At 38.5% G+C, this 72,089-nt stretch overlaps 4 protein-coding genes across 6 annotated transcripts; 2 read left to right on the top strand and 2 right to left on the bottom strand.

Moving 5' to 3' along the window:
- Nucleotides 1–29,335: 29,335 nt before the first annotated feature.
- LOC307162261 (neuromedin-U receptor 1-like) lies at nt 29,336–34,404 on the top strand. The gene is made up of 2 exons (XM_079877473.1): nt 29,336–30,221; nt 33,191–34,404. Exons 1-2 carry the CDS (start codon nt 29,357–29,359, stop codon nt 33,538–33,540), a joined length of 1,215 nt encoding a protein of 404 aa, XP_079733599.1. The 5' UTR covers nt 29,336–29,356; the 3' UTR covers nt 33,541–34,404.
- Nucleotides 34,405–36,116: 1,712 nt separating this feature from the next.
- Nucleotides 36,117–42,031, bottom strand: cpdp (CPD photolyase). 2 transcript variants are annotated; one of them, XM_079875872.1, is made up of 9 exons: nt 41,392–42,031; nt 40,933–41,078; nt 40,564–40,746; nt 40,272–40,430; nt 39,222–39,428; nt 38,966–39,110; nt 38,763–38,884; nt 38,498–38,657; nt 36,117–37,514 (listed from the first exon to the last, which is right to left on the bottom strand). In XM_079875872.1, the coding sequence occupies exons 1-9, from the start codon at nt 41,924–41,926 to the stop codon at nt 37,336–37,338; spliced, it is 1,836 nt and encodes a 611-aa protein (XP_079731998.1). In that variant the 5' UTR covers nt 41,927–42,031; the 3' UTR covers nt 36,117–37,335. The 2 variants fall into 2 exon arrangements, with proteins under 2 accessions (XP_079731998.1, XP_079731997.1); XM_079875871.1 differs by having other exon boundaries at nt 36,661–37,514; nt 38,966–39,115; nt 39,230–39,428; nt 41,392–42,013.
- A 426-nt stretch (nt 42,032–42,457) lies between these two features.
- LOC307161245 (UAP56-interacting factor-like) lies at nt 42,458–51,768 on the top strand. Its single transcript, XM_079875868.1, has 9 exons — nt 42,458–42,673; nt 43,083–43,214; nt 43,424–43,644; nt 43,781–43,917; nt 46,778–46,850; nt 47,524–47,579; nt 47,906–47,980; nt 48,950–49,079; nt 50,264–51,768. The coding sequence occupies exons 1-9, from the start codon at nt 42,595–42,597 to the stop codon at nt 50,363–50,365; spliced, it is 1,005 nt and encodes a 334-aa protein (XP_079731994.1). The 5' UTR covers nt 42,458–42,594; the 3' UTR covers nt 50,366–51,768.
- A 503-nt stretch (nt 51,769–52,271) lies between these two features.
- On the bottom strand, nt 52,272–69,358 carry LOC307161244 (TSC22 domain family protein 2-like). 2 transcript variants are annotated; one of them, XM_079875866.1, is made up of 4 exons: nt 67,326–69,356; nt 58,319–58,393; nt 55,197–55,248; nt 52,272–53,830 (listed from the first exon to the last, which is right to left on the bottom strand). In XM_079875866.1, the coding sequence occupies exons 1-4, from the start codon at nt 68,822–68,824 to the stop codon at nt 53,513–53,515; spliced, it is 1,944 nt and encodes a 647-aa protein (XP_079731992.1). In that variant the 5' UTR covers nt 68,825–69,356; the 3' UTR covers nt 52,272–53,512. The 2 variants fall into 2 exon arrangements, with proteins under 2 accessions (XP_079731992.1, XP_079731993.1); XM_079875867.1 differs by lacking the exon at nt 58,319–58,393 and having other exon boundaries at nt 52,284–53,830; nt 67,326–69,358.
- Between the last annotated feature and the right edge of the window lie 2,731 nt (nt 69,359–72,089).

Below are 72,089 nucleotides of genomic sequence, written 5' to 3'. Positions count from 1 at the left end.
CTCATGTGCCGGGCGTCCTGAACGTGGGCCCAGATATGCTATCCAGGACCAAGCTCTCCTCAGGAGAGTGGTCTCTGCATCCCATGACGGTGCAAAATATCTGGGACATTTTCGGCAGAGCAGAGGTAGACCTGTTCGCGTCGCAAACCAACGCTCACTGCCCAATGTTCTTTTCAAAAGAAAGGGATGCGCTGGCCCTAAACTGGCCCAGGCAGTTATATGCGTTTCCCCCGGTCGCCTTGTTACCACAGGTTATCAAGCGAATCAGGGAGAGCAAATGCTTGATACTCCTGATAGCCCCGCTATGGGAAAATCAAGCGTGGTTCCCAGAACTGATGGAACTGGGGAACACAGCTCCATGGCCGATTCCGCTGAGGAAGGACCTGTTGTCTCAGGCCCAGGGCGCAGTTTGGGCACCCGTACCCCGAGCTGTGGGCCCTACATGTGTGGGCGATCAACTATCACCATTTCACCTCCCAGAGGGAGTGCTGAACACGATCACTCAGGCTAGAGCTCCGTCTACTAGACGGCTGTATGCGTCTAAATGGTCAGTGTTCGCTGAATGGTGTTCAGCTCATGACTTTAACCCGCTAGATTGTGAGGTAATGGTGGTGCTTTCTTTCCTGCAAGAGCTGTTGGACAGCGGGAGAACCCCATCCACGCTCAAGGTGTATGTGGCGGCTATAGCGGCTTTCACGAAGCCCGCGAATGGCCAGTCATTGGGAAAGAATGACCTTGTGATCCGTTTCCTCAGGGGGGCTAGGAGGCTGAACCCTCCTCGACCACCCTCAGTTCCAGCGTGGGACCTTTCCACGGTCCTTGAGGCCATGAAAGGTGGACCATTTGAACCATTACACACAGTGGAGCTAAAGTACCTGTCCTTCAAAACCACTTTTCTGCTGGCACTAGCCTCAGTAAAACGGGTGGGCGACCTGCACGCGCTCTCAGTGAGCGCTACGTGCCTGGAATTTGGGCCTAATGACTCCAAGGTCATACTCAAACCAAGGCATGGTTACGTTGGCGACATGGTTACATGGCGACTCCGTTCAGAGCCCAAGTTATTTCCCTTTCGGCCCTCCCTGCGTCCGATAGTGAGACTGGGAATAACCTCCTTTGCCCAGTAAGGGCTTTAAGGATTTATGTGCAGCGCTCTGCTGCCTTTAGGCAAACAGAGCAGCTTTTCGTTTCATTTGGTGGCCGCGTCAAAGGGCTAGCCATCTTGAAATAGACCCTGTCCAGATGGATAGTGGACGCTATCGCGTCAGCTTATGCTTCCAAGGGCCTGGATTGCCCCTTGGGGGTTAGGGCCCACTCGACTAGAGGCATGGCCTCGTCGTGGGCATGGACAAGTGGGGTCTCACTTCATGATATTTGTATGGCAGCAGGTTAGGCCTCGCTGTCTACATTTATAAGGTTTTATAACCTAGAAGTGCCCGCCTTACAGGCCAGGCTGTTCTCAGTCTGATTATACCATATTAACTTTGTCTACCCAACTCAGCTTGATTAGACTGTTGGTATGCTGCAATGTCCTGTGGGCTTATGCAGTTTCAGGGTTGATGTACTGTCTTAGCTGTATATATGTGCGCGCACCTATCTCACATTACCGAGTCGTCCCTCCCCGTTCTACCGCTCCGTGTTTATTCCACTTACATGAGCCCCGGGCAACTGCCCTTGGGACATTAGTGTTGGAATTCCGCACGCACAGCGTTTTACATGGGGTTCCCGTAGCGTAAGCTAAACTTACGCAACACGAGAGTACTCTCGTAAGAGAACGACACGCGGTTACTAACGTAACCTCGGTTCTCTCTAGAGAGGGAACGAGTGTTGCATGCGCTGCCGTGCTTGTGCTGCATTATGTTTTCGCTTCTAGTCGACTGAAATCATTGTGCAACCTGGGCGATGGGTCACACCTATTTTGGAGGGTCATGACGTAGCGTGGGAAGGCTTCCCATTGGCGCTGGAGTCATGCCAAGACACACTGATAGGTTGCAGCAGTTGCTGCAGAGCAGCCAAATGCGTTTTACATTTTGGAAAATTAAGGATAATTTTCTTGCTTCAGTATTCTCGAGAAAAGGAGTTTTCCCGTAGCGTAAGCTAAACTTACGCAACACGAGAGTACTCTCGTAAGAGAACCGAGGTTACGTTAGTAACCGAGTGTCGTTTTGCAAGCTTATGATAAGCCATTTGTTAAAAAATTGCGAACACAGTATATTAGCTTTCCAGTGGCTCCTAAAGCTAAGGAAACCCATTTTAAAATATTCAATGGGGTATACCGGTCAAGTGAAATTTTAAGACAACGGTTTAATTTGGAAGAAAATGCCTGTACTTTTTGTCAAGTTGACATAGAGACAACTGATCATCTTTTTTTTCTTGTGTTTTTTCAAATACCTTTTGGGAAAATATGTCTTATTGGTTGGAGACAAAGATTCATTCACTGCCAACTTTTGCTAGGAAGCATATTATGTTTGGAATGCTGTTGGATGAGAAAAAAAAAAGATTTTTTTATTAATGTAATGCTGATTCTGGGCAAATTCTTTATTCATAAATGCAAATGTATAAAGACGAAACCTTATTTTTCTGTATTTAAAAGAGACTTTATGTGTAATTTCTTTCCATCGTTGCAATGTATGAAAAGTAAAAAGGCCCAGACATTGGCTAGAATAATAAGAGACCTTGATCTCTTAGAAGAGGAATGAAGAGACCCCTTCTTGTTTTGTTTTTTTTGTTTTTTTGTTTTTTCTTCAAATATATGTAATGTTCTTTTGTCATTATCCATTTATTTGACTGACATGTGCCTTGCGTAATTAGCCTGGCTAACGTCAGACCAAGTCTCATTTGAATAAAATCGCGCTGCGAGCAAGGCAGTATGGGGAAACCCAGGCTATTGCGTAATACTCATTTATTTGTATTTGTCAATGCCATTGTAGATTTATATTTTGTTTTTGTTACGTTCTTGGTGTTCAATAAAAAAAAAAATATATATATATATATTACTGCTGGCGGGAAACTTGATTGGCTGCAGGGGAAGTGATGTCACGCCATTGATAAAAACTGACAGCTCTCCAAGCCAACAGCATACCAGAGGTGGAGCGAACCTAAGAATAAATCAGACGTAACATTCATACTAGAATGATTGTTGTTTGCTTAGTTTGTTTATCTGTTGATTAATAAGTTTATTTGTTGTTTTTAGTGATATTTTAGTTTTTAGTTAACTGGAATATTATAAAAGGAGGGTGCTGTGCAATCTTTAATAGACATTAACTCACATTTACTTAAGTTTAGATTAAGTCCTGAGGCTTTAGAGAACAGTTTTATACAATCAATTGCTATAGGGATTTGGGAAGCATCTCTTAAAAATAAGGTGGTGTCATCCACTAATTGGCTAATAATAACTTCTCGATCTGCTATTCAGGATACCCTGAATACCGCTCTCACAGATAAACGTTGAGAGTAGCTGCACACAAAGTAAAAATAAATAGGGAGAAATGGGACACCCTTGTCTGACTCCTCTAGATAGACTGAACCTTGGGGAAGTGCCATTCTTTAATTTAATCGAACAGCTTCCATTACTGTAAAGGGTTTAGATTACTTTGCAAAACATATCTCCAAAACCAAATCTATGTAATGACTTAATAATAAATTGGTGCTCTAAAAGAATCAAACGCCTTATAGAAATCTAAAAAAAGAATGAAGCTGTCCTCCTGTATCAATTCAGAATAAGCTAAAAGATCAAGAACCAATCTTATATTATTAACAATATGTATTTTATTCATGAAACCAGATTGTGTCTCATCTATTACAGAATCCAATACAGATTTGAATCTTTTAGCAAATATAAGAGCTAAAATTTTATAATCATTGTTGAGCAGAGATACAGGACGCCAATTGTCAATTAAAAGTAAGTCTTTCTTGGGCTTTGGAATTAAAGTAATTAATCCTTGAGTGAGAGTTGGGGGGAGAGTCTCATTCTGTACTTTCTTCAAAAACCTTAAGTAAAAAAGGGGATAACTCTTCAGAAAACTGTTTGTAGAACTCTGCACTTAGCCCGCCAGTTCCGGGTGATTTATTGTTTTTAAGTTCTATAATTGAGTTATTAACTTCTAATAAAGTAATTTCACTCACAGATATTTCTGTCATTTCTTGAGATAACCTTGCAGTTTTTAACAGACTCAAGAAAAGTACAGGTTGCCTCTTCAGAAAAATTTCGATGGTAAAGATTACTGAGTTTCAATTAATGAGGTTCTTAAACAACTCTTTTCTAATCTGAAAAAATATGCTGTGTTGCATTCTCCTTCCTCTATCCATTTTTGTCTAGATCTTATATAAGCGCCCTGCGCTCTATAAGTGTACAGCTCATCTAATTTACATTGCAGTGCAGCATACTCAAGCTTATCAGATTCAGAAAGCTGTTCTTGGGGTTTGGAAGAAAGTATTGGAATTTTAGACACCACCTTATTTTCTTCTGCTCTTTCAAATTTAGCTAAGTTCCTACCAAATTTTCTGAAATATTACCGATTTCAAACTTCAACAGCTCCCACTGGCAACAATATGAATCTAACGCTAAAGCTCTCTTCCAATACTGCTCAATCAATAATGTAATTTTTTTAAACATCTTTAAACTGGAGAAGAGAATTGTTTCCAGTAAGAAGGAGTTGCGCTGAAATCAAGGGATGCTGAAAGACTAACCTTAAGAGAGATAGCACTGTGGTCTGTAAGAGCATGAATGCTGGTTGAGTTACAACTGCTTGCTAGACTTTGGGAAATAAGCCAATAATCTATTTGCTCCTTGCTGCTCCAGGTATAGAGTCTGCTGTGGATTTGTTTCTCTCCGTACATCAACAACACTAAATCACATCATAAATGCATTCATAATTGGACACACGGAAGCTGCTCTAGAAGGAAACCTATCCAAATCGCTATTTAATACCATATTAAAATCCCCTCCCCTGTTGCAAGTCTTGTGTGTTCATGTTGTAGAGTATACTGATTGTGCTTATGTTGCTGAGGTGTTTTTTTCCTGTTCCCACACTGTACTCCTCACAGGAGCATAGTCTGGGGGTTGCCTTTTTCTCCTCACCTCTCCTCATGTAAATTTTTTTTCCTCAATAGAAGGAAACCTATTCAAATCGCTATTTAATACCATATTAAAATCCCCACCCAAAATAAAACCAGCATTTGGGTATTTATTTATCCAGCACTGTATATGATCACTAATCACATCCATTAAAGGGATACTCCACTTTTTTCGGAAATAAGCTCATTTTACATCTCCCCCAGAGTTAAACAGTTGAGTTTTACCGTTTTAGAATCCATTCAGCCGAACTCCGGGTCTGACGGTACCACTTTTAGCATAGCTTAGCACAGATCATTGATTCTGATGAGTCCAGTAGCATTTCTTTCAAAATGACCAAAGAGTTTCAATATTTTTCCTATTTAAAACTTAACTCTTCTGTAGTTAAACCGTGTACTAAGATCGACGGAAAATGAAAAGTTGCGATTTTCTAAGCCTATATGGCTAGGAACTACTCTCATTCCGGCGTAATAATCAAGGAACTGTGCGGCTGTACCATGGGTGCAGCAGGCGTAATGATATGACGCAGCGCCTGAAAATAGTCCCCAGCTCGGTAACTTCTTCCAACGTGACCGGGACTAAGTTTGTATAACCTATTAGACCTATTTTCAGGCGCTGCGTCATATCATTACGCCTGCTGCACTCATGGTACAGCCGCACAGTTCCTTGATTATTACGCCGGAATGAGAGTAGTTCCTAGTCATATAGGCTTAGAAAATCGCAACTTTTCATTTTCCGTCGATCTTAGTACACGGTTTAACTACAGAAGAGTCAAGTTTTAAATAGGAAAAATATTGAAACTCTTTGGTCATTTTGAAAGAAATGCTACTGGACTCATCAGAATCAATGATCTGTGCTAAGCTATGCTAAAAGTGGTACCGTCAGACCCGGAGTTCGGCTGAATGGATTCTAAAACGGTAAAACTCAACTGTTTAACTCTGGGGGAGATGTAAAATGAGCTTATTTCCGAAAAAAGTGGAGTATCCCTTTAAGGTGGTATTTTCCTTAGAAGAATTATATCCATACATATTTACAAGAACTGTGGTGGTCTGACCAAGTAAAATCATTAACAAAAGAAAATGACCCTTAGGATCACTGACGAGGTGAAGTATTTCACCAGCAAACTTATTTTTCAAAATAGCGACACCTGCTGATCGCTCTGTACCGTGAGAAATCCAGATATCACTGCCCCACTGGGACCTCCAAAATGTAGCATCATCCTGCGTGGAATTAGCCTGGGTTTCCCCATGCTGCCTTGAGCGCAGCGCGATTTTATTCACGCTGCTAGGCAGCCTAGATTCCATGGACCAGATTTTCCCCTCAAAAAGGGAACCAATCACAGAACGGGGAGGGAGCAGCAAGACGATGACGAAGTCTATGCGACACACTGAAGCAGTTTGTTTATATCTATGGATCCAACATGGCATCAGACGCAAAGTTACCTTTCGATGCACCCTTAGATAGTGTTCTAAGTAGTTTAGAACGCAAGTTTATTTCGTCTTCTTCCTCGTCGAATTTCTGTTGCTCTACATACGTCATCTGGTATAATTGAAACGATTGGCTATGAGCTACATACAGGCGCATTTGATAGACATTCGTAGCACCCAATAAACGGCTCTGGGCATTCGTAAACCACGCCTCAATACGAGAAAATGAACATGTGGTTCCCAGACCACGTCTCAATGAGAAGAGGTCTGACGTTAGCCAGGCTAGCGTGGAATGGGTTTCTTGAAAAAAACTAAAATCTGATCCGTGGTTTTTAACAAACAAAAAAAGGGCTTTGCATTAAGAGAAATGAACGACATCGACATTAATAAATGAACAACAGAGAACAGTTATTAACAAGAATCAAAACAAAGGCAAAAAGTCAAAATTGACTAATGAGAAGAAATTTGAAAAAAACAGAGTTTATGTGACCATTTAAAACCACCAAATTGAAAGGTCCAGCTGTAATAGGACGAAAACTCAAATGCCAAAGTGACAGTTAATAACAGTCACCTTTTCGGAAAACAGTTACGTAACTCTCTTGATTGAATTCACAAAGTAATCTCCACCCCTTCAATAAACGCACGCGCGCGCTCCGATGTAATAGGCAGTTTTTCCAGCATCCCTCGCTTCTTTTACTCTCGGCCACAAGGTCTTCCGTCTTTCCCGGTCTTCTGAAGTCAGATCCTCTGCGAAGTGCAAGCTGTTATCTTTAAGAAACTGGGACTTCTTGGTAGCTCTCCATAAGGCATCGCGGACAACCCGTGAGGTAAACTGCATGACTTCTGCAATATTTGAAATTAATTTAGTAAGGTTAGATAATTTAGACCTGGTTTCACAGACAGGGCTTAGATTAAGCCAAGATTAAGCCTTAGTTCAATTAGGGCATTTAAGTAGCTTTTATAAACATGCCTTAATAAAAAACATCACTGGTGTGCATCTTGAGACAAAACAATGGCACTTTTAAGATATGTAGTGCAATTTGCTTTCAGTTAAAACAGCTTAAACTTGCTAAACAGACTAAAATCTGGGACTAGTTTAGGCCTTGTCTGTGAAACCAAGGTTTAATTTGATACAACTGAACATGAAGGGATAGATGTATAGTCTGGCCAAAAGGTGCCACTGTTGATCAGCTGATGAAACACTGAAACTAACTTTCCAAAACAGAAAGTCTGCAACTGCAAGGCTACTAGCAGAAAACGAAACTTATATAGCCCAAAATCACAAGCACCTCATAATCAGTTTGTTGAAACAAACAAAGTTCTTAAAGCTTGGATGTTATTCAGGGAGGGCTGAATTCAGTAAATGGATTTTAAGAAGCCAGTTTTGTTTATGGTTGAAAGGGTGGTCTGTGTTAAAATGACAAAACTGCAAGACAACTCACAAATTTCTACAAGAAGAAAAAAATGACTATGTCACAGACATAACTAAACAGAATTTAATATCAAGTCCTCCAAGGCGGGAAATATGGGACATCTTACAGTGGCTACAGCACAGCACTGCAGTGGCACTGGTCCAAGATGACCTGAAAAACTATGCAGAGTATTTAACACAACATATAACAGATATATGTTAACAGACATAATGGAAACAAAGCGTCTTGCACTTAGGCATCTGGCTGTGAACCTAAGATTCCACAGTGGGGAGAAAGTGGAGAGGAATTACATTTTCTGTTAGAAATATGTAACTAGGAAAAAAGGACAAATGCAAATGAAGCCTTTTTACTTGAATTAGTAAACTTTTGAGTTTAATTTTAGAGTCACTAATTAACTAATTAGTAGTTAATTAAGCAGTAAGGACTAGTGGAATTCCCAGTATTAAATGCTATTGATCAATTCATTTTTTTTTAAATTCACTATTCAAAACAAATATATAACCTTTAAGGATTCTGTCAGGCACTTCATATATAGAAAATTTTAGGGGTTCCCATCATGGGATCATGTTATGAAATTAGTGTTAAATATTTATTTTGTTTTAATTCATATTATGCAGTAATAACTTTTTGACATCTTTAAAATTGAGTCAAGAACTCTATAGGTTCTATATAAAACCTTTTTTTAAGAGTGTATATTTCTCAAGCAGAGTCAATCATTTGAAGAGAGGAACATATTATAGTTTTCCTTTTTCCTTGTTTAGTATTAATTACATAACAGACACTCAACGTGTGGCCACCAGGCAGTGGAGGATGTGGAGAAGGCATTTGATCATCCCATAAATATTTACATGGTTTTGCATAACCACAACCAAAATCCAATGCAAAGTGATACAAATCTTCTCATAGCAGTCACACAAAAAATAATAAAGTTAACCAGGGGTGTCTAAATGCGGTCCTGGAGGGCTACTGTCCAGCAGAGTTTAGCTCCAACTTGCCTCAACACCTGCCTGGAAGTTTTCAGTATGCCTAATAAGACCAGAGATGATCTTATTGGGAGATCCGAGGGTCTGTGGCTCTACCATTGGAAAAAGCGGAACGGCTAACTTGGATCATGTGAGCCTTGATAACCAATCACATTACAGCCTTGATGCCATTTCGTTCAGAGTTGTACGACAGTCAGTCACTGTTTGCGGATATCATAGAAATGATTGAGAAGTGCAGTAAACTGAATCACACCTGTCACACATTTATCAGTAACTTTTCTTAAAAAATAGCTTTTTTTGGGGTGGTGTAAAATAGATCAATCAAAAACATTTTTTTTTAAGAGCAAACATGTTGAAGATTAGCTGATGGGCTGTCGATTCATTAAATGATAAGCTTTTTCCTCACAAAAGCGGTTTATTCAGCCTCTCCTCCATTGACATCCATTAAAAAAACGGCCTCTTGTCTCCTTCCCTGCATACCGAAGCGTTAGCAGGCGTTACACTTTTTTAAGCTAAGGTTGCAGGCTTGCCTTCAAGTGGCTTTGGTAAGACCTTGATTAGCTGGTTCTAGTGTATTTATTTGGGGTTGGAGCTAAACTCTGCAGGACACTGGCCCTCTAGGAGCAGGATTGGTCACCCCTGTTCTGAACAGAGTTTGAGGAGATGATGGAGTGTCTGCAGTATGAAGGTTTTGGCTGTGTTTCAGGTCAGGAAGCATCAGCTCATCTGCATGATTTGGCACTACAGCCGCAGGGTCCCTGTCACATGGTTTATCCTCCAGCCAGTGTCTGTCCAGCTGTTTGCTGTCCAGAGGAACGCACAGACCTCCACAGGGTCAAGAGCGTAGGATAATAGTTTCAATAGCATTTACATGTAACTATAAACTGTGTCTATATCTGTCACGTTCAATTGTAGTTTTAGTTTAATTTCCTGGAATTTTAGTTCGTATCTCACTATTTTCTGTTTTTCTCTTCAATTGTCATGGTTGCTAGCTTATGTTCACTAGTTGTCATTATTTCAGTGATTTCATCCACCTGTTCCTTGTTTAGATCATCAGTGTATACATTGCCCTTTAAGTTTAGTTTGTTCTTAGTATGGTGTTGGTTGTGTTTCATGCACTACATTGAGTCCAACATGGATAATGAGCCTGAGCCTACCACAGACCCTGAGCCAGAGCTGATGCCCACCACGGACCCAGTGCCAGCACCTGTGCCTGCAACGGTGGCAGAGCCTGCAGCCTCGTTAGTCCTGGACACAAAGCTTGCCGCCCAGTCTGATCATGTGTGGGCCGGTTCCTACATTCGTCCTAGCGGGAGAACTGGTGGAGCTTGACATCCTGGCACCCACCCATGTCTCCAACCCTGAAGGGTTCCACTGGTTCTGCCCAGCTCCAAGTCTTTTTCATTACCGCTGGTTCCGCCCAGCTTCAAGTCTTCTTCATCATCGCTGGTTCCACCCAGCTCCAAGTCTTCTTCATCATCGCTGGTTCCACCAACCTCCAAGTCTTCTTCATCACCGCTGGTTCCGCGCACCTCTAAGTCTTCTTCATCACCGCTGGTTCCGCGCACCTCTAAGTCTTCTTCATCGCCACTGGTTCCACCCATCTCCAAGTCTTCTTCATCACCGCTGGTTCCACCAACCTCCAAGTCTTCTTCATCAGCGCTGGTTCCACCCAGCTCCAAGTCTTCTTCATCACCGCTGGTTCCACCAACCTCCAAGTCTTCTTCATCGCCACTGGTTCCACCCATCTCCAAGTCTTCTTCATCACCGCTGGTTCCGCCCAGCTCCAAGTCTTCTTCATCACCTCTGGTTCCGCTCAGCTCCAAGTCTTCTTCATCGTTGCTGGTTCTTCATCACCGATGGTCCCGCCCACCTCCAAGTCTTCTTCATCACCAATGGTTCCACCCAGCTCCAAGTCTTCTTCATCACCTCTGGTTCCGCCAACCTCCAAGTCTTCTTCATCAGCGCTGGTTCCACCCAGCTCCAAGTCTTCTTCATCGCCACTGGTTCCGCCCAGCTCCAAGTCTTCTTCATCGCCGTTGGTTCCGCCCAGCTCCAAGTCTTCTTCATCACCGCTGGTTCCGCCCAGCTCCAAGTCTTCTTCATCATCGCTGGTTCCACCCAGCGCCAAGTCTTCTTCATCACCTCTGGTTCCACCAACCTCCAAGTCTTCTTCATCACCGCTGGTTCCGCGCACCTCTAAGTCTTCTTCATCACCGCTGGTTCCGTGCACCTCTAATTTCTTCATCGCCACTGGTTCCACCCATCTCCAAGTCTTCTTCATCACCTCTGGTTCCGCCCAGCTCCAAGTCTTCTTCATCACCGCTGGTTCCGCCCAGCTCCAAGTCTTCTTCATCACCTCTGGTTCCACCAACCTCCAAGTCTTCTTCATCAGCGCTGGTTCCGCGCACCTCCAAGTCTTCTTCATCATCGCTGGTTCCACCCAGCTCCAAGTCTTCTTCATCACCGCTGGTTCCGCGCACCTCTAAGTCTTCTTCATCACCGCTGGTTCCGCGCACCTCTAAGTCTTCTTCATCGCCACTGGTTCCACCCAGCTCCAAGTCTTCTTCATCACCTCTGGTTCCGCCCAGCTCCAAGTCTTCTTCATCACCGCTGGTTCCGCCCAGCTCCAAGTCTTCTTCATCATCGCTGGTTCCACCCAGCGCCAAGTCTTCTTCATCACCTCTGGTTCCACCAACCTCCAAGTCTTCTTCATCAGCGCTGGTTCCACCCAGCTCCAAGTCTTCTTCATCACCGCTGGTTCCGCGCACCTCTAAGTCTTCTTCATCACCGCTGGTTCCGCGCACCTCTAAGTCTTCTTCATCGCCACTGGTTCCACCCATCTCCAAGTCTTCTTCATCACCGCTGGTTCCGCGCACCTCTAAGTCTTCTTCATCGCCACTGGTTCCACCCATCTCCAAGTCTTCTTCATCACCGCTGGTTCCGCCCAGCTCCAAGTCTTCTTCATCACTGATGGTTCCACCTAGCTCCATGTCTTCTTCATCACCGCTGGTTCTGCTCAGCTCCAAGTCTTCTTCATCACCTCTGGTTCCGCTCAGCTCCAAGTCTTCTTCATCGTTGCTGGTTCTTCATCACCAATGGTCCCGCCCACCTCCAAGTCTTCTTCATCACCGATGGTTCCACCCAGCTCCAAGTCTTCTTCATCACCTCTGGTTCCACCAACCTCCAAGTCTTCTTCATCAGCGCTGGTTCCACCCAGCTCCAAGTCTTCTTCATCGCCGCTGGTTCCGCCCAGCTCCAAGTCTTCTTCATCGCCACTGGTTCCGCCCAGCTCCAAGTCTTCTTCATCACCGCTGGTTCTGCTCAGCTCCAAGTCTTCTTCATCACTGATGGTTCCGCCAACCTCCAAGTCTTCTTCATCAGCGCTGGTTCCACCCACCTCCAAGTCTTCTTCATCAGCGCTGGTTCCACCCAGCTCCAAGTCTTCTTCATCGCCGCTGGTTCCGCCCAGCTCCAAGTCTTCTTCATCACTGATGGTTCCATCCAGCTCCAAGTCTTCTTCATCAGCGCTGTTTCCGCCCAGCTCCAAGTCTTCTTCATCATCGCTGGTTCCGCCCAGCTCCAAGTCTTCTTCATCGCCACTGGTTCTGCCCATCTCCAAGTCTTCTTCATTGCCGCTGGTTCCGCCCAGCTCCAAGTCTTCTTCATCATCGCTGGTTCCGCCCAGCTCCAAGTCTTCTTCATCGCCACTGGTTCTGCCCATCTCCAAGTCTTCTTCATCACCGCTGGTTCCATCCAGCTCCAAGACTTCTTCATCATCGCTGGTTCCGCCCAGCTCCAAGTCTTCTTCATCGCCACTGGTTCCGCCCATCTCCAAGTCTTCTTCATTGCCGCTGGTTCCGCCCAGCTCCAAGTCTTCTTCATCGCCACTGGTTCTGCCCATCTCCAAGTCTTCTTCATTGCCGCTGGTTCCGCTCACCTCCAAGTCTTCTTCATCACAGCTGTCTTATGTAAACATGCAGACTAAATTAAGTCTTTGGATGTTTCATCATATCTTACTATTTTTTAGCATCTCACACCATGATTTTGAAATCAAGACCAGAACACAAGGATTAAATTGTTTAATCTCTGAGAGTTTACTGCATGCCAGTGTATATCATCTAACAAAATTTGTAAACTGTTTTAGACATATTTTTAGATCATTTATGTTCATTTTGTATATGCGTTTGATTTCTGTCTACTCATATGGTGTAAGTAAGGGTAAATGTAAACAGTGATTAACAACTATTAATTCTGAAGGGCGGGGTCGGGTGGGTGTGCTATAAATCATTCAAGCTCATTTGATATACCATTTGATAGAGAGAATAACCACCCCGTCCTCCTTTTTTCAAACACTGTGTCTATCATCCCCATCCACCCCCACCCCACAAACAACACAACACTATACACCACATTTACAACTATGCTCGGAATTCTTCCTATTTAATTGACTCACCACATTCACATGTAAGGGGATCACATAACTAAGAAAAGATATGGACTAGTTCTCAGGAGTTAATCTGATCTTAATGGAACATATTTTTTTCTTTTTATTATGTGAATGTCCGATCTAAAGCATCATCTGGGCCACTTAGTAAATCAGCTCGATGTGTCAATGAGTTTATGCAAACTTATGGTATGGTCGACGCATGGAAATCTAAGAATCCAACATCAAGGCAATATTCTTTTTTTTCTGCAGCACATCAGATTTATTCAAGGATTGATTTCATCTTTATAGACAAGAGAATGTTACCACTACTTAGATCATGTGAATACACATTTATAATTATTTTCTGACCATAGCCCTGTATTGATGACTCTCTGCTTTCCTAATAACATTCCACCCCAGAGTATGTGGAGATTCAATTCCAGATTATTGACAGATGAGAAGTTTGTTGATTTCTTATCCAATCAGATAGATTACTTCTTTGAAACAAACCACACACCAGGTATGACTCACTGCAACCTCTGGGAGACAATGAAGGCCTTCTTAAGAGGCCAAATAATTTCATACAGTGTAGGTATGAGGAAAAAAAGAATGGAGAGGATCAATCAGATTATCTCAAGGATAAATGATATAGATCAAGAACATTCTAGAACCCCCACTGCTACTCTATATAAGGAGAGAGGATTATTACAGTCAGAATTAGATAACCTGATTACAGAGGCAGAGGAGGCGTTGTATTTGAGATCTAAACAGCAAGAATTTGAGTATGGTGAAAGGGCTAGCAAGTTCCTTTCACACCACCTGAGACAGACAACTGAAGCTAATTATATAGCTGAAATTCAGACAGCAAACGGAGTAACCACAGGCCAGTTGAATATTAACCAACAGTTTAAATTTTTTTATGAGGAATTGTATACATCGGAGCCATGTGACAAGGCGAACATAGCAAGTTTTTTTGCCAAATTAGAAATTACCATCAGTGAACAAAATAAAGCCAATCTTGAACAATCCATATCAACAGTGGAGATTGAACAAGCTATTAAACAAATGAAAAGTGGAAAAGCACCTGGCCCCGATGGGTTTATAATTGAATTCTATAAGAAGTTTTCAGGGAAATTATCCCCTATTTTGAAAGAAGTGTTTAAGGAAATAATTGAGCAAAAAAATTTTACCACCAACAATGTCTCAGGCTATCATTACAGTTGTACACAAAAAAGGTAAAGATCGCCTAAAATGCGACTCATATCGCCCTATAAGTTTGCTTTCAAATGATTAGAAGATATTAGCTAAGGTCTTAGCAGTGAGGTTGAATCCTGTCATGCAGTCTATTATTCATCAAGACCAGACAGGGTTCATACCTGGACGGCAGCTTTCAAGTAATCTACGAAGACTATTCAATATACTTTACTCACAAGGCAGTCCACAGCTACCAGAGGTTCTGTTGTCGTTAGACGCACATAAAGCCTTTGATCGCATAGAATACATGTATTTATTTACAGCTCTGAAACATTTTGGTTTTGGATCTAGTTTTTGCACTTGGATCAGTATACTCTATGCACATCCATCTGCTTGTATAAGAACCAATAGGGTAATATCAGACTATTTCTGTTTGCACAGGGGTACAAGGCCGGGCTGCCCCCTGTCACCACTCTTATTTAACATAGCGATAGAACCCCTAGTAATAGCTTTAAGGAAGGAGGCAGATTTGCTAGGTATAAATAGAGGTGGGAGCACCCACAAGATTTCGTTGTATGCAGATGACCTCATAATATATATATCCAACCCAGATATGTACCTAAAGCGATAGAACTTATAGTTTTGGGGGAATATCAGGATATAAGATACATTTTAATAAAATATTATTCCCAATTAATAATGAGGCAAAGCAGTTAGACCTCAAGAAATTCCCATTCAAAACAACTTATGATTCCTTTAAGTATTTGGGAATTTCAGTGACAAATACATACAAAGAGCTATTTAAATGTAACTTCACTGTATTGATGAAAAAATCTAAAAAAGATTTAAACCGATGGTCCTTACTACCTATTTCACTGGCAGGCAGAATAAACACAATTAAGACGTCTGTTCTGCCAAGGTATTTATTTTTATTTCAATGTTTATCCCCAAATCTTTCTTTAAGGAGTTAGACAAACTTTTATCTTCCTTCATATGGAATAAAAGCATTCCAAGAATCAGGAAAACATTTTTAGAAAGACAGAAAGATGAAGGGGGACTGGCATTGCCCAACTTTTTGTATTATTATTGGTCATGCAATATTGATAAAGTTATCTATTGGGCAGAATATTTGAATCAGGAGAACAAACCTGTTTGGGTGGAGATGGAACAGGCATCTTGTGGTCCAGTCTCTCTATTCTCAATGCTCTGTGCCCCACTACCACTCAACAGGAAGTATTTAACAAGCAACCCATTGGTGACTAGCTCTCTAAAAATATGGGCTCCGTTTAGATCACACTTTAAGCAAAAACAAGCACTTGTTACCCATTCCAATGCATTGTTTCCACCATCCTTAATTGATCATGCATTTCAGGCATGGTTTAGAAAGGGACTCAGGTGTGTAAGGGATTTTTTTCAAGGCGGTAGTTTTATCTCGTTCGAACATAATGATTAAAGCATTTGATATTCCTAAATCAAATTTTTATAGATATCTGCAGGTGCAAAGTCTAGTGAAAAAATATTTCAATACCCTTTCGGCCCCTCCTCCTCATTGTTGGATTGAGGAGCTCTTTGACTTGAGTATATCTGAGCGAGGTCTGATAGTCTGATTCAAAGAGCGGCCTCTCCATCTTTAGATTTTTTAAAGAAACAGTGGGAAGAGGATTTGGGAAGTGTAGTCGCAGAAACAGTTAGGAGAATTAATTCGACATCTATTTGTGTCAGACATGGACTACTGCAATTTAAGATAATCTATAGGCTACACTTTTCTAGAAGTAAACTAGCAATATTCCCAGAAATAGACCCAACATGTTCTAGATGTTACAGATACGAGGCCACTTTGGGTCATATGTTTTGGACATGCCCAGTTCTAGGACCTTTCTGGTCTGCTGTGTTTGAGACGTTTTCATATATGTGTGGAAAAGAGGATAAAACCAGACCCCATAATAGCAATATTTGGTGTGGCATTTGAGAACCTCTCACTACCACCAGGTCAATCGGATGCACTGGCTTTCTCTTCTTTGTTGGCTCGACGGCTTATACTTCTGAAATGGAAGTCAAATAAACCACCAACGCATGTTAAGTGGGTAGAAAGTGTTATGACATATGTAAAGTTAGAGAAACTGAGACATTCCATGCAAGGCTCTGTCAACAGACTTTTTAAAGTCTGGAGGCCTTTCCTTTCATATTTTGAAGATAGATTCAACCCAAACACTAATTGTAAGCTCCCCCCTTAATTTTATGTATTGATTTAAAGGGGTTATATAATGCCATTTTTGAACAAGTTAATATGTTTTTTTTAGGGCCTAAATAAAAAGTTTGTAATATACTTTAATTAAAAATTCTCATTAGTATTGTAAGAAAACACTAATTTTACCTGGTCAAAAACAGCTCTGTTTTCAGCACGCCATTTAAGTGCATAATGATAATGAGCTTTGCTCACCCGCCCCTCTGTTCTGTGGGGCGTTTTGACACAACCGGACACAACACACGTGGAGTGTTGCCTTGACAACAGTTGCGGGTATATTTTTGAGAAAGAATGGCAGTGGGAGTCTCTGAGGACACATCTGTGCAACCGTATCCATTTGAACTGGAGTCGGATCCTGAACAAGATGACGGCCCTGAAGAAGTTCGACAATTAAAGTAAGCTTAGTGTAGTGTTACCACGTTAAATTTTACACCTGCGTACACAGTTTGTAAATACACAATAACCATTCACAAAGTTCATTACAAACGTGGGATTATGAATTATATTGAGAACGTCGTACATAGAAAACATGCCGTAATGTACCCTGAGTGTAAACCTTAGCCGCATTCACCGTGAAGCGTGCTAGCGATTTGCAAAGATTAATATAAAGATTAATATAAATGTTAATAAAACGTTACACTCACTTCTTCTGGAGGTGCAGCAGGAACACAAATTTTTTGGTACCGATCCTTTTTTCAGGAGCAGCTTCTTAGCAAAACCAGCTTTATACTGACCCTCGTTTATAAAGCAGTCTGGAGAGAAATGATTCGCACAAACATGAAAGCATTGCTGTTGATCGTGGGGAATATTCCCTTCGAAAACAAAACTCAGCCACTACATCTTCAGCGGTTCGGATTTAGGAACATCAAAATGACTGCTGTGTTCGTTATTACACCCGACAGAACACCACAATCTCTTAGACGCCATTCTGCTCCAGCGTATCAACAATGGCGGACTATGATGACAGCTCGCTCAGGGCGGGTCTGTGTTGAAACGCTGCTGTCAATTAACAATCGTGGGAGGGGCGTCCGACCGTGTGACATCACACGGTCAGACGGCTTGATTTGAGACAGGGGAAAACATATAAAGAGATTTTAAAAAAAACACTGGATGGATTTTTATCATTATATGATGGTTGTGTACAGGCACTGCCAACACACATTTCAGTAAAATCAACTTGTAAAAGTGCATGTACCATTATATGACCCCTTTAAATGTTTTACCCTTGTAAAAAATAGCCTTTCAATCTTAAAATATGAAAATACATAATTTTAAAAAGGGAATTAGGGTGAATTCGGTTTAATTGGGACTGTTTTTGCCAATTATCCTGAATTAACAGGTTTAAAACTATGGTAATCTCAACAGAGAATTAAATTATATATATATAATAATTTGGAATTTGGACCCGAAACAGTATTCTTACATCATGACTTAACGAGTTGACTGATTGATTGATTTTAAGGTACCTTTATTGTCAGAAAGGGAAATTAATGGGTTAATCCAGTAATCTCCACAGATCATGAGAGCACTTTGAGTTTAAGCTCTCTTGACCATTTAACCTTGTTATAAATGTTTTGTGGTCACATCATCTGGATGAGGAAGCTGCTGTGACTCACGTTGAGGGACGAGGAGGACAATTTTCTGCTTTACTGCCCCTGACTATCCGCTAGCAATGAATAATTCTGCTGATGTCAAACCCTCAAATAGATTAGAGGGGAAATGAAGTGGAAACTGTCGATTCTATTCATTTTCAATCTTTATTGTTTCAGCCTATTCAGTGTGATGGAATAGTGTGGTGGTGTAGTGTGTGGGTTCATCATGCCCACATTATCATCTCTGTTTCTAGCAAGCTGATGCCTATACATGGGAACATGTGGGAGACAAAAGGGTTAGATGTCAAATTGAAAAATCTCGCTAAAGTTATTTCTTACAGTTATAAGTAAATATAAGGCTTTGATTAAAAAGTCCTATTAAAATAAAGTACCATTAAAGTAAAGTATGTTTGCCATAGTTTTTGAGTAAAAAGGGTTAAAAACACAAATTAAAAATAAAAACATTCTGCGATACATTTTGACAAGAAGCAGCTATATAATGAAGGTATATTTTACATGAAAAGTTGAAAAATAGAATTTCTCATAAATTGACATTTTTGTCATTTTTGTCCATTTTGACATTGAGTGGTCACATGTTTTAGTTAAAAAAGTTTAAATAAAAAAGTTTATTTAATATTTTTGCACATTACCTTTTACATGTTCGCTTTTCTAAAATAATTAAAACTTTGCTGTAAGTTTAGCAATTTGATGATTTGTTAATTTAATGGACAAGTTACACATATTGCGTGACAACACGCCCTGCTTGTCAGGGGTTTGTGTTAATAATCCAATAATAGAGATGCTGTGAAGCAGAATGAATTAAGAAATATCTTTTAATAAAGACCAGAAGTGAAAGAAAACTAAACAAATGTATGTAACAAACACAAGAACCGGAGGAGAACTGAAGGCTTAAATACATTGGAGGAAGGCAATCAACAGGGAACAAGAACTAATGAGAAACAAAGACAACTAATGAATGACATGGGCTGTGTTCTAAATCGCCCCCTATATCCTCATTTACTATTCCCTATAGGAACAGTCCACTAATACTCCACTAGTGCACTTTAAGGACTAAATGAAAATGTAATTACACCATAGTTGGTGCTTGATGTTTAATAATCATTTGAAACTTAGCAAACTGGCAGCTCCAATAATAATGAAAAGATTAATCTTGAACTCTGTCATGGAAACTATAGCATGTATAGACCTTAAATAAAGTATTTAATAATCAGTTACAAAGGAATTTACACGATATTACGCTGTAGAACAGTTTGGAAAATGGATGGGTGGATGATTCACCAGCGGGCGCCATTTTCTGGCGAGAAGCGGGAATTCATTAGACTTGACCCTCACAGTGCATTATGGGTATTCTATAACGGTTGAGCGCATACGATAATGTCTACTATGGTTTCGGACACCACTAAAAATGGCTTTCCCCTCAAACAGTGCCCTATTTAAGGATATAGAGGGCGATTTCGGGCACAACCTTCTCAAAAGGTGACAATGAAAATTATATAGGAAGAAACTTGGCATTGCTAATGTGTAAACATTGTGCACTGTGGCGTCTGGATGAAATCATGATGACTTGTTCATTCTAAGCTTCAGAAAGCTTTTAACCTCTTGGACTCATTCTTGTAAATCACAGGCCTAGCGCCTTTTAGTGGCATGGTAGAGGTTAAACAGAAACACCTCCAAACTCTGTCTTGAGCTTCAAAAAGATATGAAAGCTTCAGCGTAAGTTCTGCCGGGAAGACTCAATTGTTATGTCACTTATTACCTTCTCATCCATCCAATCATGTTCTAATACTTGTAGTATAAAAGATCGGTACTTACACATGTCTGAGTTCGCAGATGCTGATGCCTACATTCCCCTCCATCCTCCCCACCACCACCAGGATGGCCCTTCCCCTCCATCCTCCCCACCACCACCAGGATGGTCCCTTCCCATACCTCCCAGGGGGTCGGCTGCGCCCCTGCCTTCGTCTTCAGGCAGGAAATGCAGAGTCTGTATCCTCGGGTTGCGAGTTACGGATGGGGCCTACTCCAAAGAACTTTATATCATAATATTGCTTGCTGGGCTGTTAATAAATGTAAACTTGTTACAGTATTTTGCCTCCCGAGTCTTTCTGGTAGAACTTTATCAACTCAACTCAACTCCCCTCCGGCCGCAGGCACTGAGGCCAGGTGGCATGGATAGACATGCACCAATATACGTACATAAACATTCTTACACAAACTCATAATATAAGTCATTCCAAAATGCATATGATATTCCTGTGTGTATGTATGTTTCCCACCTCATTTATGACTTTCTTGTTGTGTTAGTTGAACTCTAAGGGCTTATAATCAAGAATGTATCTCTCCTTTTGTATCTTCCAGCCATAGTAGGTTACGATAAAATGTATTAAACTATGTTTGCCATCCTTTGGAGTAAAAATGACCAATTCTGACACCATCAAAAAACATGCAAATCAGGCTGTCAGAAGGAGGCAAAGAAACTCTCTCCCGCTAAAACTTAGACAATGACTATTGGTCAGTTCACCCAAAATAGGTTTTTCCTTAAAGGACGATGACGATGGCTCATTCCTCTTAGTTTTATGTTCTTAGTCTTATTCTTTAATCTCTCGTTCTATTGTGTTTTATTCTTAGTCTCGTGCTCATTCATTTCTATTTTTCACATTATAGTGAATTTCGTGAAAATTCTACAGCACTGATAGTGGAAATGTTCAATATATACTCTATTGATATGTTATATAGTAGGCTACTACTACTTTAGATCCTGCAGTGCATCTCATCCTCATGGACTGATTTGTCAGCTCTTACTGTGAGATGTTACTCCACTCTTCCACCAAGGCATTTGCACATCTGTGGGGGGACTCATGGTTACACATGGTTTGGCACTGCAAGGACGACCAGCTGTCCTTCCCTTGTTCACATCTGCAGTCAGTAGAAAGCTCTCTTTAGTGTCCCACGTTATTGGAACTGGGACCATAATTGTTTACCGCCTGTAAACCTTTAGTGTCTTAAGGACTGGTCCACAGGTGCATGTCCAATAATTGTTTATGGTTCATTGAAAACAATTGTTTAAACACTTTCCAATGAAGATCTGTATAACGTACTTGGATTTTACAAAATCATTTTTAAAATACAGTATCCTGAAAAAGGGACATTTCTTATTTTGCTAAGTGTGTATTCAAAATGTCAAAATACAGCCCCAGTTTAGTGATTTGAATGGCAAATCACTAAACCCCAACTGAAGCTGAGCTTTGAGCTTTGACATTTGCGCAGGTGACGTTCAATTTGACTCTCTTTCAAAATAATAATTGAAAATGTTAACCGAATTTACATAAGAATTCAGACTCATTTGAGCTGAACTGTTCATTTTAAATAAATCATGCGGAAAACATGCGGAAGACAGCCCATATGCCGTTTGTCAAAGTAGCAAATAGATTCCTCTCGGATGATCACTTGGCTAATACTGTCCCTGTCACATCGCAATTCGGAAGCTGGTCAGGAGGATTGAGGGCACAAAGAACGGAGCCAAAACAGACAGGCACTTGAGGAAAACTTCCTCCAGAGCCAACTAGAGACGTCAGAAGTCAAAGTCCTTCAGCTAAACAACAAGCCCTGCCACACAGAGTTTCAAACGCTGAACCTCTTTTAGATGCCCAGCAAAAGCCTGAACTTGAACCTTTCTATTTTAAGACATTTAGCACATACTCATTGGACAAAACTTGTTTAGGACTTTAGGTCTATAACAAAATTAAACATGATTGTACACTAAAGCTGCTGGGCTCAATTACAGTGACCATAGTAGTATATTCATATATCTATTGAGCTGTGAAGAGATATAAGGTTTCCTGGACAGCTTGTTTTGTGTCCAACTTGCAATAAATGTCTCTCTCAAAAGTGACCTCTCAAAGCATAGAGTCTCAGCCTAGGTTTTCCTTTGCTTGTGCTGAAGTGCTGGAGAGTTTCCAAAACACTGTAAGCCTAACAAGCTTCCTTTTAGGGTTATTAAATACCATAAAGATTGCTCCATTTTGTTGTAACGAACTTTGAGCGATGTGCCGTCAATTATTATTGCAGACAAGGTGAGTTTCTTTTTCCTGCATTCAAAATTAGATTATTTATTCATTTATTCAACTGATTCTTTCTTCCTCTTGTGAAAAAGAAGTCCACTTTAGCATACTTTTAAGTAACTTATTATGGTAGCCTACTTATTATGGAAATTATAGTAGAGTATACTTAAGTGCGAACTGAATGTAATGTTTTATTAAATGTATATTACATTGAAATTAGTTGAACATAAGACTGAAATTAGACTGCACAATGAAAGGTGTTTGGATTAGATTTGTTTTAAAACTGGACAAAAAGAAACATTTTAGGGTTTTGAAGAAGCAAAAATGAAAGCAAAGACAAGTTAAACGAAGAAGAAATAATCAAGGTTCTATCTGTCTACACTATTTGCTAGGTCACTAATCAAATGTAAGCAAATTTGTGACATTGAGCGTGTGAACTCCTTTGAACAAAAAATAGATTTCCTTTCTTCTCTGGAGCATTTTCAAATCATGCTGGAATCATGCATGGATCATCATGCATGGATCATCAGGTTTTGTACAAACTTGTGGAGTCTCATGCAAGTTTAAAGGATGCTGTCATTAATTAAAGGCGCAATAGGCGATTCTCTACAGAAACATTTTTTGTTATGCTCGTTGAAAGTCTACTCATATCCTGATAGCAATATATGTTAAGCGGTCTAAATGTATTTTTATGATATCCTCTCTGTGGAAGGTGTAGGACCATAAAATGTTCGTTCAATCATTGCACAGTCCGAATGAAATGATAACATGTTCCCTATCAGTTAATGTGTGTTTACATACCACTGAACAGCCTGCAGTGTTCACGCAGACATCATACGTCATCAGAGCGTTCACGTACACTATGCAGACAGAGCGAGAATGGCATGCAGGCAAACATTTGTTTACATTCATTATTGTAGTACTGTTACTCATTGTACTGTAAAGTCTTCTCACAGTAAACGACACATGATGTAATCCAATAATGTTGTCTCTGGTCGACTCGCTTCTGGTCTGTGCTAGTTCACGTGTTTTGGAGGAGGCGTGGCTTTGGTCGGCGATTTGAAGGGAGGGTGGGATTGTATGCTTTCAATGCTAGCAGGCTAAAGTTAGCATTTCCCAGATCACCTATTGCACCTTTAAAGTAATAGTTGGACATAAAAAATACTAAGATATGTTAGTTCCCCAATTAAAATAAAGCATTAAATAAAAATAAAAATAACTAGGGCATGAATTAAAGGGATAGTTCACCCAAAAATGAAAATTACCCCATGATTTACTCACCCTCAAGCCATCCTATGACGTTCTTCTTTCTGACGAATACAATCGGAGTTATATTAAAAAATGTCCTGGCTTTTCCAAGCTTTATGATGAATGGCCGGTTTCTGTTTTGAATTTTCTGTTTTGGTTTCTGTTTTGTTCATCAAAGTGCATCCATCCATAATAAAAGTACGGCCTACGCAAGTCGGCTTACGCCAAGAGTAACACTTGACGATAAATGATGTAAGAGTAGCGTAAGCTTTGACGCCTCTCGTAGTTCAAACAAACAGGGCTGGGCAACAAACTCAAGCTCCTCCGACATTTCTCATTAAAAATTCTTGTTTTAGACTTCTAATTTGTGAATGGTGTTTTGTTTTGCTCTTTCCTCTGCGCTTCCACGTTCGTCATTATGTTGTGCGTCAGGTCAAGGGTTACTCTTTCGCTGTAAATCGATGCGTATGGGCATCTGCCGGCTGCTAGTTATTTTAGACGATAAAAATATGGATATTTTTCCTACATGAACGCATTGCTTTGCTTTAGAAGGCCTTTATTAACCCCCCAGAGCCATGTGGAGCACTTTTATCATGGATGGATGCACTTTGATGAACTTCAAAACAGAAACCGGCCACTCACTGCCATTATAAAGCTTGGAAGAGCCAGGACGTTATTTAATATAACTCTGATTGCATTTGTCTGAAAGAAGATAGGATGGCTTGAGGGTGAGTAAATCATGGGCAAGTTTTCATTTTTGGGTGAACTATCCCTTTAATGTAGACTATGGACTACGTCGTAGTGTGATTGCATTAATAGTGAAATATTACACACTGACAGTTCCAGTTATAGTGCATAGAGAAAAGACTGTGACGGTACTTTAAAGGTCATCCATCTCACTATAAGTAGGAGGGGATTGTGTGGAGAGAGTTAGTAGAGAGAGTCTGTATGTGTATATGTATTTCTCTTCATTGCTTTATAGTCAGATTGCTCCACGCCACCACATCTGCTGGAGAAGGAGGAACTGAGAGGCAGGACAGTCATGAGTAACCTACCAGTTCTTTAGGAATACTCCTCTGAGAAACACTTTCAACAAGATTTTGCTCAGGTATGTTTGCTTTTCTTTCGTCTTGTCTATCCAAGAATGAAATATAATTTCTAGACATTGTTTGTTCTTGCAAAAAATAAAGGTGCAGGTTTTCTATAACGTACATAACACTAACTCAGACATTAAAAAAAAAAAAAAAAAAAAATCCAAGATTCTCATTTTGGCTAAAATGTAAACATTATATTGTAAATAGAAATGTTACAATTTTTACTCAGAATTAATTCTGCTTTAGACTGCCTGTTGTTTGTTATTGTAAGCAGCTTTTTGTCATACAAATTACAAATATTTATTAACATGAAATATAAGTTGATGTTGTGTATCTGCTCATCTGATTTATCCTATCCTAGTTTATTGATATATGTTTACAGTGTAAATTAGACAGTTGTGATTTATTTACTATAAGTGTCAACTACTGCAATTCTTATTAGATTATTAACTACATTAATTATAGATGTGATAATAACATTTAAACATCTGCCACCAAAAGTGTTTATCTAGGCTCATGTATTACCAATCAATTTATTTACAACATAAATAAAAATGCATTCCTGCTTAGGGGAGTCTCTTATTATTATTATTATTTTATCATATTATTCAAACACTTTTTCTAATGACTTATCATTGGTTATTCTATGGTATTAAAAAAATGCTGTTTAATATGTTTAATAATTGTTATGTGTATGCATTTACTGATATCTTTGTGTTCTGTTCTGCACTAGTTGTACTCCTACGACATAAAGTTGACATGTTTTCTAAGAAGCAAAATATCAAATAATGTAAAATGATACAAACTGAAAACAAAGGAGGAAAAAGGTTGACTTTAAAGGTTTTTCAGCCTAAAATCAAAACTTCTAAAGACTATTAAACAATAATAACCTTAAGTCTCCAGCAGTGATCCTGAAAACCTCTTAGACAGACTGTCTTAATTATTACAGTGATAACCAGAAAAACAAACATTTTTAAGCAGCCACTCCTGAACAAACTAAAAGTGTGTAAGAACAGGAACTGACCTATGAAAATTAGATCTCCAGAAGCACCACAGATTAAACATCTCATACCATGAATTAATGTGTTTATTCAGTTTTGTTTGGGTCTGTTTACTGTCCTTTTAAATCAAAAGTACACCAGAGACATAGTTGTTACTGTTCAGAATATACACAGTCAGAGTGGGCGATACTATCGCACAGCTGTAGCGTACATGCTGTGGAACAACGGTATTCACTCCAAAGACACGCAGGACTGGGGTCTGACTGACCCTGTGAGACTCGATCAATTTGCAGTGTTTTATGTTCACATTAACTCCCAATCAAATGGTAGACTTTTAGAGGTGGATATGAGATAGAATATGAATTATAATATTAAATATATAAACAATGTGTGTGTTATGTACAGTTGTAATCAAAATTATTCAAACCCCATTGCAAATCAGGTTTATTGGCAAAATTGACAGACTTTCAGCTGTTTGCAATGAACAAATCAATCATTTAAATAACCAAATTCAACCGAAAATGCAACTTTTAATGACTTCTGCAGTCTCAAAATTATTCAACCCCCTGAATAAAATCCCTCACAACGGCACAAATCTGCAAAACAGGTGTTGTCTCAAGCACACCTGATGCAACTAATCAAGGGCTTCATTAGTTGCACCAGGTGTGCTTGAGCTAGAACACATGAAATATCTGAACTAGCTAGGTTTGTTGAGTGTCATGTTTGACTGCATGTTAGAATTATGGCTGGTTAATTCTACCAGCCATAATTCATTCTGGTTAAGTCAAAATAATGGTTTAAATTTTTTTTTTTAAATAGCGAAGGCACTAAAAGTTCCCAGAGACATTATTGGAAGCATAGTTCGCAAGTTTAAAGTTAAAGGAACAGTGGTTACAATGCATTCTCATCCTAGGGCGTCATATACTGACGCTTTTGAAATTTCTTCAATATCCGACGCACAGGGCACCCTTTAGCGTCAATATGAGACGCCGGCTATGGGTAGGTTTAGGTCTGGGGTAGGTTTAGGGTTAGACCGCTAGGAGGCGCCTCCTAGGCTCATATTTATCTGCGTCTCATATTGACGCCTAAGGATGCCCTGTGCGTCGGATATTGAAGAAATTTCAAAAGCGTCAGTATATGACGCCTTGGGATGAGAACGGGCTGGTGGTTACACTACTTGGATGGGGCAGATCAAGGAAGCTATCAATGGCTAATGCATTGCCAAAGCACATGCCAGAGCTCCAAGACGTACACCACTATTGACCCAAAAGAACAAGAAAAGTGCTCAAAATCATAGAAATAAGCCTCAGAAGTTTTGGGATTCTGTTCTGTGGAGAGATGAAACAAAACTGGAACTTTTCAAAGTTTGGATCAGCGGTATGTCTGGAGGAAGAAGAATGAAGCATATGCTGAAAAGAACACTCTGCCTACAGTTAAGCATGGTGGGGCTCGGTGATGCTCTGGGGCTGCTTTGCATCCTCTGGCACTAGAAACCTGCAGCGTGTGGAAGGCAAGATGGATTTATTGAAGTATCGGGAAATCCTAGGAGAAAACATCATGCCGCCAGTGAGGAAGCTGAAGCTTGGACGTCATTGGCCCTTCCAATGGGACAATGAACCCAATCATACCTTAAATTCCACCCAGGCTTGGTTGCAGAAGAAGTCCTGGTAGATTCTACAGTGGCCATCACAGTCACAGTCACCTGACTTGAACCCCATAGAAAATCTCTGGTGGATTTGAAGAAGGCGGTTGCAGCAGGTTACCACAAGAATATTACTGGACTGGAGGACATTGCTCATGAGGAATAGGCTAAGATTCCTCAGAAACGCTGCTGATGTCTGGTTATACATCTCATTTGCAGCAGGTCATGAAAACAATAGGGTGTTCTACTAAGTAAAGATGCTTGCCAAGAAGGGGTTGAATAATTTTGAGACTGCAAAAGTTACATTTTTAGTTGAATTTGGGGAAAACACTTGAAACATTTGTTTTGTTGAGCTATTTCAATTACTTTTGTTTGATTGGTTCATTGCAAACAGCTGAAAGTCTGTAAATGTGGCCAATAAACCTGATTTGCAGTGGGGATTGAATAATTTTTATTACAACTATTATATTTAATAATGTTTAATTAATAATTGATTAATACCTTTAATAATTTAATAGGTATTAATGACTTTTAAAAAAAATATTACTTGACCTGTAATTGATATAGTATAGAATAATAATTAAAACCCCTTTAACCCCTTCAGAACCTGCTGTCATTGGAATGTACATCACATGTGTTTTTGTTTAAAACCAATACAATTTTATGTTTTTATAATATGTGTAAAGCCTGGTCACTGATTGGTCCCTGATCAATCAATCAATCACAATGAGGATATGACCCATAACTTAATCTGAAGAAAGCCCCCTTTTTACCTTTTTTATGTTCATGATAGCCTCATCAACTTGCACCTATAATAGTATCAAGTGATAATATTCAAAGTTATTTTAAAGATAACTTTGAATATTATCAAGTTATCATAATTGCATAATTTTTCACAGTTTCACAAAATTATTTTTCACAATACTATCACAGTTGCATAATTTTTCTAAAAGTTTAATGTCCATCCCAATGGATGGACATCAAGTCTCGAAAGAAATCAGCAGTATAATAATGCACAAATTTCACAGCCTGGCACACAACTAATTTATGAGGTTCATAAATGAGTTGTGTGCCAGGCTGTGAAATTTGTGCATTACTTTCGAAGCTAAAATACAGAGCTAAATTCTAATGTTAATTAATGAAAAACTGTCAGTTAGTTTTTCTTTGGTTTTAGTGAGAAACAGCCACAGTGGATGTGAGATGAATGAATACACACCCTCCACACATATTGGGGCCTTAATGCTGTTATGCTCACAATCATATACAGTATTCATCCAAACAACCAGCAAGTACACATAAACACAAACACACAAAGACACATATACTGTACTCAGATTCACCCACTACAACAACAAAAAGTATTAAGCGTTTATTTTTTGACATTTCATATAATCTTACCTTTTTTTCTACATTCTTATTGCATTGCTCATTCTTATAGTGTGTTTTTTTTTGTTTTGTTTTTAAATCTTCAACACTAGTTCAAAACTATTTTACAAATTCAAGTTCATAAGTATTGTTAAAATATTTTTCTGTTGCTTCAGTAATGGTATCCATTGTAGTGAACATGTAAATAAATGAGTTGGCAAAAATGTTGTTTTTTAGATTCGTTTCTACATTAAAGATCAAATGGATAACAAAACCAGTCACAAGTAGCACAGGTATATTTGTGGTAATAGCCAACAATGCATTGTATGGGTCAAAATTATCAGATGATTTTTCAGATTTTCAGACTTTCAGATGATGTATAAATTTCCATTTCAAAAAATGTACCCATGTGACTGGTTTTGTGGTCCAGGGTCACAAATATCATGAAGAAGGTTAAAAAATTTGCTCAGTGGAAAAAATTCAGGTCTGAGGGGGTTAACCCTGTCTGTCTTTGTTGTAACCTCTGCAGGTGATTTCCTCCTGGTAACCAATGATCCAGTTCAACTGCTCCTCTCCAGACTCCCTCTACTCCCTCTCTGTGAATGCATCATGGTGCTCCGCCAAAGAGGAAGAATGTCAAAACAGAACAGTGAACCAGTCAGACCTCTGTCTGAGCCTCGCCGCTTACCAGGAGAAGTACCTCGGCCCTTGCCGTTCACCCTTCTTCCTGCCCATGTGTGTCACCTACCTGTTCATCTTCCTAGTTGGCGTGCTGGGCAACGGTCTGACTTGTATTGTCATTGCCCGTCACCGTGTTATGCGCACAACGACAAACTACTACCTGTTCAGCTTGGCCATTTCTGACCTCCTCGTGCTGCTGCTCGGCCTCCCTCTGGAGCTTTACGAGCTCTGGAGCAACTACCCTTTTCTGTTTGGCGTTGCTGGCTGCTACTTCAAAACCTGCCTGTTTGAGACGGTCTGCTTTGCCTCTGTGCTCAACGTGACTGCTTTGAGTGCTGAGCGCTACAGAGCAGTGGTGCATCCCCTGCAAGCCAAACACACGGCCACGCATGCTCATGCCAAGCGCGTTATCCTCGTGTTGTGGGCCGTCTCTCTGTTGTGTGCCTTGCCCAATACCAGTCTGCATGGCGTGGAGACGTTAAGGCCCCGTTTTGGACTCACTTTCCCAGATTCGGGGGTGTGTACCGTGGTGCATGATAGATGGATCTACAACTTGCTGGTGCAAGTGACAGCGCTGCTGTTCTTCGTGCTGCCAATGCTGACCATCACTGTGCTGTATGTGCTGATCGGCCTGCAGCTGCATCGGGAAAGGGAGTGTTTCGATTCTAAGATTGGGCTCAATCAGGATGGGGTGAATCAGAGGGCACGTCATCGGCAAGTCACAAAAATGCTCTGTGAGTCCCGTTCCAGTGCTTACCTCTGCTGTTGGTATCTGTATGCCAGTAACAGATTCAACACGAAACAGCATTCACAGTTTTCATAATGTGACATGTTTCCAAATGAAAAAGGATATTCATTCTGAAACAAAGGGAACTTTAATTAGGATTTTATATATTTGGGCTTGACTGGATAATGAAAAGTTGGGATGAAGTAGGAAAGGATCGAAAAGTACAGTGTAAAAAGTGTAAACCTGTAATTGTTACCTTGAGGAGATACTTATGTACCTCATATAACTCAATTACGTTTGTTGGTATAATCACTTATTCTCAACCTGGAGGCCAGGGCCCACAAGGGGGCATCAGAAAACTTCCACAGGGCATCAGGATGAACTAAAATTATGTAAAATAAGACAAAACAAACATTAAAATAAGCTAAAGCCATGGTATTTGTTATTTTAATTTAGTTCAAAAACTATTTTGAGGAACCAGAGTTCCCACAGTATTGGAAAACCTTAATGTATAAGGTAGCATTGTATAATATATAAATAATCACAATAAGACCAGGGATATGTATTAGGAAGGTTACAAGGGTCCATTTTGAAGCCACTATTATCCCTGGGTTGAGGAACATTTATACACTTGAATTTGGGTTAGATAATATAGCGTGTCATGCATCATGCAAGGTTTGAAGTAAATAAATTAAAAAGTCTTTTCACATGATTGCTTTTGACCTATTTACATAGCACATATTTTCCTTTAAAATATTTAAAATACATTATTTTGCAGGTTTATCATACTTGTCCAGTCAATGTTATTCAGTGTTGGGGTAACTCATTACAAGTAATGTGAGTTAGGTAATCAGATTACTTTTTCCCCCAAATAACTATAAAGTATAACCCGTTAATTTAAAACAAAATTAAATTCACAACAAAATATATTTTTCAAATAAGTAAAGCAACTTTGTTTTCCCATTTATTGACTGACAGCTCTTCTGAGAGAAATCATGAGTAAGATGCAGAGCTGTTGAGTAAACATGATGGTTATTGAGTTATATGTCAATGTCAATGTCAGAATATTACCCAAATCTGTAACATAAATAACACAGATAAACAGGGTACTTTATGTATTTAATCTCACTTTATTACCCAGTGTCTTTGCTACTGACCTTCAATGGTCCAACGCAACCATATAGACAAAAATGACTTTAGTTAAACATCACATTTGTTTAATTTTTTATTTGTTTTTATTGCTGAAGTAAGAGTGTTTTCTTCTGTGTCAACTTCTGCATGAGAAAAGGTAATGCAAAAGTAACGTAACATTGCTTTCCATATAAAAAGTAGCCAAGTAACAATATTTGTTTACATTTTTTTAGGAAGAAACACAATATTGTAACACATTACCATCACATAACTTTCCCCAATGCTGATGTTATTGATATTGTATGAAAAATGAATGTTAACCAAGGGTTTACAAATCACAAAATTCATTAGTGTTGGCCGTGAAAGAATGTTAATAAGAAAGTTCCAGAGTTAATTATTCAAACTGAAAAACTCAAGTATTCTTTTATAAATATTATTTTAAAAAGAAAGAAATAGTCAAATCCTGCTCTTTTAGTCATGGCACATTCTTGTCCTGTGCGTAGGGTTTTACAGTTGAGGAAACCTCATGGACCTTTGTTGAGAATAATTTGTCCTGATAAACAGAAAATACTCATCTGTGCTTTATCAGCCTCTTGTCATGTTATTGTAAATACAAAGGGGATCTGATTTAGGAATAGCGTCAGTCTACATCTGGCTTATTGTAATGGCTGGTCAGCACTTACTCTGTGTGGCCATCCTCAAAAAATGTCAACATATACTTTGATACTGAGATACAAACAAAATACTCCAGATCTGGTCAAGAACATAAATACTGTCAGTAGCACAGACGCGTGCCAAGAGTAACAGTTAGTTTTAGAGATTTAAACACATTCTAAGTGTATCTGGACACTTCAAATGTGCGAATGACATTGCTTTATAGATGACAGTAGTGTGCAAACAATGAAATGTTCTCAGAACTAACGTCACTTTCCGTATTAACTGGTGTTTTGGTGATTTTTAGTGGATGTATGAAGTCAATTCTCCTCAAGTTCACACACACTGATAAAAATGATTCTGTGGTGAAGTAAAAACTACAGAAAAAAAAAAAACATATGTAATATATACTGAATAAGTTCAGGCAAGAATTTAAAAAACAAAGTCAATTCTACACTAGTACTCAATTGAAGCTTGTAGAAATGAAAGCATAAATATTTTTATAAAATTAAATTTGTAAAACCTACTCAACTTTCTGATGTTCCCATCATGCACTGGGGCATGAATAATTAATGATGTTGCATTTTTCACAGTTTTCCAGCTGTTTTTTCAGTTGCTACTCAAAATGACACATTCATACTCAAAAATTATCCAACGAAAGTTACCGTTATTGTGTATTGTGTACCAGTATTGAGCTCTCTGTGTTCGGGTGGGTACCACATTACTTCTAGATGTGTTGTCTATACTCTACACAATATCTACAGTATATTTTGGATGTTCTAAGTAAACATACACTGTAAACGCATGCTAAATGCACTGTTATATTGTTTGAGTAAAATGTACTGGAACAGAATTTTGCAAAGTAAACTTCAAATAAGTAGAAAATGAAATTACTCAACAAACTTTAACTGGTCAAGTTAAAGTTACTTTTTTTTCTGTGTTAATTTAACTTAACTTAGTTAAGTAGATTTTACTTAATTCCATAATGTGAAATTTACGTAAAAAATTTGCGTGCAAAAGAAAAATTAAGTAAATTTTACTTTTTTTCCGTGCAGGTAAAGTTCATCGCATTAACTAAAATGATCCACTAATGTTTGAGAGCCACAATTTATTATAATGCAATGTAATGTAATATAATTAAACTATAATAATAATTTATAATAATGCTTTCTCTGTTTTAACATCTCACAGGTGCATTGGTGATTGTGTTTGGAATCTGCTGGGCTCCTTTTCACATTGATCGTGTCATGTGGAGCTACATTAATGACTGGACTGCAGAGAACCACCATGTCTTTGAGTATGTGCATCTTCTCTCTGGTGTCTTCTTCTACTTGAGTTCAGTGGTCAATCCCATCCTCTATAACCTCATGTCTTCACGCTTCAGAGAAATGTTCCGTGAGGTGGTGTGTCAAAAAGACCATCGTCAGCTCTCAATAAGTAAGGTCACATTACGTAGTGTTGTTTCTGCCTCTTTTTCTGCCTCCAATTCTGTCTCATATTCTGTCAAATTCAACCCTCGTGGCCAGCCACAGACTCTCTAGAAAATACAGGGGATTCTGTTCAAGGTATTTGATCCAAATACTATATCAGTTGCACTGTCAAAGTATTCAATATATAGTCTATTTTGTAATAAAAACATAAAGCAGCAATAACATTAGTGAACGCATTTACAGGCTAAACTGCTTTTATTAACTATGCCTTATAACCTGACAGCATGAAAAATCATGCACACTATATCGTTCAAAGATTTGGGGTTACATTTTTTTGTGTTTTTGAAACAAGTCTCCTATGTTCACCAAGTCTGCATTATAGTTTGATCAAAAATACAGTAAAAACAGTAAGATTAAACAGATTAACAGTAAGATAAAATATTATTACAATTTAAAAGAACTGTTTTCCGTTTTAAAATGTAATTTATCCCTGAATTTTCAGCATCTTTACTCCAGTCTTCGGTGTCACATGATCCTTCAGAAATCAAACTAATATGATGATTTGCAGCTCAAGAAAAATGTATTGTTATTATCATGGTTTCTTTATTGTGGAAACCTTTTTTCAGGATTCTTTGATAAATAGAACGTTCAAAAGAACAGAATTTATTGGAAATAGAAATATTTTCCTAACATTATTCCTGTAGGCTACTGACTTTTGATCAATTGAATGCATCCTTGTTGAATAAATGTAGGCTATTCATTTCTTTCAACAACAACAACAATAACAAAAATCTTTCTGGCCCCAAATTATTTGAAAAACTAGATTACAAAACAGTATAATTTCAAATCTCATATAAAACACATTTTCTTGCATTGCTGAATTTTTTGAAGAAGCAGATTTTTGAATGTTATCAGTGTTTCATTGTGTATGTAAACTCACTTTGTGACGTCATCAAATATAATCTGATTTAATGTAAAAAAAAAAAAAAAAAGAAGAAAAAAAAGTGATTTATATCGAGTAACTTACAGTTTTTCACAAGAAACTGGTAATGAAAGTAGTCAGTGCTGTAGTTGCTATAGATGCCGCTGTCTCGAGACTGATCTGAGTTCGAGTCTTGGCTCACGGTCCTCTTCCTTTCTCAATGTTTCCTGTCTCTCCTCCTTCTGTCCTGTCTTATAGAAGCCAAAAAAAATATAACTTTAAAAGAAATTGGTCAGTTAGTGCGTATATTTCTTCTCCGCCAACGAAAATAGTTCCAAAAGAAGCCAACGCATCAAGTTTTGCGTGTCACCAGGCAACAGCACAAAGACTGAAAGCCGGACTGGAACCACGTATACGAGTGGAGCGGAGTGAGATTGCCCATTTCCCTCTGAAAAACACTGATACTCTGACTTCCAAATAAAACGGCTGCTGGCTCCAGTCAAATGTGCTCGGCTTTCACTCAGCACTGCACAAAGAGGCTGGAAACACTGTGGAGTGACACACTGTCATACTCACCGACTAATCTTGGAGTGACACATAGCCAGTCAAATTTAAGGACTCGAACTGTAAAAATGACAGAATTTTAAATTATATTAACGTTTCTATATAGATATAAAGTTGGTGGATGAAGTTACGCCACATTCATTGAAAAAAATATGATTATTATTTTTTTTTTTCAAGGATTCTTTGAATAATACAAGGTTCAAAACAACTGCATTTCTGTCATGGCAACTCTCTGAGTGTTTGACATGGTAATGGATATGACAATGTTGATATGTTGCTATGATATGCTGCTGCTGTACAATATAGTGTACATGAATTACCTGTAGCAGATCTATACATTGGGTCATTGGCTCATTGGCTACTGATACAGCAGGAACCAATCAGCTGTGCCCTATAGAGATGATGTGATTGCAAGCAGAGTTAAGAAGCCCGAGCCATGCAGAACTTTATATATATTTGAAATACAAATCTTTTGTAACACTATAAATGTCATTTTTTTTATCAATTGAATGCATCCTTGTAGAATAATAAATCATGTCTTGTTAAATACAGTTGCATATGCATACAGCAATTTTTAATTTTTAATGATTCCAGTAACTAAGTAAGTTTCCAATCATTTTTACTGATAAAAATCTACTTTACATTATTTTGGACTTTGGAATGTTATTATGACGGTAGATTGTCCAACACTGTGGAGATGTGATGAGGTTATAGACAGTTTTTCATTATATATGTTTATATTTCTTATAAGTTGTGTTCTAGGAATATAGTAATGAAATATTCAAAATATATTCTATAAATGAATGATTTACTAAAAATGAGCTATAGATTCATTTATAGCGATAGATTGTGATTGTGATTTCGCAGATGTCTGTACAGTGAATTGTTGTATGTCCATGAGGTAACGTGTCTTTACTCAAGGGTGAACTGCTGAAACCTTCACCTGTTTACTTTACCATCTTTATCTATATGCTTCTACACAGAGCCCAATACATCAGCTGTCAAATCTAAGATGATAAAAAGTGCTTGCATTTCATTGATTATAGTCCCCAGAGATTTTGTCAATTGCATAATGTGCTAAATAATATTTCGGGGGAAGCTAAATATTCCAAATAGCCAAACTTTGGATCATGTGTCATTATAGTTGATTTCATAGGCTGTTGTTTAGTTCCTGTTTGTACATGCTTTTTCATATTGTTTTCAATGTCCTTTGCATTTTTATTAAATAAATATAAATTCACTTGTATTCCAACATGGCAACCTACATGTATATTTAAATGCTTTTTAATTATTCCCGTAAATACTTGTTTCTATTCATTAGTTAGTTAACATGAACTAGCAATGAACAATACTTCTACAGCATTTATTAATCTTACTTAATGTTAATCTCAGTATTTACTAACACATTACTAAGATCGAAAGTTGTATCTGGTAACTTTAGTTCATGTTGTGAACTAAATATATTTTATTTTACTGCATTTATTTAATCAAAAATACAGTAAAAACTGTAGCATTTATTAACAAATGTTAATAAATGCTATAAGAATAAATTACTCATTGTTAGTTCATGCATTAACTAATGTTAACAAATGAGACCTTATTGTAAAGTGTTAACAAAATATGTATAAAAGAAATATCAGAACTAGCATTTTAACGGCATGCTCCTTTAAAAATCATTGAAAAGCTGTCAGTGTCACTCCTTTATCTATTAAAGTAATGATCATATTAAAATGTTTATATTGTTTGGAGTTTCTTCATTTTTATAACATGCTATGAAATATGAAACAACACAAGGCATTATATTTTACATTCAGATTGTGGAGCATCTTTAGAAGTTAAAACGTATGTAGCTAACACAGATTTAAAGAAATTGCTCTTCTGGCATTTTGTTGTTTAAAAAAATATATATAAAAAAGAAATATTCAGTTTACTGTACATCTTGATTTTATTTTTAAGTTAGATTATTTTAATCTAAATCAATTGAAATCATTTTAAGGCATCCTGTGGCCCCCTTAGAAGTGTGCTGACGCCCCCTAGTGAGACGTGTGTTGATAACCACTGTTTTAGATGCTCAATGTGAGCTTAAAAGGCACAATATTGTAGCACAACATGAAAAATATTTGTAAGAAATTTTTATTTTTATTTTTGGGTGGGATTATTCTTCCACCATTACACATAAAAAAGGTACGTCTATACACTGCATTTCTGAAGTCTACGATGCATCACCTTACAGCACATACAGCCACAGTTGTAGGTCCACTGATCAGAAGTAGTACATGTAAACACAAGACTTAAAAACAGACAATAGCCCTTAAACCACCAAACAACAAAATATAGCATCTTATTAATAAACTTCACTTCACTAGAGAAAAAAATGTCTGCCAGAAAACCTTTAAAGCAGAATTTTGAGTAGAATTCAATTACACGGATGTCTTGGTGTCTTTTTTGGAGATCTCCTTTTTAGCAGTGTACTTCCTCTCGAACTGCGCCACATCAAACTTCCTCTTGCAGCCAGCATAATTCATAAAGCGAATTTTCCCAAAGATGGGCCTCTCTGCCCAGCCCTGGTCATGGATGCCACAGATGGACCACATGCATCCTGTGAAGAATATCAAAGAACAATTCATTTATATAATTACGTATGAAGACATTTTGGAAAGACTAATGACACCGTTCAAAAATTTGACGTTAATGTTTTTGAGAGAAGAGTCTCTAATGCTCATCAAAGCTGCATTTATTTAATCAAAAATACAGTAAAAACTGAAATATTATTTAGGGCTGTCAAACGATTAATCGCGATTAATCGCATCCAAAATAAAAGTTTGTGTTTACATAATATATGTGTGTGTACGGTGTATAATTATTTTCTATATATAAATACACACACATGCATGTATATATTTAAGAAATATTTGCATGTATATACTGTGTGTATATATTTATATTATATATAATTTATATTATATATAAATATTTTACATATAAATAACACATTTTTCTTAAATATATATATGCATGTGTGTGTATTTATACATAGAAAATAATTATACTCCATACACACACATATATTATGTAAACACAAACTTTTATTTTGGATGCGATTAATCGCGATTAATCGTTTGACAGCCCTAAATTTTATAATTCAAAAAATTTCCATATAATTACAAATATATTTTATTCCTGTGACGCAAAGCTGAATTTTCAGCATCATTACTCTCTTCAGTGTCACATGATCCTTCAGAAATCATTCTGATATGATGATTTCCTGCTCAAGAAACATTTATTAATATTATTAATGTTGAAAACAGTTGTGCTGCTTAATATTTAAGTGGAAACCGTGATACTTTGTTTTAAGGATTATTTGATGTATAGAAAGTAATAATAAAAAAACAGCATTTATTTGAATGCTGAATAAAAGTCTTTTGTGGCATTATAAAAGTCTTTACTGTCGGTTTTGATTCATTCAAAACTTTTGAACAGTAGTGTACTTTTTCCATATCCTTTGCATTAATGCCTTTATAATTTATTGTAAGACAATATTTGATGCAGCTAGAGCAAACAAAACATCATTATGCCTCTCACCCACGTATCCATTGGGATCGCAGCCGTCTAAAGATAAACGGTCATTCAGATATATAGCGATGGAGAGGGCTTCTTCAGGGGATGCAGTCCATTCCAGGATCTTCTTTGCCCAGTACATGCGCAGGAACCCATGCATCTTCCCTTCTGACACCAGCTGACGCTACAACAGACCGGCAACATTCACTGGTTTTGGCATTTCAACAGTGATTATAAAACAACCAAAAAAGGTACTTGAATTAAAGTGTAGAGTAAAACTGTTACTTACCTGAGCGGCGTTCCACAGCGGATCGTGGGTCTTGCCGTTCTCCAGCTGCGCTTTTGTGTAAAGGTACTGCCTGCTGTCCTTAGAGTGCTCCTGCAAAGTCTTCTTCGCCCAATCGTACGCACCTGTGCAGAGAAGCATTTAAACAAAGGCCAAGACAGTCTTGATATCTGTGTGACTGAAGCGAGTGACGGAGCAGCACTCACCTGAAACATCATCATATTTGTGGTTGTAGAAGCAGAAGTTGTCAGCGAGCTCCCTGCGCACCACCAGTTCCTCGGTAAAAGACGCCACGGACTCGCTGGCGTTCTTCTCTCGCTTGACCTGCCTCACGACGCGCTGAGCAGACAGCTGACCTTCAGGAGAAAACATGCCATACACACTCATTATAACCTCTTAACTGCATCTAGATGACATTGGAAGCCATTTACTTTAATTGCATAAACAAAAGAAAAAACACACAGACTGACCGGTGTGGAGCCAGGGGGAGAGATGGCTGAGGGCGTCACAGTTGGGATTGTTCCTGTGGGTGGCAAAGAAACGCAGGCGTTGATCAATGAAGGACTCCAACATGGCCATGCCAGCAGAGGTGCCAGGCTGAGCCCAGTCCACCTCGCCAACACCACGGTCCACCTCAAGAGACGACAGCACCTCCTCCCAGTCTGTCGGCTGAAACAGAGGGATTTTGACATGAAGAGGATGGGAAACACCCTGATAAGTAGAGGATTTACTGTCTCATGCATTTGAGAATGGCAACAATAAACAATTCACACACACAAAAGCACACACACAGTTTGACTATACAACAACAACAACAGTAACATAAAAAATAATATTATTGTTGTTTTTGTTATTACCGTTTTATATATATAAAATTATAATATGTAGTGTTATTCTCATCAGTTTAATTATTAATAATAAATGCATTAATAATATTAATATTTAAATTATAATTATTACACAAATGAAAGATTATATTACCTCTGTTTATATTTTAGTGTAAAATAAATAATTATATATTTAATAAAAAATAAAAGAATATTATTGTTGTTGTTATTGAAATAATTATTATTCATAATAATTGCATTAATAATAATACAGTAGTCATCATTTGAAGTGAATCAAAAGTTATACATTTTGAACAATACCCGTTCTTGTCTTAGGACAACTTTGATTAACTTTTTTGATCCACTTCAAATGGTAGTATACAGTAATAATAACCAGTAACACCAGTTAACAATAATATTAATTATTATTATTTAAAATAATATTTGTATTATTATTTCAATTATAAACAAATGTGTCAAATAAAAAATGAGTATTAAATAATAATAACAATTATTATTATTATTACTACTACTACATGTATTTCACATTTATTAAATACATGTATTTTTCCTCAGATTTACGCAATTCACGTAGGTCATAATTCATGTCAGAAAATCCAGAAATTCATATAAATATGGTCAAATCACATCTCTGCTACAACTACTATAGAATTCTTCATCAAACCTTTGCTGTTTGAGAAGCGGCGTGTGGATGCGTGTCCACAAGCGGAATCTCCGTGAGGAATTCTGGGAGAAGTTTAGTGATTTTGCCCCGTATTGTCCTGGCTCCATATTCCAGCTTCTCGGATGCTTCCCAGCACGGCACCACATTATGTGCATCAACCTGGATTTGAAGTAGCATGAAAAAGTAACGTGGTTTCAAATCAGTGTGCACTGGGAGAAATGAGCATTACAGTGGTGATGATGACACGGCATGCAAGTGCACAAGACAGTAAAGCTAAAGATGACTGGCACACCTGAATGAAAGGGATGTCAGACGGAAGGTGTTTCTTAACAGTCTCAATCCACTGGAGGGGGATCCTGAGAGGGTTAAAGTCAGTAACAACTGCTCCAAAGTTACATTTTTTAACAAAGATTGGCAGATTTTGCCCAGGTTCCCCTGACAGCAGATGGAACTGAATATCCAGGCTTTTGCATTCCTGTAACAAGAGACATTACATTACATTTGATTAAAATACCACACATTCAATCTCACTACTACCAAGGTGTGCGTCCCCAGCCAATCAGAAACACCGGCCAGTCCCAAGCCAGAAACTCCTTGCCAGACCCAGACAGATGCAAATAATGATGTCTCTAATTTGAGTCATGATGCAATATATTTGTACCTTTGCCACTTCTTGCAGTCCTTTTAGCATAAAGGCGTACTGTCTGTACGCTGCATCCAGATACCGAGGCACCAAGCAGAAGCAGATGTGCAGAGGAAGTTTCTCAGCCAAGGCCAGCAGCTGAGCATAGATCAGAGCCCAGTTATCTGCAACACAAACAGCTTAGGTGTGTACACTACTGCTCAAAAGTTTGGGGTCAAATTAATGCTTTTATTCAGCAAAGATGCATTAAACTGATCAAAAGTGAAAGTAAAGACTTTATCATGTTATAAAAGATTTCTATTTTAAATGAATTTCTAGGAATAAATTACATATATTAAAATATGAATATGTAATAATATTTCACATTACGTTTTACTGTATTCTGGTCAAATAAATGACTTCGTGAGAATAAGAGACTTTAAAAAACATTAGACCTCTCTAGGCTATCTTAACTGACTCTTTCTCGGTGTATTTTACCTTGGACTCTTTGGTCGCGAGACATCCAGTAGAGGACCCCATCGGAGCCCTGTTTGATTTTCTGGGTGCTTGATAGGTAGCGGAGGCGCTTTTTGTTGAACTCGCACCCCTTTGCGTCTCTGCGGAGCTCAGACACTTCCTCCAGCAGCCAGCCGGACTCTCTCCCCCTCTCTCCTGCGGGCTTCGGCTGTTTCCCCCCGGACTCTCTCCCTCTCTCTCCTGCGGGCTTCGGCTGTTTCCCCCCGGACTCTCTCCCTCTCTCTCCTGCGGGCTTCGGCTGTTTCCCCCCGGACTCTCTCCCTCTCTCTCCTGCGGGCTTCGGCTGTTTCCCCCCGGCGCTCGCGGACTCTCTCTGGCGCTTCAGGCTGCGCTTGTTTGCAGACATGTTGCTGATGTAATGTTGTGGAGTTGTGTTTGACTCGCTGATGGCTCGGAGGAGCAGCGCTATTCTGCTGTATCTGATGGACAAGCACGTAGAAAACAAACTATACATACACAGAGAGACGTCAGATAAAAACAGCAAGGTGATTTGCATGTGATGGACGATGCATTACGAAAATAGAACCTAACAGAAAAACCGAACTAATGAAACAAACGGCAATTTCTGTCGCCTGCACGTGTAAACATAGTTTTGTAACACACCGCAGCTCATTGACCAATGACTGTCATTGGGGCGGGGCTTACGCGTAGTTGGGTAACATTTGCATTACGAAAATAAAAATATAAAAATATGTATGTATTGGTGCGGTCACGTCATGCCGTGAATATATATATTTTGTATATATATTAAATACAAAATATATATTATTGTATATATATATATATATATATATATATATATATATATATATATATATATATATATATATATATATATATATATATATATAAAATCGAAAATAAAGTACTGTTTTTGCCATATTTTACAAAAATACAAGCATTCATCATATGTGGAAAGTATTGCTCCATTTGATTTCAGACAAAATCTACATGAAGGAAAAGTCCTTGGTATTTCCAATATAAACTCCATTTCCCAAGAGCCTCAGCTCTAAGTGCGTAGGTCGGCGCAGGCGCAGACGCTTTGAGCGCTCAGTGAAAGCTGGCTAATTTCCTAGGCTCAGTTTGTTCACCTGGGCTGTTTGCATCGTGAAGGCAGTGTGTGTAGTTCGTTTCTTCGTATCTAAGCGAGCGAACGGCGTTATTATGAGCAAATCTAACGTTAGTTTTCAATCGTTTGGTGGCGGAAGTACAGATGGTCCCGATAAGGTTGACATGTCTTTAGGTAAGTTAATGCCACAGATAAAACTGGCCTAGCGTGTTGAGCATTTTGATATTTTATATTTTATTTATCACAGCTTGATTCGCCGTTAACATAGCAATAACGTTACACCTTTTCAATATTTTATTGAATCATATCCACGTTTAGAGTATAGCTTGACTGCTATTAGCTACATTTCCTGAGTAAGTTATAGGTTTAACCAGAATGCTAATTAGTGTTTTTTCAATACATATTCAATGAATGTTTTATTGAATTCATCTTCTTGTATCATAATTGTGTTTTTTTATATATATATATATGTGCTGCTTACTGTTATTTAGTTATTTAGTGTTTAATTGAACAACCCAACACTTTGCATGATGTGCCTTATATAGTTTGCTTTGCTCAGATTTATTGCATTCTTATTCCACAGATGATATTATCAGGCTGAATAAGAAGCAGAAACAAATCCAGTTCCAGAAGGCAAAGCACAGACTCCCTGTGAAAGGCCGCTTCACCCAGGGGAAGAAAATCGTGTCAAGACCTGGAGTGCCATCTAAAAGAGGTCAGAATGTGACACTTGCTTTATCACAGTCTAATTTTATGGTAGCTTATTTCCGGGAATTGAATAAAACAATTCTTGCAATTGCAAGAAAAGAAGTGATATAAAAAGTACAACTACCTTTTTGTTTAAAACATTTCTGTTGAAACAAGATTCCATAATATTAGTTCTGCCAAATCTGATTGAGCATTTGCATCTTTTGTTTTGGCCAGTTGTTGGAGGTGTGGTGAACAAACGTTTTGGTCAAAACCGCAAGCTTCCGCCCGCGGTGGCCAGGCGTCGTGGGCAGGGGGTCATCACTGGTTTAGCAGCGCGAAAAAATGCTGCTCTTTTCAAAGGGATCAGTCCACTCAACCGACCTGCCCAGAACAGACCAGCTCAGAGCCGGCCCATGCCGAACCGGCACATGCCCAACAATGCAGCTTTTAACCAGGTGTGGAAACTGATCTTGCACTGGAGGGTGATAATGGGAATTAGTTTGGAGATGGTCAGACTTTGGCCTTAAAAGGTGATTTTGTTGTCGTGCATGTGTGAATGAATTTAGATGTTCTTGTTTTCCCTTGTCTCAGAGGTCTCAGCCATTTGTCCAGCGGCGTGACACCCAGCGGCGACAGATGCCGTTTCAGAGGAGACCAAACAGACAGATGGACTCCCAGAAGCCTCAGGGCCCAGTTCCTCACAGACCCTTTCAGCTTCGCAGAAAATGGTGAGATGTTTTTTTCTTTTATTTCTGAGAGAAAATCTGTGGAAGCTGTGTGGTTGCTATGTGCAGTGCTTATGAAAGCAGACGTGAAAACGGAGTATAAGAAGCCACAACTCTTGAGTTTACCAAATGTATGTAGCTCATAAACGGCTTGGGTTTTTTTCTTTTCTTTTTTTCTTCTCAAAATTAACAATTTAAATAATCAGTCAATACATCATCAATCCTTCTTCCAAAACGTGATTTTTGTTTTACCCTGGTTCACTATGGTAAGCCTGTTATGTGTTTTAGAAGACTGGGGTAAATCAAGGAAAACTACAATTTACTTCAACAAGGCGACATAATGAACAACACTCGTCTCATTCGTGGAGGTGGAAAAACAAGTTCTTTGTGACATGAAAGTTTTAAATTATGCAAAAGAAAGGGTATGAGTCTGCTGTTTTTGTCAATTTTAAGTTTTAATTTAAAATGTATGTGATTTTAATATAAGTAAGTACATGGTTAAATATTTTACCACTTGCTTGAGCAACTTAACCCTTTCACGCATAGTGGTCACTACAGTGGACAGCTATTAAAAAAGCATTTTCTTGAATTTGCACGGGTTTTTATGGCAAAGTTGCACATCAATCTCTTCATTGGACCCTGGTGCATCATCCTATAAATTGCAACCAAGTGGCAAGCCTTTGTGTTTCGATTTTTTCCCCCACCAAACCAAGATGGCCAAGGGTCAGTCAGACATGCCAAGTTGCTCCAGAATATCCACCCATTCCTTCTATCCTAGGAGACTCTTGTAGGTAAAAAAAATATTGCAGCATAAAGCAATATCTAATGAGTCATATCACAGTAAAATTTTCCAAGTTTTGATTTTAGATTGAGAGAAAACTCTGATTAATCACATGTCCACTGTAGTGGACGTCATGCATGCAATGGATATATTTTAGCTACAATTCATAATTATAATGTGAATATTGTTTTTGAAATTTAAAACTTAAAAACTTAATATGCATTGACTTTTTCTACTGTAAATAAATGTATTTGTATTATTAGAATGTAATTTTCATTGACATCGAAAAAAGTCATGTGATTACATAATGTATGACACTTGTAATGCATTACTTTACTTGTTAGATCAAAAAGTAATCTGATTTTATAATGCATGTTATTGTAATGCGTTTTTTTACTAATAACATCAAAAAGTAATCTGATTGCGTAATGCATGTTACTTTTAATGTGTTTCTTTACTCATAACATCAAAAAGTAATCTGATTAGGTAATGCACATTACTTGTAGTTAAATACTTGTTAGATCAAAAAGTAATCTGATTACATAATGCATGTTACTTGTAATGCGTTTCCTTTCTCATGACATCAAAAAGTAATCTGATTATGTAATGTGCGTTATTGTAATGCGTTTTTTTACTCATAACATCACAAAGTAATCTGATTACGTAATGCATGTTACTTGTAATGCGTTTCTTTACTCGTTACATCAAAAAGTAATCTGATTAGGTAATGCACATTACTTGTAGTTAAATACTTGTTAGATCAAAAAGTAATCTGATTAGGTAATGCATGTTATTTATAACACATTACTTTACTTGTAACATCAAAAAAGTAATCTGAATGTGTTATGCATGTTACTTGTAATGCGTTACCCCCAACACTGATCATTTCAGATGAGATTGAAAAAACGTATCGCTAGGTTTTCTCAGAGGAGGGCTATGATAGAAATGTGCATGTCCATCTTGAACATAATCAGAATTATCAGCTAATAAGGGTAAATCTCCATACTCTGGTGCACTGGAGGGAGCATCTGAGTGGTTTCCACAGTTGTACCTTGACAGGCTGTAGAAAATTCTGATGGAATCACGTCCTCATGTTCTGATATCATAGATACGCGAAGTGCAACTTGTATGAAGTTGTATGAAGCCTTTGCAATATTTCGCATTTATATTTTTTGTATATATTTTATAGTTTTCACATTATTTGATATAATTTCATTGATTAGTTTGTTAAATTCACATACTTTATCTGTTTGATTATTGTCTTATATTTAATACAGTATATCTTCAGTTTAAACCAACCGCATGCTGTCCACTCAAGTGGACATCTGAAGATCTCTTTGAAAAATTTGTAAAAAAATAAAATAAAAATCAATTCTTGTTTTTCATGCCCTAAGAGCAATAAAAACACATAGGAAAAAAATCCTGACTGAGGTTATCATAATTCATGCATGAAAGGGTTAAAATATAATTATATAGAAGTAATGAATTGAATAATATGTTGTTTAAATTGTTTAAACGTGAATACGTCTATTAAAGAGTGTATGTGTACAAAGAGAATCGCAATGCTGACAAAACCTTTTTTAAATAAAAGTTGCTGATAACTTCTGGATTTGAAATACAAATAATGAGTATGTGGAGCTGGTAGCTCCAGCCGCGGATCAGTTACGCACTGCAACGCAGCATATCTGAAAGCACTATAGCGCATACCACGAAGTATGTGTGAAACGGGCGTTAGAGGGCCAAAAGTTACATAGTGGTCCTTTTAAATTATAATTTCTGAAACATGCATGAAATAAAAAATAAAATGGGTGAAATGTCAATGTTAGATTCGTAATTCATTGAAATTAAGAATTTCAAGTGAACAAAATCCACAATGCTTGCATAATGTGATGTCATTCTTATTGATTACCATGCTTTACTTAGAAGAAAAATATCAGGGTGGGACTTAATATCATAGGAAATTGTGACATTGTGGAAAGGGTTGAATAATGACATTATTCCTTCATTCATGGTGTTCTTTTCTCCAAGTTGCCTCAGTGATGTGTAAATGTTTGTCTTCTGTTGATCATCTGCTCTCTACAGGAATGCTCCATCTGGCCCGCAAACACAGAGAGAAGCACGACAGGCCACCTTCCTCTTCAGAAGAGGACTTAAAGTAAGAGGCAAATTATCTTCCGGCTCAGACTTGATCATTTGTTGTCACTAGTGCATGCATGGAAAAATTCCTTCTGGCAAAAAGCTGAATAAATGGTTTCTGATCATGTGACCTCTTCAAATTTTAAAGAGCCTTTTGTTTCACTTAAATGTGTAACATATGTTAAGCCTGTATGCAAACTGTTTAAGGACAATTGCTCAATAATATGGTTGCTATGTTTATGCATTTATACAAATGTGTTCACAAAACGATGTGTAGCTTTGAACTCATTTTCTTTGCACCTGTCAGCTTAAGTGTATTGTAACACATTGGCTCTTGTGACTGCCGGGTCACACTCACATTTCACTGTAACATATTTAAATTAGAAACTGGTCCTTAGAGTTTGTGTATTAATTGAATAACATTTGAGTATTTAATGAATCACACACGCACATTAAACTCTCAGACTATCATTTCAAATCAGTCTGACAAATCCTTCACTGAATAAACTCACTGTATCAAAGTCTCATCGAATCGTTAGTTCATAGTTGTTGTTTTTTTAGTGACATTACTGATTCGATGTTCATATAGAAATGTAGGTAAAATACTCATTTTAATTCTGAATTAAAACTCAAGATGGGATTGTACTGGTTTGACTCCCTCTTTCATACAATTTACCTTTTTTTTTAAATAGGTTCATGCACAAGTTCAGAAGACACAATCTGCTCCACCCACACAGAGAACTCGCTCGTAAGTGAACACCATTCTTCAAGTTTGATTTTTATTTTCAGTGATATTGCTGCTTAATTATTTTTTATAAATATTGCTGCAGTTGTCACTATTATTTTATTGGGTCCAATTATCATGTTAGAATGATTTCTGAAGGATCATGTGACACTGAAGACTTGAGTAATGATGCTGAAAATTCAGCTTTGCAATCACAGGAATAAATTACACTTTAAATGGAAAATAGTTATTTAGAATTGTAATAATATTTTACAATATTAGTTTTTTTTTTCCCTGTATTTTTACTGAGCAAAAGTCCCTTTACTGATTTCTGCCCCCTTTTCCACCAGGTGGCGCACTCCTACAAACAACAGTGGCATCCTCACAGTGTCAATAGAAAACCCCACAGCTAGAACACAGCCTGAGTATGATTACATTTTATTACACTCAGATGCACAATTTCAACGCATACACCGCTTGTCATTCAGATATTTTGATGTGTTTTTGTATTTGAAATGATACTCCTTCAAGGGTTAGTTCACCCAAAAATGAAAATTCTGTCAGTAATTACTCACCCTCATGTTGTTCCAACCCCGTAAGACTTTCGTTCATCTTCAGAACACAAATTAAGATATTTTTGATGAAATCTGAGAGCTGGCTCACTCCTTCATAGGCTGCTAGGCAATTGATTTCTGCCAGCCCAGAAAAGTTAGTAAAAACATTGTTAAAATAGTCCAGGTGACTACAGTGGCTCAACCTTAAGTTTATCAAGCGACGAGAATACTTTTTGTGTGCAAAAAAACAACCAAAATAATGACTTATTCAACTATCTCTTAGTGAGCCTACGTTCTGACATACAACCCAGAAGCGCTGCGCTGTTACACTACGTGAACTCACTCAGAGGCCCACACAGAAGAAAATGAATAGTGGAATAGTTGTTGTTTTTTGTGCACAAAAAGTATTCTCGCCGCTCGATAAACTTAAGGTTGAGCCACTGTAGTCACCTGGACTATTTTAACAATGTCTTTACTAACTTTTCTGGACCGGCAGAAATCGATTACATAGAAGGCTATGAAGGAGTGAGCCAGCTCTCAGATTTCATCAAAAATATCTTAATTTGTGTTCCGAAGATGAACGAAAGTCTTACGGGGTTGGAACAACATGAAGGGTGAGTGATTACTGACAGAATTTTCATTTTTGGGTGAACTAACCCTTGAAGATGTTCAGCTGTCCTATTTCTTTAACAAGCCCCACATATTTCAAAACCATTAGTTTTGTCTTGTCATTTTAGTTTGACCGGTTTAACTTTTGAGGCTCTTTTTGGCATGTTGTGAATGCTTTGAAGAGTTTTGAAGCGCATAACTAATGATGTTCTTTCTTTCCCCCCGTTGCAGACCTGCTCAGTCCTGGTTGCTGCACCCCGTGACTTCAACAAGCTCGTCACCTCCACCCAAAGAAGAGCCGGAGAGGAAACCTCCCAAAGGTGTTGCCCTGCAGTTTGATATCAACAGTGTTGGAAAGCAGGTGGGACAAATCGCAGTTATATTTCTTGTCAAGCCACTGAAACACTAAACTAATATAAGATAACCATGTTGTAATGCCTATTTTTGCATAATTCAGTCTGTCAATTTTCACTTAATTGTTTACTGAAACCAAAATGATTACCTCATTAGATTGCGTTCCCAAACAACAGGAATCTGAGCACAAGATAACATGACCGTTTATTGCGTTTCGTCTGCATGCTTTGAGACGTCATTCATTATGTAGGAAAAAAGAGCCATTGGCTGCGTCCAAAATCGCTTGAAACAAGTAATTACTTCACAGCCGCAAAAAAAGTACGTTCTATATGTGTGTAGTATGAATGTAATCCGGACATGCTTCATTCGCCATGTTGTCATAATCATGTGACCTACCTGTGTCAGTTACGTCACTTCACTGTGATTCACAAATCATCTCCCGTGGCCTCATGGGATGGTAAAGTGTCCATCATATGCACGCTTCAGACTCTCACCGGGAGTAGTAGATCATCCGGATACTTGTCTACTTTTTAATGAGTACTGTGAATTCGGACATACTGCTTTTGTCACACGCTATTTTTCGCCTACTAAATAGAAGAAAAGGATGCTATTTTGGATGCAGCCATTTCTATTACAGATGTTTTGCACCAACTTACCTGAAAATCACAATTTTGTTCTCTTGAACACACGGAATGAAAACGATGCTTTATTTGCAAGTGTTTTTTGCTATATTCCAGTTCCAGTTATCTGTAACTTTGGTTGGAAACTAGCTAAAGTCTGATTTGTCAAACTTTCTTTTTTTTTTGGTTTTCGTTAGCCTCATAGCATAATTGCCTAAGTCATTTTTTGTTTCTTCTTGTTTTCCAAAGACATTGAAATATGACTTAGGCAATTATGCTATGAGGCTAACGTTTTGTTGATCTAATCCACCAAACAGTTCTGAATTATTCATTGATGTATAAAACTGATCCAGTTCTCTAGTTCAAATCATTTACATCCACTTAAGAAATCTGCTTATAACCTGAATTATTCCACTAAATCCTGAGCTGTAATCTGTGTTTTGCTTTCCTATTTGGAGAAAAAGCAGTCTGTTCCCAAACAGCTCCTGGAAACGCATTTACATCCCGTTATACCGAGATCAATTCTGGTAAACCCGATGGTCACCTTGATTGTTCTGCTTTCCTTTATCAGACCGGAATGACCCTCAACGAGCGGTTTCGCATTCTGAAGGACCAGCGTGTGGCGGCAGAAGAGCAGAGCAGCAAAGGGGGCCGATTCGTCACTGTGGCCTAGAGCTGAACTCAGAGACACTGCTCACGTGTCTCTATTCCTGATCTCACTGAACAGTCCTTCAGGACAGAACAGGCAAACAAGGACCTAAGCTGAACTAACACTGTTCATGAACTCACATGAAATACCCCTGATGGAAGAGACTTCATCAGAAAGTGGATGCGCTGTTTTTTTGGGGGGAAAGTGACTCTTTTTTTGTTTTTGTTTAATTTTCTAAAAAAAAATCTGTTCTGTCCTTACAAAGCAAGCGTAAATGTCCTTGATTTTCAGTTAAGTTGTGTCGTCTCATGAACTTCCCTTGATATTTGATGGCGTCCTGTTTTTTTATATATATAATTCTGTTGCAGTTCGAATAATTTAAACGTTTCTGGATAGACTGTTTTTCATAAAGCGGTTGTATGAAGCAGAACACATTCTTTTTGTAGAGCAAAAAAAGATGGTTTTAAGATGTTTTATAATATTTCAATTAAAAATTGAAAAATTGTCTCATTTTTGATCTGTTAGCAGATGATGAATATAAACACTGTTAAATGCTTTCTTTGTAATAGCCAATTTTAAAACAAATATTTTTTTGTACATTATGCACTAAATTAATTTCAGCGTTTGAAACTAAGGGTACGTTTACACGATAACGATATGCTTAAAACGGAGAGAGTTTTCCGCGCACAGGCAACACCATTGTCAAAACAATGCCCATTCACACGGATCCGCGAAAACGACTAAAAACGCTGTATTCTGCTGCCAGGCCATTAGATGGCGATGAAACACTATAGACTGACCGTTTTCAAAAACTTGCACTTATTACCCATTTTCAAAAGTTGTCATTTTTTTTAAATGTTTTTAGTTGAAAGCGGTGACTAAATAGCCCCCAAGGGTACATTTACACAACAATGATATACTAAAAACGGGGAAGTTTTTACTTTGGGTTTATCGTGTAGTACAGACAACTTTATTGTCAGAGCGTTGCCCAAACTTCTGTATTATTCATGCCAGGCCAGTAGTTTGCGATGTCACTTTGTAAAGAAACATTACACACCTTAGACTATTTCAAGGAGATAACAAAAGTGTTGCAATGCTACTGCGCATGTCTGGTTTTCACAAATTTGTGTTTCAGTAATTCACACGGAGATAAGGGTGTTGTTTTCAAAAGCTTTGAATCCCATTTTCAAAAGTTTGCATTTTTTTAGGCCCCAAAAACACCGTTGTCGTGTAAACGAACGGCCAAAACGCATAAAGCTTTCCCTTTTTAGTTGAAAACGGTGTCGTGAAAACGGCCCTTAGAATTTTGATATCGGTTCATCTTTAAGTGAGAAGTACTTTATGGAAAAAAAATACAACCACAACACAATCAACTAATGGTAGAACAGGTTAAATATTACTTGTTCTTGACTGGTTTCATGTGATCCAAAAAAAAAAAAGAGGAGGGGTCATATCCAGGTCATACTTCACCTCAAAATCAAAAAGTCATGAATTTTTGGGTGTGGTGTAAAATTTGCTAAATATGTAAATAAGTTGCAGAAATTTGTATCCTGCTGTTTTATAGTGAGTCATACACAATCCATGAAGTGCAAACACATTAATCAGATGATGGCTAAAACCTTTCTTGATCTTTGTCTTTATAATTCAATTTACCCTTCTCAATTAATATGTGGGTCTTTTTTGAGCCTGAAATGTTATATGCTGTATACTTCAACTTAATATTGAATACGTAAAAAGCACAAGTGGTGTGTATCAGCAACGCACACATCAAGGTAAATCCATCATGTTTCCTCTCAGTGTGGGGAAGTCACTGCCGACAGTGTTGTCATGTGAGACTTATACTGCGAAAATAATCATCATGGTTCATAAAGCGTGGCAGACAATTTAACCACCTGTTTCTACCAAAATATAATGCATTAATACAAATATTCCTAAGCACTTTTGTAATTTGAATATTGCATTTATTTAAATACATTAAAATTTGCAATGTAACAAAACTATTGGCATATGAAATTCAAACACCATTTAAATGAACAAAACATGGCTCACTTCATTTTCTGTGGCTAGTGCATCACACACACTAGTTCATTTTTTTTCTCCTCACCATCACCTCCATATCTCCTTCCGCCGCTGACACCATTCACAGACTACTTACAATGAGTGCCCAATACAAATATGAGGTAAGAAAGTGGTTTGACATTTACAGATAACAGATCATGCAGAACATGCCTAAAAGCAACAAAAAGATTTGTTGTGAGGAACATAAAAAAAAAAAAAAAGTACATAGTGCGCATAACAAAAGAAAAAAAAAGAAAGAAAAAATAATAATAATTACACAGCTTTGCATCTTTGGTTACAAAGTAGGTTGAACAATTTCACAGTTTTTCTTTTTTTCTTTTAAATCCCCTTTCCCAACCCCAAAAACATGAGACATCAGGGTAGCGGGCAGGAGAATATGGCAACTGACTTCTTTTTCCAACATACTAGCAACAGAACTGAAGCATTCTTCATCAGGGAGGATCATTGAGGATTCAGTTTTGATCTTCACCCACAAACCTGTACAAACTTGTTACGCTCTTTTTACTCTTTATACTATACAAAATGTACATTCACGCCAGGTTCACATTCTTTATCCACAGAGAAACTTCGCTGTTAGTGTTTGAACTCTACACACTGTTTATGGTTGCATTGATGATTGATAATGTAAGACTGCTTGCTTGGATTTATGACCAATTACTGTCGGATTTATGAATCGAAAAGGTTCCTCTCGAACTTATCGGCTTCGGTGACATTGTTCCTCTCTGAAAATAGCAGCCCTATAATAAATAACAAACAGTACAATTGAACTTGACAGGTGAATCGAAATCATGTGAAGTACGGTGGCTCTGAAAATAGACTCTCGCTTCTTACAACATGAAAACTGCAATGCTAAAAAATACACCGCTTTCATGGCTGGATTCTCTTTATTAAAAAAATAACTCTCTTCACAAACTCTCCACCTCGTCCAGGGGGGAATGGGCCTTACGGGAGCCCCGATCGAGACCGTGGTCCACGGGCATGCTAGCATGTTGCACCCGAGCAGAAAACGCAGACAACATGCTCGCTCAGCGAAGTAGTGAACGAGCCAGGTTTTCTGCTGTTGTAATGATATATGCGTCATTCGCACAGGCTTCAGGCGGAGGTGACGTTGGGCTGTGGTTGTCGTGGCAGGGAGTCCAGGGTCGTATTGCCGTCTAGCTGAAGGTAAGGCTGAAGTTGGGGCTGGGCCTGGGCCTGACCCGGGATGGACCCGAGCTGGGAGGGAGAGTTGGATGGGTTGGAGTTGGGCTGGACGGTGAGTTGGGAAAGTTGCTCGCTGTTGGCTAGAGATTTGAGCACAGCGTTCTCTCGCTCCAGCACAGAGTTTCTCTCAAAGAGCTCCTTTATCTGCTCCTTCAACACCTCCACCTCCTCCCGCACGGCATACATCAGATGACTTTTCACTAAATCCTAGAGCCAAAACATGACATAATTTCAGCATCAGAGCCCATTCAAAAATTAACTATTATTACAGAGAACCTATTATGCCCTTTTACAGTCTTGATTTTGTTTTTGGGGTCTACTTGAATAGGTTAATGCTTAAACGTAAAAAAAAAAAACATGTTTGATATTGTTGCAGCACCTCTCTTCCCAGTCTGTCAGTAACACTGTGTTTAGTTCTCTCTGTCTCTATGAAGCCCCTCCTTCTGAAAAGCAAAATGTGCTCTGATTGGCCAGTTGGATCAGTAAGGACTTTCGCACCGGGTTGTTCAAGGAACTTAGTTCTAGGAACTAGCCACCAGGATGGTTCCCCCGAGAGCTAATGGTTCCCCTAGGAACATTTTCCTGTTGCATTCGCACCGCCAGTAGGAACTCTGAAGTGACGTAAGCCGCACTTGTTGTTGTGACTTTTATTTTGGCGGCGCTGAGAACGCCAGAGTCTGAGCACACAGTGCTCGCATTCTCCGCGTTCATTAGTTTACGATCTGTCTAACAGTTCTGTCTAATACGTTAATAGTTATATGAAAAGTTATTAGTGTATGCAGTGTTGTTGATGTCCAGTGTTGCTAACTGAGTTGCTTTTGCTTGGTCCACTCAAAGTTGTGTTGGATTTTCTCCTCAGCGTAAAGGTTAAGAGACCCATCTATCACTGTTTTCCATGTTCGTAGAGTTAGTTTCTGGAGTAAATATATAGGCTATAATCTGTGTTTACACAGCTTTTTTTTTAAATGGCGGGTGCTAGCGTTTTGCATGTGTTCGGCCGATCAGCGTACACTAACGTCACGGATAGTTCCTATAGTGCTGGTTTAGACCCGACTCTGAAGTAGGAGCTAAATTAGTTCCTCCAAAAGGAGTTCCTAGAAGAAAAATCGTTTCAAGTTCCTGCGGTGAGAACACGCCAAAATCCGGGTACTTCTGCCAATAGTTCTAGGAACTATGAAAAGTTTCCTCCGGTGCGAAAGGCCCAAGTGTTTTGTGATTGGTCAACCGTTGACCAATTGGTCGAGCAGGTTTCAGAAATGTCAGAAACCGCGAGTTTCAACACACTACTAACACAACTCAACCAGGCTTTGTCCTTTTGTTTTGCATATGTAAATGAAGGATATTGTGTGAGGCGTACTTTCCCGGAAGAAAACTAAAGAATACAAAGTTTCAGGGAGTTCAGAAACAGTTAATAATAGAGAGAATAACTATCTCTGGAGTGACTGTGTTTTGTAACTTTGCAGACCCTTTTCATTCTCAAACAGCAACATTACACGAAAACTGAAAATGTATCTTTAATCTCTTATGAAATAATATTTTTATTTTTACATATATAAATAAATGAAAAACTTACCATTGCTTGCTCTATTTTATTATCAATGGCGACCACACTTGCTCCAGAGGCACTGCAATTGGAAAAAAAGTCTTATTTAAAACATCTGCTGCATAAAAACATCATAACCATTTTGCAGACATTTAAAGCCTGTACATTAAAGAAGAAAACTGCTCCTGTTGCTGCTTCCCTCTCCAAACATAGTGTTGCGTTTCTTCATGTCATATTGCGCCACATGCACACACACATATCAATCTTCCAACAAATCGTGCTAAAATCATGAAAATCGAGCAGCTCGTGGAGCAGCCCCTCATAACGATAACTAACCACCGCAAACAGCTCTAACAGTACAGAAGAGTACAGTGCTATGTGGGCGGGGGGGGGGACGGGGACGGCGGAAGCCTCCATCTGATACTCATACAGGGTTTTGTCCAAAGAGGGTGTAGAGTTAACTCAGTTTAGAAACATGCACAAGAAAATAATCACGTCCCGATGGATGGATGGATGGATGGATGGATGGATGGGATTGGATGGATTTTTTTTAACTGTCTATACATAAAAGAATCCTGAAAAGCTCAACTTTTTCAATAATATCAATCAATAATTGCTAATAATATCAATTGCATCTTGTGCGTCACATGAGAATTACATTAGAATGATTTCAGAAGGATCATGTGACACTGGAAGTCTGGAAGTAAAGTAATGATGCGGAAAATTCAGTTTTACCATCACAGAAATAAATACCATTTTAAAATATATTAAAATAGAAAATAATAATAAGACTAATTTGGAACTATTGTGTCTTATTAACAATGTTCTATTTTCAACTGTGTATTTGTTAACATTTTTTGTATACATGCTGCTGTTGCTTTTTTTTTCAACCCATCAATCCATCCAATACACTGAAGTAGATCACGTGTGTAGAAAGTCAAGACAAGCAATGATGACACTGATTCAGAGACATTCTGTACTTTTCCCTACAATTTACTTTCACAGGAAAAACAGATTAGCATCAACCATAAAAGGTCCATTTAAGAGACACAATTTGGGAGACTAAATGGCTCTCCATGTTGTTGTAATGATAGTTTTCACAAGCACGTACACATGCATACGTAATTGTTGGAGAAATATACAATCTCAAAAGTAAAGAAAAGTTCAAAAGTGACAAAAAAAAAAGTGACGTGGTCAGTGCTGTCTCGCAGTTTCAAGTCGCACAAACATGTACAATGCATCTCATCCTCTGTAATGTCACAGAGTCAAAATATTGACCAAAGATTATTTTAAGCAGAATCTTTGCACTTAAAAGAAACAGTATGTTGGGGAACTTGTTCGACTGATGAATTAGATCCAGTCTTGCAACATATCCAAGACCACAGCAAAGGCTGCTGATAACCTTGAGCCAAGCAAAGGTATTTAAAGGCTCTCATAAAGCTTTTGCAGGCTTGTCCATACAAACAAAGGATCGCTTGTCTTATGCAACTACTTATTCTTGTCTTTAAAAACAAGATGTTGTGAGTTGAGAATGTAAGGTTAGTGTCAAAAAACCAGGCTGACTCAGAAGAGATATCACATCAAAGCGACACAAATAGCCATATTATAGGCAGGGTAGGTGATTTGTTCCAGATATTTTTTTTGTTATGCTGCTTGAAAGTCTCTTCACAACCTGATAGCAATCACTAGGTGAAGTGGTCTAAATGTATTTATATCTATATATACATTGACATCACGTCATCAGCGCATTTCATGCTATGCAGAGTTAGACAGTCGTCAGTCACCGAGCACCGCAACCGAAACAGCAGCCGTCTTTTACAGTTCCTCCTGATCCAAAACAACCAGCTTATGCTTTGTTCACGCCATAACTACTGTAATTTGCAAGAGATGGAAACCAGTGACGTTAAACTCGGAGCGGTTCATGACTCGAATTTATGCGTTTCAATGGCAACACGATCAACGCTGAAATGAATCTGCAGCAGTCAGGTGGCTACACAAAGCTACACTGTGTTATTTTTTAAGTTGATTCTTAGCAAAAAACACTTTGTTATAGATTTTTAAATAATACGGCCACCGTAGGAGTTAAAAAGCCCTCGGAATGGGAGGGGCTAGAAAGTAATATTCAGTTGGTAGTCATAAACAATTTCACTGCTAGATGGGAGAAAATCCTACACAGTGTAGCTTTAAGATGTTAATGTTCATTATTACCTTGAATAGTATTATTACTTTCAGAAGTACATTTTAGTAAAGGCTACAGTAGTGATATATTTATGTAATAATTTCAAGTTAAAATTAACTTTTATTTTGATGTTTTTTATTTTTATTTATGAGTATCAGTGTGTATTGGTCGATAGTTTTTCACAAATGAAACTGTGAAAAGTTTGTGAAGTGACTCTCAAAGCAGCTCTTGAGATGAAGTTCATGTGTTCATGTCCTCGTATATTGAGACGATAGACGCTGAAAACACTGTGAGCCACACTGTGCGAGTTTGTGTATCAGACGAAACAGTGCCACTCATACACACACAGAGACACGCAGAAATCACTTATCGACATGCACTGACTGCCTGTTGTTGCGTTTATTTCTGCTGTGTTTCTGTAATATCGAGCTTATCATCGCTATCGACGTAAATATTATTGCGATCTCGATATGATATAGCTTATCACCCAGCCCTACGGTCGACCACTACTTATGATAGGCCAGGTTGGGCAACCAGTCGTTGAACAACTGACTAGTAAATTTAAGGTCTTTAGCTGTGGTGCATTTAATTGGAGATGCTCAAGTCCAGTCAACTAGATGTTCAGAAACTAACCGACTAGCCCAATTATGAACATTTTTGCTTTTGCACATTCCTAAAAACAACAAATTATCCTATCGGCATAAATCCTTATCTGCAGCTCAACACTGGCTTCAGCTAATTAATTGTGTTAATGGAAAGCAATGCGTTTGAAACACGATTCAGTATCCCATTTTCCCATAGGATTTTAGCCCACATTGATTAATATTGCAATTTGCATATGAGCATTATGAGGTTATGTTTGCGCTGAGCTCCACTGCAGAGAGCACCATGTAAGCCTCAAAGCCATGCCCGCCCCATGCAGCACACTTCAAACGTCATTTGCGTCACACCAGGGTCTGTCCCATTACTGTACCTATCACAGGTCATCTTTGAGTCCTTCAGCCTACTGCCAGACTGGAAAGCTTGGTAGAAAGCTGTGGAGGGATTCCTGCACTCCATCCAGCAGAAAGAGAGAAATAGAAAAAGTTACGTGAGAAATGAAAAGTTCAGGCCAAAGAGGAAATCAAAGGAGGGTTGATTTGTAGTCTGCTCAGACTGTAGTAAAAACATCCAAAAGAACAACTGAGGTTAACTGGGAAATATATCAGATGTTTGTTCACTACTGCAAATTAAGCAACATGATTGCAATGATTTTAATTCTCTTTTGTGACCATTAGGTTTCATGATCATGTCATCAGATTAGTTTGACAATCAATCCTTGTCTCGCCACTTGCAAGTACGAGAACACTAAGATAGGCGTTTTGATTGCATCTCTTATAATCAAAAGTATGGGGTCAGTTCGATTTTTTTAAATTAGTCTCTTACTATGTTCTCTGATAATTTATATATTTATATATATATATAATAAGACTGAATATTTTCAGCAGCATCACATGATCCTTCAGAATTTCTAATATGATTTGACTAGAAATATCTCTTAACAGCTTTGCTGCTTAGGCTAATTTTTGTGAACCATGACACTTTTTTGTGATTCTTTGATGAATAGAAAGTTTTTAAAAAACAGCATTTATTTGAAATACAAGTCTTTATAACATTATAAGTCTTTACTGTAGCATAATTGTATGCATCCTTGCTGAATAAAAGTACTCCAAACGTTTGAACTGTAGTGTACGTCACTAGATTTTCTCTTTAGCTTTAATTATCGCACTATATAATTTGCAGCAAAGTTCCCATTTAAAACCATTTTAGAACAAATACATAGATATATGAAATCTAAATGACAATAAAAATGTAGATACAGAATTTGTATTTATATTGCCAAGTCACAGGTAAATAGCATGTATTAGCCTATAACTTTAAAGGACAAGTTCGGTATTTTACACTTAAAGCCCTGTTTACAGATCGTTTCTGATGAAATAGAACGGTTGAGATTAAAATGTGGACACATGCTGCTGTCCCGAGAATTTTAGGTTTATTTCGCTTCTCCCCCCCACCTACACAATGGCAGCCTATGGGCACTGGAACAATCCTTCCTAAAACGCATTAAACTTTCGTTTACAAAGACGTGAAACTCACCGAGTGGTCAGGGGTGTTCACTGGTATGCTCACACAAAAATCGCTGCAAAAGATGCTTTCCAACAGGTTTTATCGTAGTTTTTGTCTCCTCCATTGACTTGAATTGGATGGGCTGTGTGCAGTACGGTATTACTCCGCCGCTTCTTCTTCTGCTTCTTCTGTGTATTCAATTAAATGCCAGTGGTTTGCTTGTAATTGGCAAAGGTGCATTATCGCCACCAACTGGGCTGGAGTGTTTATTATTCAAGCTCTCAACGGAAGAATCTACAGGTGTGAGACGTTTGGAAAAATAGATCCACAGTTTTACAACGAATGGTAAAACACCTGTTGGAAAGCATCTTTTGCAGCGATTTTTTTGTGAGCATATCATTGAACACCCCTGACCACTCGGTGAGTTTCACGTCTTTGTAAACGAAAGTTTAATGCGTTTTATGAAGGATTGTTCCAGTGCCCATAGGCTGCCATTGTGTAGGTGGGGGGGAAAGCGAAATAAACCTAAAATTCTCGGGACAGCAGCATGTGTCCACATTTTAATCTTAACCGTTCTATTTCATCAGAAACGATCTGTAAACAGGGCTTTAAGTGTAAAATACCGAACTTGTCCTTTAAAAAGTCTCAATGACACTTAAAGATAGAATTATGAGTCCTAAGCATCTAAATAAAGATTGGTCAGTGATCACTTAAGATCTTGTGATGTCTCGGCGAGGTAGGGGACCACAGACGGTAACCATCAACTCCATTTCCCCAAACTATCAGGGCCTTTAAAGTAAAAGGACAGAATGTTCTATATCAGGATGGGAGGGCTACAGCAGTTAGGGAGGAGGAGACCCTCCTCTCCATATAGCCCTCTATATAGGAATGGGAGGGGACAGGAGTAGATTTACCACATGTGTGAATATCTGGACTCTGAGCAAACAGCTTTTCCTAGAATCCGTGGAACACTGGCTGCTCTCCGGTGGGGGCCGAGACCCCACCACCACACTCCTCCAAAGGGCTCTTTTTCTTCTTACTATGCATGTAACCTCATGGGGACGGCAGATTATATCTGGATCCAATAAACATCGGGATCGTTGCTTAGAAAGCATTCGACTACAGCTACGTGTTGAGACAAATATGCATTTTCTGTAGATTCCAACTGTATGGTTAATGTTACACATGAGCTATTCTAAGAAACGAAAAACACACTATATACATGTATCTTGTAAAATAAGGTAACCAGGTCAGGGTAACCATAACAGTGGTTAAATAAAAAAAAAACTGCGTTTCAAGCAAATATTATAATTTCATCACTGAGGTCAGTGTAATCGTACATTATTATTTATACCTCTGAAGTGGATCAGAGAAAATGCATTTTCAATTAGAACATGTGAAATGAGGAAGAATCATGACACTGACAACCAAAACAAAGCATTTCAAAAGTCCATCCAATATTCAAAATGTGATCTGCCTAAAGGGACGGTCTCACAAGGCTGAGATGAGTGAGCAGTCTACATAAGCAGCATATTTTGGCATCATTAGCCGCTTTTCCACTGTCAGGCCAGTGCGAGCCAGGGCTAACAATGTGTTGGGCAGGGCCAATAGCCTCACAAAATCAAGTTGCGTTCCACTGTCGGGTCAGTAGCCCCGCAGCGCAACCCTCAGACACACCCTTAACAGTCAGTAAAATTTCACAATAATCGACACTTCAGCAAAAACCAATACTAGGTTAATGTAAGTAAAAAGTCTTCAAAACAGTTACAGAAGACAAGTAAACAGTCAGCAATACAATAAGAACAAATTACAATAATTACAAACTAAACCGACAAAAATTACAACAGAACAAAAATACAAACGAAATGAACAGTGCTTTTAGGTTTTTCAGGAAGATGTACTAACAGTGGTATTCAGATAAGTAATAGCCTACAACAGAAATTTAATATAGTAATCAAATGTAAAATAACACTGCTGTATACATTACATATAGACGAATCCTAAAAAACCTACAAAAGTTATACATTCAAGAGCAGTGAGTGATTGTATCTGTGTCTTTTGTTGTTTGATTAAGAATAATGACTGCAGCAGATTTATTAGGCTGCTGTCACTTTAAGAGCTGCATGAATCCAATAGGCTACACCGTTACACACAGTAAACCTGACGACACCTTTAAGGCCTGTTCACACCGGGACGAATTTCGCGCGCGATATTCGCCGACGTTTAACGCCTCGTGACTAAACAAAGGGCGCCAATGTGAGTGTGCACACCGGCGCGAAAAACGTCATGTGGAAAAGCGTCATTTTTTAAAAAACGCCTCGGGTTCGTTTTTTTGGTTTGACGCGCCGCGTCAAAAACTATCCGACCAATGAGATTGGCGCTTTTGTTCACGTATCTGGAGCTTCTGAAGTTACAGTAAAACACAATTTGGGGGCGCTCAAACACAAAACGGTCTTGCCGAGCACACATACGTAACGGCGAAGAAGATATACGGCAAGTAGCGTCTACACTGCCGGGAAGAAATAAGACGAGGAAGATGCAAGGCAATATGATTGTAGAGCTGCTGGTCTCGTTGGTGTCGGAACATATGACAAACGCGACAGCGACTACAAAATCTTGATAAAAGAGAACTGTTATGGAGTGGTTTCTGTTTTCTCGGCTCATCGTCAGCGAAAATCGCTTGGGTGTGAACACAAAAAACGCGTTGAAAAACGCTGGCGAATAACGCGCGCCGATATTCGTCCCGGTGTGTAGGGCCCTTTAGTCTGCCTGGGCCGTTGTTTCACAGTCAAAAAATTAAATTGAGTAGACGGAACAACAAGTAGAAGAAACGGAGATCAGGAGCGGACTGAATGATACTCATCTGGAACTAGAATTCAATTACTAAACTTCTATACTTTAAACCCCTGATGAAAAAGAGTGAAATACACAAGGGTGTTGTGCACACACAATCTCTCTTCTCTTTGTCTGCTAAACATTAATAAACTGATAAAGAAAAAAAAACAGTACTTGTATCGAATTTGCATCTGTATCGGGCTTGGCAGATACTCAAGATTGCCGGTATCGGACTTGAAAAAAGGTATTGATATCGACCCATTCTTACAAAAAGTATTTATGACGTATTCAAAACTTGAGTGTGCTGTGTATTTTTTATGCTTAGAGTATTGTGATGTTAGCTATTGGAATCAATTAGTGCACTTTACATAAGTAGTGCTATTTGTATGATACATGGGGTTGCTGCCTACCCAGTGTGCCAAATCAGTCACTTATAAGTGTGAAATATTTTGCATGCTTAGAGATTTAGTGTGACTGCCGGCTTGCACAACATGAAAGCAGCAGCTTTTATTCCTAAGACAAAACGGAGATCGGAGCTCTACATGAGCAAAGGCCTACAGAAGTTCCCCCACAGGAAGTACATGAAGAGCGTGTTCAGAAGACTGAAGACAGATTGTGAACTGCTTTACTGTCAGCAGTGTTACCTGGGATGGAGGTGTTGAGAGTTTTAAAAGAAAGAGGAAGGGAATGCTTGCCGCATACAAAGACGCTTTAAGATCAGAGATTGAGAGAATGGCAAGATTGTGTGAAAGGTACATTCTGACCTGCGCTGGTGTTGAAAGATCGAAACACAGTTGCACAAATGAATCACTGTATGACACTTGACAAATGATCTGTACTTGCTTACGACTAGTAAAGTAGGTCAAACAATTGTTTTGATCAACAAACAAAACTAACGGAGCCCTGAAAGCTGAAGGTAATGCCAACTAAAGGCCGGCTTTAACTTTTTAATGCTAGTCTTCATGTTCAATTGGTCTGCCTTACATAACTGGTTATTTGCCAGGGATGTTATATGCCAGCGTGCATCATCATATCTCAAAAAGGCGGCAAAAACAGAAGAGGTTCGACATTCTCACCAGCAGATGGGGCAAAATCTGATCTCTTGTTGTACAATGAGCTAATTCATGGAAAACACTTTCAGATGTTAGATTTATAATCCCAAGACTTAAAATGTCAAAACAACATCACATTTGGGACAAAGTAATAACCAACTGTAACTTTGGTCTATGTTGTGAATGACCATGTGACACAATCAGTGTTTGTTAGTTGAAACTGATTGGGTGGATTTCACAATACACGTCCATGTCATTTCACTAAAAAAAAAAAAAAAAAAAAAAAAGTTACATTTTGCTTAAGGAAAATTTAAAAATGATTAAAAGTAATGATTTTATTACAGCAATGAGAATTGGTGCAAGACATGTTTAACCGTCATGAAGTTGTCATGTCATGTCGGGTTCTAAAAAAAAAAAAAATTGAGTAGTTTAAAATAAGTCTCTTTTGCTCACCAAGGTTGCATTTATCTAAAAACTATTTTACAATTTAAAAATAAATGTTTTCTTTTTTTTAATGCATTTTGAAACATGATTTATTCCTGTGATGTCAAAGCTGAATTTTCAGCATCATTACTCCAGTCTTCAGTGTCACATTCTCCCTCTAATCATTCTAATATGCTGATTTGATTACTAGAAATGCTTATCAAGGTTTTACTGCTAATATTTTTGTGAAAATGTCAATTTATCTTCAGAATTCTTTGAGGAATAGAATTTCAAAGAACAGCATTTATTTAAAATATTTTGTAACATTCTAAATGTCTTCACTGCCACTTTTGATCAAGTTAATGTATCCTTGCTGAATAAAAGTAATAATTCCTTTAAAAAAAAAAAAAAAAAATTTAAATAATTGACCACAAACTTTTACTCATTTCTTAAATTTAATTTTGATTTTAATATATTGACTGATGTTTAAAAAAATTCTATACATTATTTAAATTAGGGATGCACCAATATGAAAATTTTGGCCGATACAGATAACTTTTTTTGAAAGCCGATAACCGATATATTGTCCGATAAATTTTTTTTGAATAATTTTTGAGAGCCTTATTAAAAAAACAAAAGTCTCACCATTAAAATCCATGACTGCATTTTCCTTTTTGAAGTGATTTCAATCATATTTTAAGCATCTCAAAAACGTCATAGCGAACCGTGCACATCTGAAGTGTCTTAGCTGAAGGAAATAATTCATTATTTATCGGTAACGATAACGATAACATATATCGGCCGATACCGATATGGTGGCCGATATACAGTATTGTGCATCCCTAATTTAAATCTATAATCAATCTCCAAAAAATGACAAAAACCTAACCTGTGAAGGTGTGAGCTGTGCCAGCCAAACCACTGCATTAGGCAACTAAAGGAAAACAATAACAGCATCTGCTAGGTGAACAATTTTTAAATACTTTTGTACGTTTGTTCCCTCAAAGACATATGCATGGCATCCACAAAATATTTCAGTAATTCCTGAACAGGAATGCCGTCTTGTGGAAATCACTCGACACGTTATCCGAACAACTGCCTGTCAGATGACCCTTGTGCCCCTATACATTCAGTAAATAATGTGAAAACCATGTCTTTAGAGTCATAAATGAGGAGTGATGGCTGTCTCTGTCTTTTAAAAGAGCAATAAAGAACAGTTTTTAACCATGTAGTAGAGCAACCTTATCTCTACAAGTAAAACATAGGGGGAGGTCTACTGTTCGCTACGTGATAGGCCTTCGCTATCACAGACCCCCCCTTTGCATATCAGCTACAAAAGGTGTCACCATTTAGTGACAAGCGTCTTTACCCCGCCGGGCTGGGCGAGTGACAGGCACGTAGGAGGCATCAAGCCCTTGAGTTTAAAGCTGCTCACACTATACTTTGAATAGTACATAAGCTGAAGCCACAGAGTCATCTAATGCACTTGACAGTTCACCATTTCCTCTCGAGTATGCCAACAAGTTGATATATTGTGTACAAGTTGCAAAGCTGGAACTGAAAGTCGAGCATCTAAGAGGAAGCCAAGCAGCGACACTTCTCAACTGAAACTGTGTCACCAGATATGCACAGTCCCCTTTTTCAATTGAGAAAGCACTGCCATTTCTGGCATTCTTGTGACATCCGGAAGCAAACAAGAGACATTTTTGTTTGCATGCTTGTTTGAGTTCTGTCATACTAGCACATATTAAACATATCTTTTCAAAATATCAGTAAACATACAAGCTCACTGTTCACATTCAAAACAACTTCAACCCATGTCTTACATATACACTACTGTTAGGAGGTCAGTACTTTTTTTAATTTATTTATTTTTAAGACATTTATACTTTTATTCAAGGACAAATTGATCAAAAGTAACAGTTAAAACATTCAAAATGTTTCAAATAAATTCTGATCATTTGAACTTCCTCTTCATCAAAGAATCCTGGAAATTAAGCAGCACGAGTGTGTTCAACATTGATAAGAAGATATGTTTCTTAAGCAGCAAATCATATCAGAATGATTTCTGAAGGATCATGTGACACTGAAGACTGGAGTAATGATGATGAAAATCCAGCTTTGATCACAGGAAAATACATTTTAAAATATATTCAAATAAACAGTTATTTTAAATTGTAATATTTCACAGTATTACTGTTTTTCTGTATTTTTGATCAAGTAAATGCAGCCTTAAAACTATAATAGTCTTTTTTTCAAAAACATTACTGACCCCAAACATATAGTGTATATTAAACTAAACCGACTTCATTACCAACAAATAAAAAAATTAAAATAATAATTCATTAAAATGTTAAATCAACGATTGTGGCCATTGTAAACAACCTGATAAAAAGCATCACCACATCCTACCTTCCCGATCAAGTGAATGAGGAAATATAAACATTTTTAAATGGATGCGTCAAGGAGCCGACAAGTGTCCAGCACACAAACTGCTTTAAAAGTTTCTGAATAGCAGGATGTTCCTCATGAAGATGTGATTTCACTAAATTATCCCATTATTTTAATGACTTTTGCTGTTATTCAAAAATGAGAAAAACAGTAATAATAAAAACGTGGGTGTGTCCAAACTTTTGACTGGCAGTGGAAAAGCAAGAGATGGAATAGCAACCCTAATGAGAACAACCACACATCTATCACATGTCACTGCATTCCTCACAACACAACCATTTGCACATTAATGCTAAGCTCACTGCATGGAAATGTACCAGGATGAAATGACTAAAGCCTGTTCTCATTGCTTGATTTAAAATCTATGCTACATTTCTTTTCTTCTATTAAACATTTGTTAACACCATTCCCATAACAGGGATAGTTCAACCAAAAATTTAAATTCTGTCATCATTTACTCACCCTCAAGTTGTTCCAAACCTGTATGAGTTTCTTTCTTCTGTTGAACACAAAAGATGATATTTTGAAGAATGTTGGTAACCAAACAGCTGATGGACCCCACTGACTTTCATAGAATGGGAAAAAATACTATGGAAGTCAATGGGGTCCATCAACTGTTTGGTTACAAAACCGACATTCTTCAAAATATCTTCTTTTGTGTTCAACAGAAAACAAAATTATTCATACAGGTTTGGAACAACTTCAGGACAGGGTGAGTAAATGATGGGTGAACTATCCCTTTATCGTCAAACAATCCTTGAAATATTACCTGAGCCTGTGTATTCAATAAATAAATAAAAAACACTCTCTGGGAAATATAATAAAACTAAATCAAGATAAAAAAGAAGAGAAGGGTTCCCACGCCTTTTGACCAAATTCAAAGATGGTTTTAAGGGTTTTTTTAAGATTAATTTTTATATAATGATGGCATTCACACAGACTAATTATTGAATTCACTACATAATAATTTGAATGATTTTTCCAGGCCTGGAAATCATTTTTAAAATGCCTTGACATTTCCAGGTCTTCCATGACCGTGGGAACCCTGCATAAAAAGTGAAAGTTCAGGCAGTCAAATCCCTTAAATCGCTCAGAACATGAATGGCACCTCACCTGTCCTCCTCCCCATCAATGGGAATGGATATTCCGAAAAGACTGTTGACAGACGGACTGGTAAACTGCAGGCCTTCTGTGATTAAGGGCTTCATCATGTCTGTGCTGTGAATCTGTGCCGATGCATCAGACATCCTCCGGCTCTCATCCGCCTGACTGAAACCCATGGCAGGAGAGCCGATGCCCGCTGCCGTCCCGCTGCGAGGAACCTGGCTGTGTGCAGAGGTATTAAGGTTGGGTACTGTTGCAGATCCTGGCAGAGCAGTGAGCAAACTCGAGGCTGGCACGCCGCCTACTCCGACCGTCCCTGGTGCTGTGGGCATGTTCTGAGTGCTTTGTGGCGGCGTCGACAAGCCTGAGGCCTGGTATTGTCCAGGCACTGGTGATTGCTGAATTGATATAGGGCTGATGCTGCTCAACAGCCCCACATGCTGCACCAGGTTTGGGACCGACGACACCGGCTGGCTCCCTAAGGGAACACCTCCAGGGACTCCGGGGCTTTCTACTGTACCCAGAACCTGCATCCCTCCGGCGGATGGGGTCGGAACGGGGGACGACCCCTGATGTCCGACAGAAAGGCTTGCTCCGGGGTGAGTCTGGGTGACTGTAGGCATGTTACGCTGGGTGTATTCAGGCTGACCGGCTGATATCAGAGCCGGCTGGCTTTGCAGGTGGTGTGCACTAGACTGGGGTTGATAAAGTTGAGGAGGAGGGATGCTGGGAGATTTCTGAAGGTGGGCTGCCGGGTGTCCTCCATCATGATGGAGACTGTGAGGAACAGCGACATGAGAGTTTCCCAGCACCTGCTGCTGAGAAGACGGAGGCGCCGGCTTATTACTGAAGGTCTCGGGTGAACCGGAACCCGGGCCGGTGAAAGATGACCCGTCGCTACCTGCGTCAGGTGCCACCTGAGCCATTACGGAGCCGACGGTGGCCCCGAGACCACTGTCCCTATCCGCTAAGGGCTCCGTCACATTGGTGTGCCTTATACTATCCACAGTCCTGCTCATCACAGAGCCATCCAGGTCTTTCTCATAATACTCCATACAGGTCCACCGGCCCCTCCTGAAGGGCTCTCCGGTGCCATGATCAAGCTTAATCACCCTGAAGCGTGAACTGCAGCTGGTTACGGTCGTCGCGCTTGATGAATTTGTGACTTGAGACGTGCCCGCGGCTTGAGCACTAGAGGCCTGGATGCCCTGGTGACCCAGGTTGTTGCGCGGGACAAACCCACCGTTCATGGGGGCGACAGCGGGCAACTGCCCCTCTGATTCACACACATTATTCAGAGTCTCCTCCGAGGAGCTCATGTCACAGACCTCAGGCTCATAGTCAGTCCTGGACATGTCAAATATCTCGGAGGACACGTCCTCTGTCCGGGACTCATCCGGGTCGTCCAGGCTCTCGGTGTCGTCGGTCGCGCTGTTGGCCGCGACTTGAGCCTGAGTCACACTCGTGATCTGAAAGCAACTCTTCTTCTTGGCCGGCATCTTCGACATGCTGAACAGCTTTTTATGACACCGAGACCCCTTAAAGACGCTGTTGACTTCACAAAACAGCAGATTGTTGCGGCACCGGACCCGAAATTTCAGAGTTTTTCGAGATGATCGTGCGTCATCGGTCTTCCTCTTCTCTCCTGTTGCATTTTCGACGCGTGAACGGCGGACGAAAACAACCTCCACAAGCGGTGTATGAAAGAGGACGTGTTGGTTATTAACTTATCCTCATATGCTGGTGATCCAGAAGGGCGGTGTGTGAGTGTAAGGCCGCTGTCGTAGATTCGGCTGCGTTCACTCCCCCTGCTGCCTCTCACTTCTCTACCTACATATAAGTATCAAACACATCCTGAACGAGCGCTTTGAAACCCCGCCTCCTATGGCACTAAACTCAGCGACTAAATTCGGGCATACTAACAAAACAACTACGAAAACGGTTAGAAATGAAAGTTTATGGCTAACTAACTGGCAGACTTCGGAAACAGAAAATCTAAAAATTTCACCTCCCGACAAGATGGCTATATAAATTCGAGATGCATGCTGGGAAACGAGCGCAACAGGCATGGCGCGTAAACGGATCGTGAATACGGCTTCCTACGCTCAAACTAACGGCGTAAGTTCATTTACCCTTTCGTTTTAAATATATGCACATTAAAACGGGAAAATAACGAGGTTTGCGTCTCATTGGGGTCACCAGTCTTAACATAAAACGTGTTTGTTTAACTCTACTCAAAAGATATGAGCACTTTTTACTCCTGTAAAATATTTCTCGAATAAATATTTTTTTGAAAGTCTGTTTTTGAACGTTTTTTTTTATTATTCATATACTTGTTGAACATTAACAGAAAGGCAGTCATAATTGAAAGATTTACAAACAATTTTAGCATTTAAGATTACATTGAATTTTCACATCACATTCTACACAACATATAGCCTAACAACTATAAGCAAGTTAAAGACCAGGGAAAAGGGGGAAAAAAATGTTTTATGAAAGTCATTCTTGCCCGCATAAAAGCTTCTGGACGTTTTCACTAATGCCCTGGGAAAATAATAATAATATTAATATTAATGATAATAATAAGATTTTCACTACATGCTGTAGGCTAAGTTAAGTTACAATGGGAGCCTGTTATGAAATAAACTATTATATTTTAAATTCATATAGGCTACTATATAAAATTACAACACATAAAACACATTTTGACATTCCAGGCATTTATGAGGAAAAAAAATGCTGACTGTTATAGTTGATTCTTGCTTGAATTCATTGATTTTATTGTGTTCACTTATTCATCTAGAAGCTATAACAAAAATAAGCCAAAATTTTAGGGGTAAAAAATCACACACAAAAATATTCTAATTTATGAGAGAACAGTGAAACCATTTTAAAGGCTTTAGTGCAACTTGGCTGTGTGACCACAGACTCTCAGTCGCAAAGTGATGTTCAGTTGTTCTATGAAATGCATATATTCTTCTGTATATTTATCCTGAAGCTATTTCCACTCTTCCTGCTGCAATTGTACAGTGCTGTTATCAAATTGATGAATGGGTTTTTATTATACTTATTGAGTAGCATTGTGTGTAGAATATCAGCTATGACCAGTAGAGGGAGCAATTGCATTCTGCACACACACACACACATACACACTTCTGATTAGCTTGAACCTTCTGGAATCCTCCATTATTGGCGGTGTTTTATCCTTCTTTTCGGTTCAATATATATTATAATTGCGTTTTCTACATGCCAATATGCAATATAGAAATAACACACAGTAAATTCACACGACCATTAACCTACTTTGAGGAAAAGCCGGAAGTGCTTTAGTTCGGTATTGAGGAAGAGACACCCCTCTGGTGGATTTTTCACAGATTTATTTTATATTCAGTTCTTAAAGCTCTAGTTAAACGTTTTGGAAAATTGTGTTCCACAAAATCAATTTGGTCGTTTTTATGTATATGCCTATTATATTCTCTTCAACCACATTTTTTAGTCATGTTTAAAAGCAACTAATGCAACAATCTTTTTATGTTTTACTATGTTTTATCTTAAGTTGTCTGTTGGATTTAGGGGAGTGACAGGTGATTAGAATAATATTTCTTGGCTTTGTCAAATAAAATTAGTTGAGATAACATAACCGTAGTCATGGGTGTGCCTCCCCAATGACTGGCCTGTAAATGTCATGGTTTTGTTGTGTGTCTTGTGTCATTGTTTGCCACACGATCTGTCCTGACATTAATGACAATGGATGTAACCCAGCTGCTGAGATGACTGTAGAAGTCAATGGACAAGGCAAACAAAATGATTTTGGGATTTACATTTAATTTAGTTTGCAAACATATTGCCAACTCATTTAATCTGAATCAGCAGAGTCTTGATATATCTCACAAACACGATGTATAAAAATGTAGAAATATCATTAAGGTTTTAGAACTACTTTCTCCACACTGGACCAACAAAAATGTAACAAAATTGGGCTGGCTGATGTTTGGCATGGTTATAAATGTGACTATCTGTTGTTCTTTGAATCATTATCCCATGTTAGCTCATTGTTTAGTAAGTTTGCCATTTAAAAATAAAAGGCTTCCTTTTTTCTTTCAAAATGGTTACAATGAAATGGGCTGGAGTTGAAGGAAGACAGGGTTGGTGTTCAAAACAATTTAATGTGATTAACAAAATAAGTAGCCTATACATTTAATAACGACATAAATGAATGTACAAAACATATGTTTCCTAGTGTTACACAGGGGAGCCAGTGTCTCCTGTAGTTTATTGCCTTCACTGAAGGAAACTGCGTTCCGGTCCCCTTCATCGCTGTTTTTTGACCAAGGCCCTGGTGTTACAACAACCCACCCCACCTATTATACTATTATACCTCACTGTTGTTGTGGGGTGGGGTGTAACATGAGCACTATTTGTACTTGCCATATAACACCGTTTAGTTAATTGTAGATTTAAAAATTAGTTATTAAAGCAAAAAAAAAAAAACGTTTCTACCCTATATAGCTAAATATCTGTTAAATGATAGCTTGCTGTTTACATTCTGAGTAAATATTAATTTGATGATATGATATTTAACATTTGCCATATGTAAAAATAAATATTCAAAGGTGAAACTAAATCGGCTTTTACTAGGGGTAATAAAAACAAAATCCCTTTTTCAAAGTGACAATTACTTCACATAAACTTAAAGTGATATTTCACCCAAAAATGAAAATCTTTCTTCTGTGGAAATTCAGTGGAATACAGTGCATTTTGCCCTCATAGTAT

The sequence above is a fragment of the Squalius cephalus genome (genome assembly GCF_949319135.1).
Source record: "Squalius cephalus genome assembly, chromosome: 7".
Lineage (NCBI taxonomy): Eukaryota > Metazoa > Chordata > Actinopteri > Cypriniformes > Leuciscidae > Squalius > Squalius cephalus.
Note: the sequence above shows the minus strand (reverse complement) of the source record. Positions and strands in the feature narration are given on the sequence as shown.

Excerpts from the sequence above, each read along its gene's own strand:
- LOC307162261 (XM_079877473.1), top strand. The coding sequence starts at position 29,357 with ATGATCCAGTTCAACTGCTCCTCTCCAGACTCCCTCTACTCCCTCTCT. Across the intron at positions 30,222-33,190 it reads GCAAGTCACAAAAATGCTCT|GTGCATTGGTGATTGTGTTT; the intron begins GTGAGTCCCGTT and ends AACATCTCACAG.
- cpdp (XM_079875872.1), bottom strand. The coding sequence starts at position 41,926 with ATGCAAATCACCTTGCTGTTTTTATCTGACGTCTCTCTGTGTATGTAT. Across the intron at positions 39,429-40,271 it reads CCGCTTCTCAAACAGCAAAG|CCGACAGACTGGGAGGAGGT; the intron begins GTTTGATGAAGA and ends CCTCTGTTTCAG. Across the intron at positions 37,515-38,497 it reads CGATCCCAATGGATACGTGG|GATGCATGTGGTCCATCTGT; the intron begins GTGAGAGGCATA and ends TATTCTTCACAG.
- LOC307161245 (XM_079875868.1), top strand. The coding sequence starts at position 42,595 with ATGAGCAAATCTAACGTTAGTTTTCAATCGTTTGGTGGCGGAAGTACA. Across the intron at positions 47,981-48,949 it reads ACAGCTAGAACACAGCCTGA|ACCTGCTCAGTCCTGGTTGC; the intron begins GTATGATTACAT and ends CCCCCGTTGCAG. Across the intron at positions 49,080-50,263 it reads TCAACAGTGTTGGAAAGCAG|ACCGGAATGACCCTCAACGA; the intron begins GTGGGACAAATC and ends TTCCTTTATCAG.
- LOC307161244 (XM_079875866.1), bottom strand. The coding sequence starts at position 68,824 with ATGTCGAAGATGCCGGCCAAGAAGAAGAGTTGCTTTCAGATCACGAGT. Across the intron at positions 55,249-58,318 it reads TCAAAGATGACCTGTGATAG|TGCCTCTGGAGCAAGTGTGG; the intron begins GTACAGTAATGG and ends TTCCAATTGCAG. Across the intron at positions 53,831-55,196 it reads ATAAAATAGAGCAAGCAATG|GATTTAGTGAAAAGTCATCT; the intron begins GTAAGTTTTTCA and ends TTTTGGCTCTAG.